Source organism: Arachis ipaensis, chromosome B8, assembly GCF_059453495.1.
Source record: "Arachis ipaensis isolate K30076 ecotype BB chromosome B8, ASM5945349v1, whole genome shotgun sequence".
NCBI lineage: Eukaryota > Viridiplantae > Streptophyta > Magnoliopsida > Fabales > Fabaceae > Arachis > Arachis ipaensis.
The window spans coordinates 53119369-53191288 of NC_142443.1; the positions used below are offsets into that span (position 1 = coordinate 53119369).

General features: G+C 36.4%; 5 protein-coding genes across 7 annotated transcripts; 3 read left to right on the top strand and 2 right to left on the bottom strand.

The window, feature by feature from the left end:
* The first annotated feature begins 4223 nt into the window (after positions 1-4223).
* On the top strand, positions 4224-8246 carry LOC107614432 (uncharacterized). Its single transcript, XM_016316643.3, has 9 exons — positions 4224-4995; positions 5124-5177; positions 5847-5930; positions 6728-6853; positions 6965-7032; positions 7169-7238; positions 7328-7393; positions 7479-7556; positions 7814-8246. The coding sequence occupies exons 1-9, from the start codon at positions 4648-4650 to the stop codon at positions 7853-7855; spliced, it is 936 nt and encodes a 311-aa protein (XP_016172129.1). The 5' UTR covers positions 4224-4647; the 3' UTR covers positions 7856-8246.
* Positions 8247-22013: 13767 nt separating this feature from the next.
* On the bottom strand, positions 22014-24984 carry LOC148548110 (protein FAR1-RELATED SEQUENCE 5-like). Its single transcript, XM_088495579.1, has 5 exons — positions 24871-24984; positions 24470-24529; positions 23008-23753; positions 22701-22921; positions 22014-22246 (listed from the first exon to the last, which is right to left on the bottom strand). Exons 1-5 carry the CDS (start codon positions 24982-24984, stop codon positions 22014-22016), a joined length of 1374 nt encoding a protein of 457 aa, XP_088351705.1.
* Positions 24985-26822: 1838 nt separating this feature from the next.
* Positions 26823-31528, top strand: LOC107613615 (Nucleotide/sugar transporter family protein). 3 transcript variants are annotated; one of them, XM_016315701.3, is made up of 8 exons: positions 26823-27296; positions 27884-27991; positions 28070-28104; positions 29092-29204; positions 29429-29690; positions 29795-30063; positions 30757-30921; positions 31001-31528. In XM_016315701.3, the coding sequence occupies exons 1-7, from the start codon at positions 27207-27209 to the stop codon at positions 30894-30896; spliced, it is 1017 nt and encodes a 338-aa protein (XP_016171187.1). In that variant the 5' UTR covers positions 26823-27206; the 3' UTR covers positions 30897-30921; positions 31001-31528. The 3 variants fall into 3 exon arrangements, with proteins under 3 accessions (XP_016171187.1, XP_020965124.1, XP_020965123.1); XM_021109465.2 differs by lacking the exon at positions 27884-27991 and having other exon boundaries at positions 26994-27296; positions 28034-28104; XM_021109464.2 differs by lacking the exon at positions 27884-27991 and having other exon boundaries at positions 27065-27296.
* Positions 31529-33966: 2438 nt separating this feature from the next.
* LOC148548111 (uncharacterized) lies at positions 33967-37929 on the bottom strand. The gene is made up of 4 exons (XM_088495580.1): positions 36675-37929; positions 35312-35519; positions 34801-34897; positions 33967-34746 (listed from the first exon to the last, which is right to left on the bottom strand). Exons 1-4 carry the CDS (start codon positions 37927-37929, stop codon positions 33967-33969), a joined length of 2340 nt encoding a protein of 779 aa, XP_088351706.1.
* A 31187-nt stretch (positions 37930-69116) lies between these two features.
* On the top strand, positions 69117-70622 carry LOC148548112 (uncharacterized). Its single transcript, XM_088496543.1, has one exon. The coding sequence runs from the start codon at positions 69117-69119 to the stop codon at positions 70620-70622; it is 1506 nt and encodes a 501-aa protein (XP_088352669.1).
* Positions 70623-71920: the final 1298 nt, after the last annotated feature.

The window sequence follows — 71920 nt, forward strand, 5'->3', positions numbered from 1 at the left end:
TATCTAGGCCTGGATAAGACTTGAATAACTCTTCATGATGGTAAAGAGCACGCGGAGGCAAATTTGCTGGGAAATGCCGCTTTGTAGGATAGCATTCTAGACAAGAATGATAAATATGGTGCACACTACTTGTTACCTTATAACAGACTCATGTGGATAGTCTTCCATTTTTTGTTTCCCTACTCACACGGTGAGTTCTATTGAGCTGATTCTGTAAGTTGTGGATCATTCTTAACAGCTTCATCTTTTCCTGGTTGGTGTTCTCATACGAGTCAGGCGAAAGAAACCTGAAATTGTGATAGAGGTCATCGTGCAATTGATTTGACATTTTGTTTCTTTCATAGTGAGATTGGGAACTGCTTCAATGGAAAGTCATTCTTCATAGAAGCTCATCTCTCTTTGTTCTCATCCGATGTTGATGACCATATCTTGTAGTAGTCCCCATCTCTTTGTGCTCATCTCCATCCAAGGTTTTCCAAACAGAATAAAACTTTAAAGAGTACAGTAGTATAAAAATTATTAGAGTTTTCACCTTTAAGAGTTGTGCCACATCCACCACACTTGTAGATATCATATTCTGCAGGCTCTTGAAACCCAAATTCAATAAAAATACCTTAAACTTGCCACCATGATGATAAAATTTGAATCCCCCATCACTACATTAAAAAAGAGAAACAGAGTCCTAATAAAGCAGTATCATCACAGCAACAACAATCAACAATCAACAATCAACAATCAACAATAAACAAAACTCATCATTAGCAGAAAATTAATTTATATGTCAATTCACCAATTAACAAAATTTCTGTACATAAATATTCATATTGTAAATCCTAAATTACTATATCAAAACAATGCAGAAATCAATTCAAAAATTAGGTACTCAACAATGCCATTTTTTTGAAAATTAAAATTAGCATAAACATGTTACATCGAGTTTTAAAAACTGAAAAAAAAATTAAATGTTATATGTTACCTATTTTGTGACAGATCAAGTACAGGGAGATAGAGGAGAGGTGCAGCGCGGGAAAGAGAGACCAGACGGGAGGTCAGGCGCGGCGAGACTCAGCGCGGTGTGGTGCGGCGCAGCGACGTCAGGCGAGGCAAAGCACTGGGAGGGACGGCGATGATTTGGATGGGAAAACAGCGCAGAAGACCTCCAAATAGAATAACGCAGAACAGACCAACGCAGAGAGAAGGAGGCGACGGACGGCCGACCACCAAACGTCTGCTGTAGACGACACCACAGATGGATGAAGACGATGGACCGACGCAGGAGATGACACTGAACGCGATCTCCACAGAGGGCTAGCTAGGTTTTTTTCCCTAAGTGTGGGAGGGTTATTTTGGTATTTCAGAAAATAAAAGTGAGAGAGAATTAGGGATTTAGAAAAAAGTTAGAGAATTTTTAATTTAGGAATGGAATATTCTGTTAAATTTAATTGTTTGGTCACATTAGGGACCTAATTGAAAAAAAAATTGGTACAGGGACCCAATTAAAAGGAAAAAAAGTATAGGGACCTAATTGAAAATTTCGTGAAACTATAGGGACCAACAAAGTAATTAAACCTATCTATTATTTGTCTCTAATTTATACCTACATCTCTTAAAAAGGTGATTTTTTTTAATATTTTTATTTGATATGACCCTTTTGATTTTTTATTTTAGGCTTAATTTTTGTATTTTTGAATATATAGACAAGGTAATTAAAAGAAAATAGAGCTCTAATTAAAATTAAAATATGTATTTATTGAGTTTTTTTATTTTATTTTATTTAGTAGTGAATACCTACTCTCCGAATTAACATGTATTTATTAAATTTTCTTATTTTTTACCTTCATTTTCTCGTTCAAAAAAATAATTTTATTATGAAAATAATTTTTTAAATCTACAATCAATTATGAAAATATTGCTAATTAAAAAAATACATAAAAATTTAAAAATATTGACAAACTAGTTGGCTTTTGTTTTAAATTTTTTTACTTTAATATTTATTTATTCATTATTTTATTAATAAATTATTTGTTAAAAAATTGTTTACATCAATAAATTTTGATATTAATTAATTTGTTTGGTGTAAAACTAACTTTAATTTTAATTTTTTGTTTTAATTGATATTTTTTATTATTGTACAGTGCCATAAGAAATATAAACCAACTCTATATAAAAGATACCAAATTTTTCTAAAGTAGTATAATAAGATAGTAATTTATTTCATATTGATACCGTATAAAAATTAATTGTTAATTTTATAAAAAAAAATTAAATAACTAAAATTGTACCTTTAATAAAAATATAATTTTGTGATTTTAAACTATTAAAAATACATTTTGAAAATAAACCAATCAAACATATTTTTATTATTTCATACTTAGAAATAAATCTTTTTTTTACAAATCAATCACGTTTTCTAAAATGCGAAGAATTGAAAATGAAAATAGAAAATGAAAACAGAAAATATTTTCACAAATAATTAAAATATTACTTAACATATTTTTAAATATTTTTACTCTTAAAATGTTATTTAACATATTTTTCTTAAATAATTAAAATAAAATAATACAAGATACATGATAATTATTAGTTGAAATAAAACATAAAAAAAATATTTATTTAGGACAATTTACATAAATAAATTGTTTGCCCTTCAAATTTATGCAATTGCATTCTTTTAAACATGAAGCGGAAATACATTGTTTCATATATCTATAGAAATCGCTACTAGCAGTAGCGGTTTACGGAAACACATAATCCGCTATAGCCAGCCGCGGATTACATGCAAATGGGGGAACACAGAAACCGGTAGAGGCTGTCGCGGTTTCTGTTTATTGATGCTTGGCCATAAATCGCTACTGGCAGTAGCGATTTATGTGTGTGGGGGAAGTGTGCATAAACTGCTGGAGGTAGTAGCGTTTAGGTTGAACAAGATATTACTATTTCGGTGTCAACTTATATGTTATGATTTTTCATACCTTGTTTTCATATACATGGGCATGTGGAGTAGTCTTAGCATGATCGAATTTTGATAATCTTATATGGTGTTTTATTTGTATTTTTTGCTTGTGAACTAGAGTTTTGACTTTATTTTGTTTGGTCAGGGAGAATGCATGGCTTTGATTTAGTGTGTACCGGAATGTGATTTTAGAAAATCTCTTATATATTTAGATGTTATTTTATTAGCTCAACTTATTTTGTTTTGTTGAGTTTTTTTAATTTTATTCCGTGTTTGTGATTGAATAACTTAACTAAAGATTAAAAAAAATTTATAGACATTTTTGCCAAAATTACTACACAGTTTCTTTTATATATATAAAAGAATAAAATAGAAATTGAACGTTAGGAAGTAAAAATTGTAAGTAAAGTAAAAAAATTTTTATTTTCACTAACGTGAGCAAAATTTTTTTTTAATCTTTAGTTAAGTTATTCAATCACAAATATAGAATAAAATTAAAAAAACTCAACAAAATAAAATAAGTTGAGCTAATAAAATAACATCTAAACATATAAGAGATTTTCTAAAATCACATTCCGGTACACACTAAACTAAATCAAAGCCAGCATTCTTCCTGACAAAATAAAATAAAGCCAAAACTCTAGTTCACAAGCAAGAAATACAAATAAAATACCATATAAGATTATTATCAAAATTCGATCTTGCCAAGAGTACTCGACATGTCCATGTATATAAAGACAAGATATGAAAAAATCATAACATATAAATTGACACCGAAATGCTACAAAAAACAGCAAATATCTTGTTTAACGTAAACCGTTATTACCTCCAGCGGTTTATGCACACTTCCCCACACACATAAACCATAAACCGCTACTCGTAGTAGCGGCTTATGGTCAAGCATCAATAAACAGAAACTGCTACAACCTCTAGCGATTTCTGTATTCTCCCATTTGCATGTAATCCGCAGCTGGCTATAGCGGATTATGTGTTTTGGTAAACTACTACTGTCAGTAACGGTTTCTATAGATATATGAAACAATGTATTTACGTCTTTATGTTTAAAAGAATGCAATTGCGTAAATTTAGAGGACAAACAATTTATTTATGTAAATTGCCCATTTATTTATTTATTTATTTCTACAGATCTACGAATATGCAAATTAGATATACGAATAACTACATAAAATCCACAATCTAATAGTGTTGATATGCAGATCAAATTCGATAGCCCTATAGATCAGATTCGGACTGCGCATATGCATATAAGATCTGATCCAGGAACACCCTACCTCAAAGCTTGTTAGCTGCACAAACAAGACACTCCACAAATCCCAAAGTTGAATAGAGGCTGAACCAAGTTGCAACTTACAAGTCATCTGTGTTCCTCCCAACCTTGATATGTACAATATAATTTCTTAACTCCAAATCACATTTATTGTTTATTATAAATCTGATTGGTTGAGAATATGAGAACACTGATGTTCCGCTAAAGTATGAACCGCTTCCATATAAGATCCAGGTCAAGCTTAACCTTCAGCTATAGTTACATGATAAATTAGTAACCTCTGCTAGTCTAATTTTAGTGCCAACCACCTGTTTGTAGAATTGCCCCACAGGGAAAAAGAGCTCTTTAGGAAAATAGGTTGCTACTATACCATTCCACTAGGTTGTATCTTATAGCAAATAGGAGCATGAGTTTGATGCTTCATCACGTATCAATGTTGCCACATGAGGCTGTATCTTGTAAACTGAGGCTTGCTGGAGCATTAGCAAGATCTCATTCCTTTTCTGCATCTTGTTCTGTCACCAATAGAGCAATCCATTGCACCCCGAAAAGGTGGAGCTGCAGTGGCAGTTGTATTGGAGTTAGTATTAGTAGTAGTAGTAGATGCAACTACCAAGGGAAAAGGCTTGTTAGAAGCTGCTCCACCACCAGTGACTTTGTAATTGCCGGTGACGGAAGTTATGGCAACAAGCAGGTTGTTAGTCTCACTCCGCGCTTGTATGACTATGTGCTAAAAAATGTTAGAGAACCTGAGGTGAGGAACACAACCATTTGCCCGCATTGATTGTTTAACACTGAGAAAGATATACACTTGACGCGCGCATGTGTGATATCAGTTGTTGAGTTCCCCTTTGTGCTTATTGTAAAGAGGTTGTGTTTCAGATTTTAAGGCAACTGCGCGAGGAGACAGCCTCTATGCGTGGAAGTCAGATGCAGGTCATTCCAATCAATTCATTTTTATGGAAATAGACTTGCACAGTTAATTAATAGAATTGCTAATATCAATGTCTTGCTTATACATTGTGTATGCCCCATGCAAGCGAGGATTGTACTTTTGGTTTTATGTCAGTAGTATTTAGTGGGGTAGCATAACAATACTATTTATTATTGATTTTCTCTACGATAGATAACTAGTAATCGAAATTTCTTCTAACTGATTGCCCTGCAAAGCTCCTCCATTAGGGAACTAGTTATTTTGAATTGAATTATTGGGCTTAGTCCTTAACATGTTGATGTGCTTGTAATAATGAGGGTGCAAACAAAGCATTATTTTTACTTGACTACTGCAAGGTTATCAATTTGTAATTGATGAGATGAAATTACGTTTTTTTACTGGTTAGCTATTTTCATATCCTTTTCAATGAACATGATAGATTTTCATATTGGTAATATAAAAAATCATGGAGCTTCTTCTGTGTGGGCAGATGCTGATCTTTGGTTGTTAGTTAACTTATTAGTACCAGTATGCTCTTCTCAAGGGTCAAGTTTGGAATTATGAAATTTTATTGAGGAAACAAAGAAACTGTGGTGGGTGGAATGCATAGTAGTTTCACTTATCTGCCATGAAATGAAATTTGACAATTTGTTTCTTCTTCTTCTTAATAGGTATCTCCTGATCAGGCACAATTACTTGCAATGCTTGTGCAGACTCTTGGAGCCGAACGGTGCATTGAAGTCGGTGTTTATACTGTATGTCCTAGACAGTCTAAACTAGGTTTATTCATGTTCATATTGCATGATTCCATTGTATTTCTTACTACACTTGGTTGAACTGGTTTTCTAATGGTGTGTCTTTTTTTTTTTGAATGTTGCACTTGTTTCGGGTTTTGGGTTATCTTCATGCAGATGAATTAAACAGATGCAGTAGTTGATGACATATTAAGATTGAGAATTTTTTTTTTATAAAAAACAATTAAATGAATTGCATATACTTGGGTGAATTTTCGTACAAAGGAGATCCTTTGTGACCTACAAAAAACAGATAATAGATATTAAACTGAGGACACTTTTACACATTTAAATGAGCAGTCATTATGTTTAGCAACCTTCTGTGGTTATCACGAGTGGTGACTGGTCATTTTAGCATTCATGACTCATGATGTAACCTCTATGGCACAGGCGCAGCATGAGTCAAATGCCTAAAAATGTTGAATCAACATTACATATAGTTCAGTCATACAGTCCTGAGAAGTATTCAAACTTTTGATATGTAGGGCTAAGTATCCTCCTTTAGGTCACACATTCCTAGTTAGATTGCTTAGTGAACAAGAGTTGTCCCCAATTTTTTTCTCCTTGCATAACAAGATTTTGAGATATATCAAGGAAGAGATGGGATAATATGAAATTAAGAATTTCGTTGAAGTCTTAAATCTTTAACCTACTTTATTTTGTGTAAATTGAATACGTGTGTTTCATTGCAATGCAATGATGCTTTTAAGCTGGTACTCTTCCATGAATCGTGGCATTATATTGTCAATTTGACACAGGGCTACTCATCACTGGCCATAGCATTAATCTTGCAAGAATCAGGTCGTTTGGTTGCATGTGAAAGAGATGCCAAATCTCTTGATATTGCCAAGAAGTACTATCACCTAGCTGGTGTTTCACATAAGGTCTATGCAACACTTGAAAGTTTCTAGTTGATGCCATTTATCTTTAATTTGAGGTATCTTTCTACATTGTAACTGCCTCTGTTTGTTGAGTTTTATCATAATGGATTCTAGGTGGATGTAAGACTTGGACTTGCAGTGGATTCCCTAGAATCTTTAATATTGAACGGTGAATCAGGCAGGTAAGTGAATTTGATATCATGTGGATTTTTATTCTCTTTAAAATTCTATTGTTGTCTAAGGATTCTGCTATATGATGTGTGCATTGTGAGAGAACCAGCTAAGTTGAATTTAAGAGCTATTTTCCTTTTCTCGCAGTTATGATTTTGCATTTATTGATGCTGAGAAAAGGATGACTGAGAAATATTTTGAACTGCTACTGCAACTGGTAAGAACAGATAACGTTCTGAGCCTATTATGTCCAATGATTTTTACAAGATTATTCTTAAACTGCACTGTTTAATTTTGCTTTTGCAGGTGAGGGTTGGAGGTCTTATAGTAATTGATAATGTTCTTTGGCATGGGAAAGTTGCTGATCCACTGGTAAACAATTGATTCTTCAGTTTATTTATTCATTTGTTTATTCTTCCGAATTGAATAAACTACACTTCTGATGTTATGTCCGCAGGTAAATGACCCAAAAACTATCAGCATTAGAAATTTCAATCGAAAGTTAATGGAAGACAAGCGTGTAAGCATCAGTATGGTAGGTTCATAGCAATTATTTTCTTCCATCACTGATGCACTTTCATAGTGATTCATTAAAAGTGGTTACTTCCATGAAGACATCTTCGTGTGAAGATGGTATTATAAACCATTAGATGGTTCAATAAAACTATTCAATCAAACATGTCAAACTATCTAACGGTTCACAATACCATCTTTATATGAAGACGTCTTCATGGAAGTAGCCACCTTCTTTGAATTTGATTTATAGTCCATTAACTCTTTTTGAGATTTAAGGTATCTATTGGAGATGGGATGACAATATGCAGAAAAAGATGACCCAGTTTTCATCGATTTATTGATATATTCTGTGCAATTTTGGGTTGATGCTTCGGCGGAAAGCAAATACTTGATTCAAACAAAAATCAATTGATTTTCATAGAAATGGAGATGTGGCAAGGTCTATTCTGCTAAGGCTCATTTGTGAAGGATCTGAAGAACCATTTTGGCTCCATAGCGAATGGAGAGATATGAATGCATGTAATTTCTTCATTGCTTTTACCCCCAAAATGTTGTAGCTTTTTACACTAACTTCTTAATAGCATGGAATTCAGTTAGTTACTACCCTTGGAATCACATGGATTGTAGATTGAAGAGAAACTTATTCACAATGGAACCGAGAATGAGTGTTAAATTGATAGAAAATTCTACCCATAAGGGCATAAGGCTATAACGGTATGTTTGGTTAGCTCGGTGGGTGAAAAAATGGGTCAAATATTTTCATGGAGGATAATGATGAATAAATTTATATAGAGTTGATTCATAAAAATTTCTACCCTATTTTCATCCATAACCAACATTCCCTTAGGATTGACTGTGGTGTTAGGCAAGTTAGATAGTAAAGATTAATCTTCGTACCTTAAATATATAATTTTAGAGAAGTATAAGGGACAATACTTATACTAAACAAAGTAAACAAGTTATACATTTAAAAAAGTTCTTTTAAATCCTAAATCTTAAACCCTTTAAATGTTTTTTATTTTAAGTCGTTCTCTTTTATATTATTAACCTTTTGGTCATTCTAAACTACTATCTTTGCATGATTGAAAGAGTACTAGACATTGCTAAATAAAAATTTTCATCACATGATGACTACACTACTGGTATGGTGACTGGTGAGCAATGCAGTAGGTGTTTAGGACTCTGCTCATATGGTGAGTAATGCAATATGTGAACAGGAGTGAGTTACGCCGATTCAGAAGTCTGATATTTATTATGGATCTAATAATCGGACATTCGGACCGAATTGGCAGCTGTAACTGAGTTAAATAGAAATCGATCTTTTAATTGGTCTGGTATAGATTAAAAAACTAGGTTAATGGTCAAATTAATTTTCGAAAAATAGATCGTTTTTTAAATTTATTTTTAAAAAATTTTATTAATTAAATTAATTTTTTGAAAACTATAAATTAATCATATTTGTCTTTTTGTTATTCTATTAACAGTTTTTATTAACGACAGATAACGTGAAAACATTGATTAACACCATACAGGACATCTGATATGTCTAATTAGACATTGACTAAATATATTTAAAAAAGATATTGTTCATATTCTGTCGCAAAACATAAAAGTTAGGCCCAATAAGGATAAAAGGCCTAATATAAGGGGGAGGCCTCTACCATATGCCCGACCTCTTTAAAGAGGTCAGAACCGCAAAGGAGCCTAGCTTTACTTGCCCAAGTACTGCTTCCACAAATCTCTCTAACTATCTCTATCTTCCTTTAAAGATAGATCCTAACAAACTCTCCAGATAAAGGAATGGTTATCCATCAATGAAGATGGAACTACTTCAACAAAGGTGGTTATTAGCTCTACTATACATAAACTGACACTCCTCAGATATATTCACGTTCTAATCTACTAAAAATCTACCTAAAGTCCTTGCTAACTTAAGTATCAGAGTCTCTTGCAGGTACCACCCCGCGCCTCCTCACGAGAAACTCGAACGGCGGCACCTTGGCACGAGAACAAGTCGGATGCTGCCCCACAAGGAGTCTGGACCTCACGTCCAGGCCCAAATCAATGTTTCAGATAACCCTCAAAATATTGGCACTGTTGCTGGGGACCTGCAATTCAACCCTTGACAATGGCGGACGATCACTACAAAGACGGTCACACGGCATCTGACTCAGAACCAGAGCCTCACCGTGACGTTCTCACACTTGCAATACTTCCACCATAGGAAAGAACGCACGTTTTCCATGGAGAATGGACATTGGGAAATCCTCAGCCAAGACGGATTCAATCAGAGGTGCACCCACCAGCAAATGAAGAACCTCCCCATCCAACAGAGATACTAGGTCTAGTCCATGGTCACCGTGGATGACTAAAATAGCTTGAGCTAGAAGCTGAGTGTCAACGAAAAGCAGAATGGAAACTGCAAAGGGAAGTACGACGACGAAGGGAGCTGGAAAAAAAACTCTTAAGATTGGAAGCTGATCTCCGAAGATGAAGTAACCGAACAGATCGGGAAGAAAGCCCACAAGGAGGAGAAGATCCATTTGTAGAAGAAATCATGCGGGTCAAAGTTTCAAGGAATTTCAAAACCCTCGACATGGATCTCTACGATGGAACGACCGACCCGAGACACCATCTCAGCAACTTCAAAAGTCGGATGTACCTAACTGACGCCTCTGACGCTACTCGTTGTAAAGCATTCCTGACAACTTTGACTAAAGTTGCAATAAAGTGGTTCAATAACTTACCGCCCAGATCGGTAACTTATTTTGAGGATCTGGCAAGAAAGTTTCTTACTAGATTCTCCAATCAGAAGGATAAGGTAAAGCACGCCCAAGCCTGTTAGGAGTTAAACAAGAAGTCGGTAAGACGCTTCGAGATTATATGGAAAGATTCAATAAAGCATGCTTGGAAATACAAACCCACCCACTGAAGTAGTAATAATGAGATTAGTTAATGGCCTTAAAGAAGGGTCATTCTCTCAATTCATATCCAAGCAACACCCGGCCTTCTTGTACAAAGTACAAGAGCAGGTAGAAAAATACATCAACATGGAGGAGAATTCCCGACTAAGAGAGCCACTCCCGAGATCTAGCCTCCCCTATCCACCTCGGGAAAAAGAGAAAGAAGCTAAGAATAAGGAAGAATATATCCCGGAGAAACCTCGAAGGTATCACAACTATACTCTCCTTCGGATTTCTCGTGTAGATATTTACAGAGAGATATGTCATATAGAGAAGCTTCCACCTCCTCATCCGATTAAGCACAAAAAAGCAGAAAGTATGACAGAATACTGTAAGTACCACAAACTCTATGGGCATTCAACTAAGGATTATTATGACTTAAAGAATGTCATAGAAAAATTGGTCAGAGAAGGTCGACTAGTGGTGCACGAAACTGGCTCCGCACATTTCGCACAGATAAACCGGGAAGTATATCAGGTTGTCCAAGTAATACCTCAGGTGAGTGAGGGTCAATCCTATGGAGATTGTTAGTTTGAGCAAGCAGTGGATACCTTGCAGAACTTAGTCAGGCGGATAGAAAAGATAGTTGTCACGAGAAAACGCATAAAACAGATAAATAAATAAAACGTTACTAGATAGGTGTGAAATCTGTGGTATGAGAACGGTTGAGGCTTCGGAAATGCTTCTTCCTTTTGGATCAACTTTTCTCACCATCTACTCCAACTTCTGATGGATTCATTCCATGGCAGGCTGTATATGATTAACGCTGGGTCAGTAGTCATTAATCTCCTCTGCTTCAGATCAAACACCGGATCAGCAGTCATCCAATCTGAACGGGGGTGAAGCTCTAGCAGTCCATTCCCTTGGTGATCCTACTCAAAGTGCCAAAGACAAGGTCGGATCTTTCGGATCAGAGAATGCTGCTTCTTTGGATTCTAGCCTATACCACAATGGCCCTAATCGCCCTGCACCTCGACTAAACTGATATCTCGAGAAGTCCCCAACGAAGCCGTGGATTAGCTATCTAAGAGATGTATAATCAAGCTTGTGGTTCAGTACTATCCCATCGAGGACTCGCAAAAAGCCATGTAGAATGAGGATGATTGTCACGGGTCATCTGATTCATAAGGATGAAGTACGAAGATACATCTTAGAATAGAATCAAGCATAGGCTGAAGCAGACTAGTGATATTATTAATTTATAAGAATCAGCAGAGCTCCTAACCTTAATCTTAGGAGGTTAGTGACTGATGATGTACATAAAATAAAAGTAAAAGGTTCGAATGGGCAAGAGTTTTTTAACAAGGGTGAACTCTTGTCTATATATACTAATCTGCTAACTAAGAATTACAAAAATAAGATAAACTAGTCTTGTAATGCGAAAATCCACTTTTCGGACCCACTTGATGAGTGTTTTGGCTGAGCTTGAGTGTCTCCACATGCTAGGACTCCTTAAGGGACTCCCTTTTGGGCGTTAGACGCCAGCTGCTCCCTTTTGGGCGTCCAACGCCAGGAATAAGGTAGGTGGCTGGCATTGAACGCCAGTTTTGGGCCTTCATTTCCAGAGCAAAGTATATACTATTATATATTTCTGGAAAGCCCTGAATGTTAGCTTTCCATATCCGTTGAGAGCGCGCTATTTAGACTTCTGTAGCTCCAGAAATGCTCCTTTGAGTGCATGGAGGTCAGATCCTGACAGCATCTGTAGTCTTTTTTCTGTCTCTGAATCAGACTTCTGCTCAATCTCCTCAATTTCAGCCAGAAAATACCTGAAATCATCATAAAACACACAAACTCAAAGTAAAATCCAAAAATATGAATTTTACACTAAAGCCTATGAAAATATAATAAAACTTAAACAAAACATAATAAAAATTATATGAAAATGATGCCAAAAAGCGTATAAAATATCCGCTCATCAACTAGACAGATACTTAGCAGATGGTTCGAATGATCAAAGGAAGAGAAAGAGATATGAAGAAGGAGGACAACAAGAACATCCACCTCAAACTCCCGAGTGACACATACACATGATAAATGGGGGATTTGCTGGAGGAGGAATATCAAAGTCATCAAGAAAAAGGCATCTCAAATAAGTATACCAAGTCAGGAAAGATAGTAGATCTCCCAACTTGCCAACAATCTCGTTCTCTAAAGAAGATGCTCAAGAGGTAACGCCCGGCCATGATGACTCCGTGGTGATAACTATGATCCTCACTAACACAAACCTCCATAAAACACTAATAGATCAAGGTAGCTCGACGGATATACTGTTTAAACCCGCTTTTGACAAGCTCAGATTGAAGAAAAGGATCTAAAGGCATACCCAGACAACCTCTTCGGACTGGGGGATACATCGATCTGACCTCTTGGATATATATCTCTATACACCACTATTGGAAAGGGCACAAAGTCAAAGACATTGAGCATTGACTACATTGTAGTTGACGTCACTTCGGCAAACAACACCTTAATAGGTCGGACAACCTTGAACCGAGTTGCAGTTGTAGTCTCTACACCCTATATATGTATGAAGTTTTCGACAACAGAAGGGATCGCCACCATAAAGGGAGATCGAAAACAAGCACGCAAATGCTACAATGAAAGTCTTAATTTAAAAGGCAGTCCTAGGAGAAAAGAGGTCAACATTATCGAGCTTGGTGGTGTTCAAACTCGGGAAGAACTACGTCCCCAACCTGAAGGGAAGGTAAAAAAAGTACAAATTGGAGATCACTCTAAAAAAATAACAAATATAGGGGCTAACTTGGAAGGAGGACTGAAAGAGCAGCTCATTAACCTCTTAAGAAGAAATACCGACCTCTTTGCTTGGAAAGCCTTCGACATGCCTAGTATAGATCCCAACTTGATGTCCCACAAACTTGCCATCTACCCGGGTTCCAGATCTATTTAGCAAAAGCGTCGAAAGCTTGGGCCCAAAAGGACACAGGTTATGGAGGAACAAGTTCAAGCTTTACTAGAGGCAGGATTCATAAGAGAAGTAAAGTATCTATTGTAGCTGGCCAACATAGTTTAGGTAAAGAAAGAAAATGAAAAGTGGAGGATGTGTGTCGATTATACCGACCTCAATAAGGCTTGTCCCAAAGATCCATACCTTCTTTCCAGCATTGATGCCCTGGTTGACTCAGCCTCCGGCACATGTCCTTCATGGACGCCTACTTGGGATACAACCAAATCCCGATGCATAAGCCGGACCAAGAGAAGACCTCATTCATAACTCCAAAAGCTAACTATTGCTAAGTAGTAATGCCTTTTGGATTAAAGAATGCTAGAGTCACATACCAGAGAATGATGAACAAGGTGTTTATCCACCGCTTAGGAAAACTTATGGAGATATATGTGGACGACATGATTGTTAAAATCAAGGTCGACTTGGCACTTTTGTCCAATTTTTTTGAGGTATTTTCTATCATAAGAAAGCATGAGATGAGGCTAAATCTCTCAAAATGCACCTTCGCATGAGATTAGGCTTCATGCTAACTCAGAGGGGCATAGAAACAAACCTGGACAAATGCAAAGCTATACTCGACATGAAGAGCCCGGCCTATCTCAAAGAAGTTCAACAACTAAATAGAAGGTTGGCAGCTCTATCCAGATTCCTAGTAGAGTCAGCGCTAAAATCACTGCCCTTGTACTCAATTCTCCGAAAGGGGAAGCAGTTTGAGTGGACCCTAGAATGTGAACAAGCCTTTCAAGACTTTAAAGTCTTCCTGGGACAACCTCTCCTACTTACCCAACCATTAGTAGGAGAAAAACTTGTCCTCTACCTAGCACTGACGAGCCGAGGTATAGTTTCATCCTTGATCAGAGAAGATAAGGACAAACAGCAATCTGTCTATTTTGTTAGCAAAGCTTTACAAATAGCAAAACTAAACTATCAAAAGATAGAAAAGTTTGCATATACCATTATCCTCACCTTTCAAAGGCTCCAACCTTATTTCTAGGCACACACTAAAGGTTTGTACTAATTAACCAGCGAAACACATTCTACAAAAGATGGATCTGGTAGGACGGATGCTGCAATGGCCTGTGAAATTGTCCGAGTTTGACTTAAGATATAAAATTTGGACCGCAATCAAGTCCCAATATCTCGCAGACTTTGTAGCCACATATACCAAAAGTTGGGAAAAGCCCAACTACATGGAGCCTGTATGTAGACGGGTCATCCAACAAAGCCGGCAGTAGAGTAGGCATCATCCTAGAAAGTGAGCAAGGAACTCAGATAGAATTCTCATTACGATTCGAGTTTCCTGCTTCTAATAACCAGGTAGAGTATGAAGCCTTACTTACTGGCTTAAAGTTGGCTAAAGAAGTGGGAGCAGAATGGTTGATAATGTTTAATGGCTCTCAAGTGGTAACTTCATAGATTAATAGTACCTACCAAGCCAAGGACCCTAACATGAAGAAATACTTAGATTAAGCACAAGAACAACTAGCACAGTTCTCAGAAGAAAAGGTCCGACATATAACCCGAAAATCAAACGCTCGAGCTGATGCCCTCTCCAAATTAGCCAGCACCAAGTCAGGGGGTAACAATAGAAGCCTTATCCAGGAGACTCTACATACACCGTCGATACCAAAGAAAGATGACAACTCGGATGTAATGACTATATCTAATCAACATTTACGATGGATGACCCCTATAGTCAACTATCTTAAATTTGATATCCTCCTTGAAAATGAAAAGAAGGCCCAAAGACTCATAAAGGAGGCACAAAATTATATATTGGTCCATAATGTCCTACATAAAAGAGGCATATCAACACCTCTATTAAAATGCGTCCCGACCTCTAACACAAAGGAGGTCCTAGAAAAAGTACACAATGACATATGTGGGAATCACTTGGGAGCCCGATCACTATCCAAGAAGGTGATCCGAGCCGGGTTCTTCTGGCCGACCATACAAAAAAAAGTGGCCGAGTTCATTAAAAAGTGTCCGCCTTGCCAGAGGCATGCCAATTTTCATGTGGCACCTCCTGAAGAGCTTATCAGCGTCACCTCCCCCTGGCTGTTTGCAAAATAGGGACTTGATCTTCTCGGACCATTTCTTCAAGCTCCAGGACAAGTCAAATACCTCATAATGGGATTGACTACTTCACTAAGTGGATCAAGACAAAACCACTAGCAACCATCACTGCCCAGAGAAGTCAAAAATTCCTCTATAAGAACAGTGTCACAAGGTTTGGAGTTTCTCACTCCGTTACCACGAACAATGGAACCCAGTTTACCGACTCAACCTTTAGAAACCTAGTGGCCGACCTAAAAATAAAACACCAATTCACATTGGTGGAACATTCTCAAGCTAATGGACAAGTTGAAGCTGCAAATAAAGTTATATTGACCGGGTTGAAGTGTCGACTACAAGATGCAAAGGGAGCATGGGCCGACGAGCTCCCTCAAGTCTTATGGGCATATCAGACAACCCTTCATTCTACAACCAGGGAATCACCTTTCTGATTTGCTTACGGAATGGATGCTATGATCCCCGTAGAAATTACTAAAGAGTCACCTAGGGTTGTATTCTACAATCAAGGGGCCAATACTCAAGCACAAAAGGAAGAGCTAGATCTCCTCCCAGAAATCCAAGAGAAAGCTCGGATCAGAGAAGAAGTGCTAAAGCAGAGGATGGCTCTAAGGTACAATCAGAAGGTGATAAAAAGAAACTTTGCCATAAACAACCTCATACTGATGCGAAATGATATCAGAGTTTAGAAGTCGGGTGAAAGGAAGCTAGCTGCAAATTGAAAAGGACCCTACAAGATTATCGAAGTCATAGGAAAGGGCTACTGCAAGGTGTCCGACCTGCAAGGACGAGAGCTTCCAAGGTCGTGGCACGCATGTAATCTGAAGAAGTACTACAGTTAGGAAATGCACCTTGTTCTCTGGCGTACTCTTTTTCCCAACCTTAAGATTTTTTTCCCTAAAAAGGGTTTATTCTAAAGGGGGTTTTAACAAGGCGTCACAGCAAGGGCTAAGGGTTGTCAAAAACCCATAGTAGCAAATTTATGTAAGCAAATTTCTCATTTATCATTAAAACTCCATTTTCTCCCCAAAAGTTTCCTATAAAACACAATTTAATTTAAGTTTGATAAACCACAAAAATCATTGCCTGATCTAAAATGGTCGGCAAGATGAAGTGATGAGGTACAAATTAATGTAAGAAGTTATATAAACAACTCAGTGAAAACCGACCTTAGAATCAATGTGGAACAAAAACAAAGTGTAAAAGTAACTTAACAAAGTTCGATTACATGAATTCAAAATTTATAAAAAGGGAAACTGGAATAAACAAGTTCAACATTTTCAAGCTTAACGAAAAAACAACATTAGAAGTTGTCGAGGTACAATCCCCGACTAAGTAATTCAAAAAATACCTAACATCATTGCTAAGGTAAAGAAAGACTCTTTAAAATTTAAATGTTGTTGGAAGATAACTTGAAAACGTTTGTTAAAAAAAATACTGGCTATTACAAAAAATAAATTGTTCATCAAAGACCCACAAGTCGGGCCACCCAAAAAACAATGGAACAAAAACCACCAAAAGCTAAGATGAAGAGCCAAGTAAAGGATTAAGTTCCTCCTAGTCACTACATCCTAACCTCAGGCCAGAGGGGTCGGAGGATGAATAGAGACGGCACGGCCGGGATGGCACTAGGTGGTGAAGGAGGGAGCTCGGCATTAACAGCTTCAGAAGGGACCTTGGGAGTTTGAGAAGTCTCTCCGACCTGAGAACCCGAAGATTTCAGGTCGGGCAAAGCCTTCTCCTCATCATCATCATGGGCCGGGACAATCTTTCCGTCCACCATATTCCTGACTGAATAAAGAAAGACCGACCTCAAAAGCTAGAACTTGAACCTGTGCCTTCAAATTGGGCGAACATTTCATCCATCCCTTCAGCCACAGACTCCTCCAGGGTGGCATATCTTTCCTTGGCCTTCCAACTCCTCCTTAAGGTTGAGCTTTTCCCCAAAAACTCGAGCATAGATCTCCTCAGCCTTCTTTTGTAACCCCTCTGTCATAGCTGTAGCTGCCTCCGCCTTCTTTATCTTGGCCTGAGCCTTCTCCAAGTCGGATGATAGCCTGTCCCTCTCCTCCTCCAACTCCCTTTTGATTCCACTTAACCTCTCCACCTCAGTTCTGGTGGCCACTAAGGCACTCTGAGTAGCACTACGAGGTGTCTTCTTCAACCCCTTGGATAAAGAAGCACACACTCCGGCTATCTGAATTCCATTCGAGCCATGATCTGGAGATGATTCTGAATAGCCATGCTGTTCATAGTGATGTGGCTGTGAGGGAGAATGTTCTTTTCACTCCAAGACAGCTCTTCAAAACCTTTATCATATATACTCCCCTCTTCAATGTTTTTTTTGCCTTTGAGTGGAGGCTTTAAGGATAAAGGAGAAGGGGGGATTGTCGCGGTCACTGGAGGGGAGTGGGGATGTACTAACCGACTTGAGGGAGTAGGGGTGATCTTCTTCTGGGCGGAAGTACCCGAGTCTGATTTCCTTGGAGTGGATCGGACAGAGGTATCATCGGCTTCCTTCTCTTGAATGCTTCGAGCTACGACATTTTTTCTAGTCTGGCACAGCTGTTTCATCACTACAAACTTTGGAGCCATATTCTCTGCAAAACAAAAATAAAAGGCACCTTAGTTAGCCAAATTACAACTCAAAGTCATAAAGCTAAAGGTCGAAAAGCTACCTAGCTCGGACCGAAGCAAACTGGGGTCCCTTAAGAACTTTTTAGTATCCAACTGAGGAGCCTGGCCCCAACACTCTTCCAACACGTCTAGCTACCATACACTTCTCAAGCTCGTCTAGGGTATCTACACCATATTTGGCTAGCACGAATTTTTCTTACCAATATAGTGGAAAGGAAGGTTCATCATTATCATCCAAATAGAAAGGTCAGACACCCTCTATAGCTCAGACTTTGAAGAAATAGTTTTTGAAGTCATGGAAGGATTCATCAAAAATAGAAAAAAGTCTTTGTACCCTAAACAACACGAAAGGAAAGCCAAGATGACTTTCCTTTTGAAGACCCGGGTTTGGTCAAGACAAAAAGGTAAAAAAAGACCTTGAGGTAAAGTCGGACATCAAGCTCCCGGCAGAAAAGTTGGTACATTTTGAGGAAAGCCCAAGAATTCGGGTGAAGTTGGGTAGGAGCGACATTACAAGTCCAGAGGATGTTCTAAAAGTTAGAAAAAGGATGTTTAATGCCTAATTTTGTAAAGAAGCAATCATATGCATGGAAAAGGGGCATTCCAATTTCTCTAAAGGAGGAAAATACACCCTCTCCTCAGGATCTGGCACTAGTAACTCATAATTCCACTCATCCTCCCGACTTTCATATAGCCTATGGTGTCTAGGGAATACATCAATGTACTCTTTGTCAACTACGAAAACAGGAAGAAAGACAATACTATCTACCCAAGATAACAAAAAAAGGTGGGACCTTTGATGACATGTTGACAATTACAGACCGAGACATAAAAGCTACACTTACAAATACAAAATAAACAAGTCATCACTAAAGAGCTTGACCATAGTAAAAAGAAGTCGGGCAAATGCAACAAAACACAAAATGCGATTTCAAAAAGATCTTTTTAGAACAGAAAGCATAAAAATGGTGTCCCTCCTACACTATCGACAGCGATACCATTGGGGGCAACACAAATACATTCAACAAGTCACAAACGATGACAAGTTTCTCCAAATGCCAGAAAAATAGTCAAACATTCATAACAAGTAATATCCGGCGACAAAAATAGTTTCCAGCGACAAAAAACAGTTTCAAAAAGGACTCTCAGTAAACAAAGTGGCAGCAGTCAACAACTTTTCCAAGGAAGACTCAAGATGGAAACAAAACCAACAACTACAAGAATCTCCGCTACTACTCAAAATATCACCCAAATACAAAAACAAATTCAGAAAACACAGAATAGTTACGCAAAAAAGAAGTCAAGAGTACCAATCTTGATGAGATTCTAAGAATAGGAAGGACACGCCAAATAGCAGTAAGCATGAACGTTCCTCTCCATATAGTAAAGCAAGATCTTCAAAGGGTCCAGATGGAGAAAACCTTGGAAATAAAACCGGTTAGGAAGCAAAAAATAGAAGGAGAAATTGAAAGAGCTTTTGTGAGGAAAGGAGGCAAATAAAGCGTTTTCAGAAACACAAAAAAGGAGAAGAAAAAGAGCGCAAAATATTTTATAAGAGAGAAAGGAAAAAATGGTCATTTCACACCCTCCTTAAAGGCGTGCGCAAATCCCAAGGGAATTGGTGTGTAACGTTCGCCCCTCATTAAAAAAGGCAACATTCAAAATTTCAAAACACGTCGAGTACCTGACCTCTTAAAGGCGGTATACCCGACATCATAACTGAAAGCCATAAAATGCTTGAACTTGACCTTATAAAAAGCTCGGACTCAAGCAGGGAGCACTGTTCATACCCTGACCCAAAAGTCAAGTCCAATAAGGATAAAAGGCCTGACCCAAGGGGGAGGCCTCAACCATATGTCAGACCTCTTTAAATAGGTCGGACACCGCAAAGGAGCCCAGCTCTACTTGCCCAAGCAAGTAACTGCCTCCACAAATCTTTCCAACTATCTCTATCTTTCCTTAAAGATAGATCCTAACAAACTCCCCAGATAAGGGGAACGGTTATCCATCAATAAAGATGGAACTACTTCAACAAAGGTGGTTATTAGCTCTACTATAAATACACAGACACTCCTCAAGTATATTCACGTTCTAATCTACTAAAAACCTGCCTAAAGCCCTTACTAACTTAAGTATCGGAGTCTCTTGCAGGTACCACCCCCACCTCCTCACGAGGAATTTGAACGGTGATACCTCAGCACAAGAACAAGTCAAACGCTCCCCACAAGGAGTCTGGACCACACATCCAGCCCAAATCAACGTTTACGTAACCCTTAGAACAGATGTCAATTTGGCCTCAAATCCCAATTACATAAACTCTTTCTCCAATTAGAGAAAGCGATTAGATTGATATATTTTTATAAATATATTTGGTCAGCATTTAATTGGACATATCAGGTGTCCTGTGTACTCTTAGTCGATGTTCTACATTATCAATTGTTAACAAAAACTATTAATGGAGTAATGGGAGGACAAGCGTAATTAATTTGTAATCTTTGGAGTGTTAATTTTATTGATAAAATTTTTCAGAGACGAATTTAGAAAATGGACTAATTTAACTATTAACTTAAAAATAAATCTTATTGCAAAAAGTCGATGAAAGAACTTATCAAATTAGTTAAAAACAGATGAACGGTTGAATTGATTCCTTTTTTGTTGGAAAAAATAGTTAAAAAATTAATTTTTAAGAACAAAGTAGTATTTGAGTTCCTAATATTTAGGCTAAGTTATAAATAGGGAAAAGATAACAACAGCTGTGCTTTTGTTTCTTTGAATAAATACTTCAAAACAGGATAAATGCAAGTGACAAAATAGAAAAGGGTATAGTTTATTAAGTTGTATCTAATGAATGACACCAAACTCACGCCAAGAAACCTAACTATATATGCCTAAAAGAATTCAACAGGTGCATGAATCCGCCACCATCCAATGAATTCCATATAGTAGAATCCTCAAATCTTTTATTTACAGAACCATGATGATCATTATCTAACTGAAGGTCAACCTCATCCTACAAGATGCACAACACAAACAGAACAACATACATTAATCTAGAACACCATTTCGTAAGAAAAATTTAAAATATACGTCGCCTCTAACACATACCGGATGTGATTTCCTCTTCCTTTTTTTGCATTGACTTCTTAATTGACTTGTCCAACTCTACTCCAAGTCTCTTACTCTTCGGCCGTCCTTTAGTTTTGACTCTTGAGGGTCCCCGTATGTCATGTACAATAGCACCGCCTGTGCTTTGTGTGGGCATGGTATTCTGAGTCGCAGCAATAGTAGTGGAATGCATGCTGGCACGGTAATCAGTCAGCTTAGCCTTTGCATCCCAAAAGGCAGCTCGCAAGATGGTTGCTTCCTCCTCACAAGCAACAAACTCCTGAGCAACATTATAGAACTCTGAACACAGATGCCTGAACAAGTTGTTGCTTTCATCACTCTGAGCCACGTCATGGCTACTCTTGATGTAAGTGTGCTTGCGGATGACATTCGTACTCCATCGAGGAAGAACATAGCAGCTCGGTACTGTGTCAACTCTGTAGTATGACCACACCGCAAGGGTGTGGCAACACAATATACCAGCGGATTCAAACTTGTTGCACTCGCACTGACCCTTTCGACTCAAAGGGTCAAACTCGACCATGAAAGTATGGTAGACAGGCTACCCCCAGAATACCTTCTGCTCGTCCACTTTAATAGAAATTGTATCTCTCTTTTGTTCAATTGATCGACCCACGCAATCGGTTTTTTTTTCTTACCTCCAGCTAAAGAGTCCTGAACATACTACTGGTGTATTCCTGCTGAAACTGTCTCTCAATGTTCGTGCTCCCTATACATGGATGACTCCTTTCGAGTCTGCAGCATCATCTTCCAGCTTCTTTTGCTCCTTGTTTCCAAGCACATTGTCGTATTCATGGACGAACTGAACCAACCCACTCTTGTAATGCAGGTATCCACCATAAAATGCGTGCATGCTTTCACTATGCTGTGTACTCCTCATGCCTGCCCAAAATTCACTCTTGAAGAATATTGGAACCCACTTCCGTCGATTCGCATAAAGGTCTGCCCAAAAAAAATGCATAAGAGTGCCGCTTATAAACAACATGATGACAGCTTCCAATGCAATGATAAAATAAATTAAAAAAACATCCAGACACAGTACGAGAAAAAACATCTGTTTATGTATTGAAAAGAACATCCACTGACTTTAGGGATAGAAAACTCAACTACATTTCTTAGCAAAAACATAAGAATGGAATCAAGCTGGCAAAAATAACATGAAGTGAATAAATAGGCAACTAGAAACCAACAGACGAGATTTAATTTAAGAATCACATACCTTAACCATCTGTTCTGGCCTAAGTTAAATTGTTTGATGAAACCAGCCCAATCAACCTCGAATGATTCAGTCAAAGGAGAATTTCACACAATGTGATTCATCATTGCATTCAATTCTCCGTACCTAGCGTATCCACCGAGCTTGAATTGTGATTTCTTCATTATGTGCCAGATGCACCATCGGTGGACAGTATCAGGTAGGACCTTCCTAATAGCACCGGCCATCGCCTTGCACTGGTCAGTGATAATCGCCTTGGCGTAGTCCCGACGCATCTCACCCACTGCGTGAACACCCACTCAAAACTAGGGATCTCCTTGCTCCCAAGTAAAACACAGCTAAGAAGAGTAGACTTCCCATGGTGGTTTACACCGACAAAGGATGCAAACGGCAGACCATGCCTATGAAAAGAGCAAAAACAACTGTGAGGCAACAAGACAAATTTAACAAATAACTGTTCTTGTAATTCACTAATAAGTATACAGACCTATTTCTTCTGTAAGTGGTGTCAAACGACACCACATCTCCGTAATATTCATACGAAGTCCTGCACCTTGCATCTACCCATAGTGCGCTCCTAAATTTATTAGCATCGTCAACATCTATGGCATAAAAGAAGTTGGGATTGATCTCCTTCATTTGAACAAAATAATTCATCATCCCCTGGAAGTCCTCATTGTCATCGGAGCATCGGAGATTGCGTGTGATGTAATTTCTGACATCCTTTTCTGAAAAATCCAGGTTTGAGGACCCACCAACCTCGTTTGCCAGTGCTAGAAATGTCTTGTTGGGTCTTATTCCAGCCTCGTAGTTATCCGTAATGACACACTTAACATGCATGGTTAGCTCCCGGTACTCATGATAGTGGACAGCTTTCTTAGCCGAACAGCGGTGAGAATGCCTTAATTCTAATCTAGACACAACCCAACTTTCCTTCTCCTTGTCCAGCATGACATACATCCTTTCTCTGCATCTCATGGCTGTAATTCTATTTGCTCGAGTTGCTGCGTTCACCCTAGACTCTCGATAACCTTCTCGCGTGGAGTAAATAGATTGATTAACCGGTATCTTTGATTTCTTCCGCGTCTTGTCGAAATTTGTGTTCCTGATTTTAGTAACAAACCCAACTTTCTTTGCATAGTTTGCATAAAATTTCTGTGCAAGAGGCAACGAACCAAAACTCATTCCTATGACTGGAATTTTATCTTCACCGACGCCACTATGATTCGACAACTGTAACGTCAATACACAAAATTAGATACGAATTAAAACTAGCCCTAACACAGTAAGTATTTGATACCAAATTCTTAGCATACTTTAATAACATCTCAAATAAATATGTTAATGTACCCGAATTTTCCAAATAAATGAGCTTCTTGAATTTTAAAAAACATCTATATTATACAGATTTGTTTCACTATAAATACTAACCAAAACTTTAGCCCAACCCAATATATTGAATGTTGGATTGGTTTGAATTTATATGGTTAACAAGTTGATCACATAAGGAACCAATACATTTGATAGGTTCACAAATTACAAAACACCTTTATATAGTAACCTGCGAAGATTTTCAGTAAAATTCTATGATTATAAATATAGAAATGATATTTGAACTTTAAGGAAGTGTACAATCATCACTCTACTTTTTTTTCTTTTATATCATTATATGGTCTGATACCATTTCAGGATTCATATAGCACTCACTAATATATTTATACTATATTGAAAGCATATACTGAATTGATGTAACCTACCCTAAGAAAGTAGATGAAAAGTAAAATCAAAGCATATTCTCATTAAAACCTTGCCAAGGCATAAATACTACCAAAAAGAGCACATATTCTTTCTTAGTCAATAATACAAAATTAACACAGTGAAAGATCTAATGTGACTTAAAAAATATCTAATTAGCATGAATTAAAAACATTCACATAGCACATTCAAACCTCGTGTCCGTAGTCTAACTCATCCTTTCTAGTCACAACGACGTCGGTAATTTCGTCGACCTTCAATTAAAGACACCGGAAAAATCCATTATCAAGTTAAGATCCTTCTTTACTATATAATGAATGAGTCCAATAAAAACCATCAAAAAATATTGCAAAACAAATCTGGGAGTCAAGCATACTTTAATGATGGCAATTCTTATGATTCGAACATGCTGGGTAAGTATTTAGTAGCAATTTTAAGCATACTTTGCTCAACTAAATATATCACTGTGCCAGAATTTTTCAAATGAATATACTTTTTGAACTGAAAAAATATCTAATTAGCATGAATAATAAACATTCAAATAACACATTGTTATAAAATTTCTTACAACGAAGGAGCAGCTTATGCAACATACCTTCGACCCTTCTTGCTCTTGAATAACTACTTCACCCACACTGAATCGTTCATCGCCTTGTGTTGGATTGATCAATGTACTAATCGATCCACCTTCCGGGGTTGAAAACGCCATGGAAGATGCTATCTTCCGGAAGTGTTGCACCGCACCCTTCTCTTCGATGGTTGATTGGAGGAGGTTGGTGCCGCTGATGTAACCAAGAGCGAACCATGCACCGTAACCGCCGTGAGGGAGATAGGATGAATAATCGGGAGCGTATACTTCACTTGAGAATGGAGCGGCGCTTGGATGGTCCGATGGAGGAGGTCGGTGCCGTTAATGATATGAAGAGGGAAAAGTATATGGAACCATGCACCATAGCCACCAAAGGGAATGGAGGGTGAAGAATCGGGCTTGATTTCTCCTCCGTGATCCCAGGAGCAGTTTTTGAAACATATTACTCAAAAGGTGATTTTAATTAAACATCAATTAATAACAAATATCGTAAATTAAAAAAAATTAAATTAATTAAGATTGAAATATAAATTAATGTAATTTTGTTTGCTTTTTAGCTGGTCACCTCTTGGTTTCATATACTTTTCCTAATTGAAAATCAATTTTAATCAAACAATAATTATATATAAAAAACGCTAGTTATTCATCAAATTACAATTTTTTTTCAAATAAATACTCTAATTCAAGAATTATAGATAATTAAATTAATTTTCTTTTACTCAAAAAATAAGGTACAAAATCTAAATATTTTTTTTGGTGTCAACAAAATCTAAATATTTAATTAAACATATAAAATTTTTATTATTTTTTAATTACTAAAATCTTAAATCATAAATAAGAAATTGCCCAACTAATATAAAAAAATATGTGAAAGCATAATCTTTTGTAAGTATAATAAATCATAAATAACTTATTATTTAATTTTTAAAAATTTAGGATCATAGGCTGCGTTTGTTTTCAAGAACAGGACACTGAGATATGGACACGTAGACACAAAATCGTGTTTGACAGATGAGACATGAACAGAGATATTATGTCCATAAACACTGAATTAGTGTATTTTGTGTCCGTCCTGAAAGGAAGAACACAGAGACACTAATAAGGGACACAACTTATTTTTTATTTTTCTTTCATTATTCTTGTTAATATTTTATAATTATATTTTTTTTTTCAAATTTTTTACATGAAAAAAAATGAGAGTAAACTATATTTTCAAAATTTGTTCTAATTTATCACCAAACAAAATACAAGAACACAAAATTTTAATTTTGTATCCTTATCCTTTGTGTCTTGTTCTCAATGTCTTGTCTTATCCTCTTCTCAGAAATAAACGCAGCCTTATAGTTAATGATTTTTGCATTTAGTGAGAGGTTTTTAGTTCAACATCCACTTAAAACATATTTTTATATAAGTATATAAAGATTAAGACTCATCCTGCATCATACTTAATGCGTACAAGAACCTTATTTGCACCCTTCTCTATCTCTACGGATTGGATTGATAACCGTACCTGATTGAATTGGATAACTGTGGACATGTTGTACCTTAAAAAAAGAGAGACATATAAAATAATGAAAATGTGATTCTTATATTTATTGAGTTTAATTTTGATATATAAAATTTTTGGTAAAATTGTTTAATTATATATTTTTATGATTATATATATAATTAATATAAAAGAGAATTGCTAATGAGTAATAGCTCAAATGACATAGTCTCTTCATACTTAATTAAGAAGTTGTGGGTTCGAGTCTCCTATTTTTGGTAAATATAAAAGAGAATTATTTTTATTCGTATAACATTGTATAATTAGGGGTTGCGGGTTCGATCCCCATACTCAATTAAGAGGTTGCGGGTTCGAGTCTCCTATATTTCTAAATTTAGCCAACGAGTAATAGCTCAAATGACATAGTCTCCCCATACTCAATTAAGAGGTTGCGGGTTCGAGTTCGAGTCTCATATCTTTAGTTAAAAAAAAAATTGTATAATTAGGAGGTACTGTTAAATTATGGGAAAGTCTAGGGACCAGCAGATTTATTAAAATCTGGCCAGCATTTAGCCAGCAAAAGAAAAATGTCTCTACCATTAGATAAAATTTCATAACTACCTGTAAAGCATTCAATTTCAAAGCCCAAAGCTCTCATATTTCATCCTTCTCTCACCGTCGTCGTCTTCCCTTTCCCAGACCCATACCTTCAAAATTGGATAGTCCGAACCCGACCCATTTCACTGATTGGGTTTCAGATTCAGATTTGAGAAAAAGAAAAGTCAACACTGAAGATTGAAGAAGAAGGAAGCTCAAACAACAAATACGAAGCTTTGCGTGTGCTCTGCTTGCAACAATGGCGGATCCGAAGAAGGAAGGCTTCCTCACCTACGCTTATATTCTGCTCTACATTGCTCTTTCCAGCGGCCAGATCTTCTTCAACAAGGTTTCCTCACCGAAATCCCTAATTTAGAAACTCCTATCTATAATTACCAATGCACTTTTTGTTTCCCGAGAAAATTCAGGGAAATTTGACCTTATTGTTGTTTTTGTTCTTGAGTAGGATTTATATGGTATCTAGCTCTGGATTCATTTTAATTTTTAGGTTGAATTTTTGAGACGTGTGAAATTGATTGAAATTGGATATGCTGATAAGGTATTTGTGATATGTGATTTGAGATAGAGTTGTTGCATGTAAGTAAGTTCTATAGAACTTTTTCTTGGAATTTTTTCATGGTTTCTTTCGTTTGTTGTGGAAGGCTTGTTTGTTGTGTGAACTGCGGAACTGGAATAGCTAAGTATCTTGTGTCAGATTCTTGGTTTTTGGACTTTGTTGTCTTGTTTGGTTCGGTCACCTTTTGGAGTAATTGCTGAAAGTAAAGTTGGATGCATTATTGTCTACTTTTGCCTCCTAGATTTATTCTTGAAACTTAAGTTCTTGATGTTTGGCATGGTTTGTTGATTGACTTGAGAAAGGAATATGTAGCTGATGTTCTTTATATATATATATATATATTTTCTTTTAAATTGCAGTGGGTTTTGTCATCTAAGGAAATAAACTTCCCTTATCCCCTTGGGTTGACTCTACTTCATATGATCTTCTCCTCTGTTTTGTGTTTTGTATTAACCAAAGTTCTAAAGGTACGTATGTGTTTGTGTTTTGCATAATATTTATTTGATTAGCGATGAGTATGCACCCGATGAATATGTCTTTTGCAGATTATGAAGGTTGAGGAGGGAATGACTCATGAAATGTGAGTAAATAAATAAGCTCTCTGTAGATTGCATCCAATTTTAAAAATTGCATACATGGAAGTTTTTGGTTTTGTCATTGTACCTCTGACCCTGACTATTTAGCAGCTGAAGATTTATAAGACTTTAACCTAAAGGATAATTCATAAAAGTGAGATCATAAGAGGTTTACTGATTAAGAAAGAATATTAGCAAAACGTTTCTGTGTATGCCTCTGTGCCCTCTAGCTTGGATGAGTTATGTACTCAAGAACAGGAGTTGATAAAAAGGCAAAATCATAAAATATATCCTTTTAAGTGGTCTAACCCCGATGATATTTGGAAAATGATTAATGAATATTTGAGTATAGAACAATCTAAGGATTTGATCTTAGTTTCAATTGTCTTCATTCTCTTTCTGCCATAATGTGTTTAGGATGAGTCCTATTTGGTCAGTGTCAAACCTGTACCAGCATTTCATAGTGTGTTGGTTGCATTGACAGTGGATGATCATAAATTAGTTAAATAGTACTAGTTTCCTCTGAGCATTAGTTAAACTTTCTTGATCACAATGAACAGTGTGTCGGTTGCATTAACAGTGAATGGGACATCAGAAAGGGCTTATGCGCCTTTCTTGTTTTGTTTTGTTTTTATTTAAACTCCTTCAATTAAGATTATCGTGAAGATTATCTATATCTTACAATACATATATAATGTGGATATTTCAAAATGTCTGTAGTAAGGAATCGAACCTAGCACCTTCAAGTTGTGACCCTTATATACATTCTTTAAACCCAAAACTATGATTGTTTTTGTGTTATTGTGTGATATATATGTAAAAATGTTAACATTTTAGTTTAATAAATTAAATTAATATCCAAAAAGTAAAAATGCGGCCTAATAGGCACGATGTGGTGCTAGTTAACAGAAATGTGTTATGAGTTTGTAGTTGATTTAAGATACTTACGATATTGCCAGAATCCAGTATAATCATGTCTTTCATTATTTCAGATATGTTAGTTCAGTAATGCCAATTGGGGCTATGTTTGCAATGACTCTTTGGCTGGGGAATACTGCCTACCTGTATATTTCTGTTGCATTTGCACAAATGCTGAAGGCAATTAGTAAGTTGGTACTTGCCTGATTGATATTCACAATAGCTAGGTATCTGAAACCAAATGTTGTACCATATGAAAGTTTAATTGGTAATCGGATCTGTGTGGCTAATGAACTCGCCATAGACAGTATATAGTGATTGTATATGGGTTCTCAAGACATCAAGATTACTTTTTTCCTACAAGAAAACTAACTAATATATTCCTTTGGATTGATTAAATGTAATGTACAGTGCCTGTAGCTGTTTTTGTGCTTGGAGTAGCTGTAGGACTTGAGACAATGAGCTGCAAAATGCTTTTGATCATGTCCTTGATTAGTTTTGGTGTCCTAGTAGCTTCTTATGGAGAGATAAATATAAATTGGGTTGGAGTAGTTTACCAAATGGGAGGTGTTGTTGGTGAAGCTCTAAGACTTATTTTCATGGAGATTTTTGTTAAGAGAAAGGGTCTGAAGTTGAATCCTATATCAGTGATGTATTATGTTAGTCCATGCAGGCAAGTGGTTTTCAGAATTTTATATTCTCTTGCACAATTTTCTTTACTAAACTTTGTATATTGTAAACTAATGCACGTGACAACAATTTTGGATTGTTTTGCAGTGCAATTTGTTTATTCCTTCCATGGATTTTTCTAGAGAAACCAAAGATGGATGAACATGGACCTTGGAACTTCCCTCCTGTTTTGCTTATCCTCAACTGCCTTTGTACTTTTGCTCTAAACTTATCAGTTTTCCTTGTTATTACACACACAAGTGCTTTAACCATTCGTGTTGCCGGAGTTGTCAAGGATTGGGTGGTTGTCTTAGTGTCTGCTCTGTTGTTTGCTGATACAAAGCTGACAATGATAAATTTGTTTGGTTACGGAATTGGTAAGTAACGGATCATCTTTGACCTTCTAAATCTTCCTGTCATTTTGAATATAGTTCAAGTATTTCCTGTGACATTTCTTGCACATAAACCATCCTGTGGTTACAATTTTCCTAGTTCAGGGCCAATTAATAACGCTGGAAGCCTGTGTGCATATTTAAATTTTCCTGAGTCCAGTACCTATTAATAACCTGCAAACAAGCACAGGCCTTCAATTAATATTCAAGTTCAAAACAAAAAATGTTATTCATACATTTAAACTGGGTCCACATCCACTCCAAATGATTTCCTAAGCTCCATACATAACCCTTACAAGATAGTTGAAGACTGATTTGTAATATCAAATTCTAGTGCAAAAATTTCTTCTTGTTATCACTTTTGACGGGGAGAAGGTGAGCATAAGGGTGATTTCCTATATTCTATATCATAATATTGTTTCTAGTCATTTTTTATGAATTTATACTCACTGATGTTTGGAGTATCAACACAAGTAGTTGTCCTAGTTGATTCAAATGTTTGATTTTTATGATTGATATTTGACAGGTTGCTTGAAAAAAATTCAAAGACTACCAAAATTAAAATTTGAATTGTGCAACATAAAATTGTTATAATCCAATCGCTTATTAAGAAATTATGAATGTTGATATATGTTAAGAGAAAAGGAGCTGATTTCATAAATTGTAAATTTCATGCAGCCATCGCTGGGGTAGCCGCGTACAATAATTACAAGTTAAAGAAAGAAGCTACACATGTGTCCCCAAATGATTCTCCGAATGCTTCTGAGCATGGTGAATCTTCCCATAGGCTAGAGTCACAGCCTTTAACAAGAAGATAAATAGCGTCTTGGACCAACGCCAGAGGTATGTATATAATGACTACGTTCATATTAGCTTTCTTCCCACAATTTTCATTTCTTATTTCTTTTCCTCTCTGGTCCAGTTGTTCATGCCCTTTCCTGAAGTTGATAAGAACATATAGTAGATAATGATACAATTCTCACATAATGTGACAAAGAAGCCATCAAACGTTAATGTAGTATTGAAAAGTATAAGCAAGCATCATTACACAGCTGATCATACAGCGGAGGAATCGATGTGCAGATGTAATATATATACTCACTTTTATCCTTTCAAATAGAGGAGCTAGGCCATAGCATTCGGATTTTGAGGAATTTTGAAGTCATTCAAAAAGATTATTTCTTTGAAGCAATTACCACTTTCAATCTTCGCAGCTCATTATTTCAAGTTGAAATGAAAATTCCAAGATTAAAAGCCGAGGCATCCACCATTTATTATATTTGCACATGTGCTGGTAGTTGCCAATTGCCATGGTTTTATGCTAATTTTTTATGTTACAGAGATTAAACCTTGTACAATTGTTTTGTTTGTTTGTAACGTACCTTAACATTATTCAACATAAGGAGACAGATACAGAATTATAGAATAGATTGATTCAATGTTGGGGATCCTTGCACCACTGTAATCCTTTTTAATCTTGATGCTTTCAAATTTCAATGTTGTATGTCGTTGGTTCTTAGGGCTAGACATAAATGATTAGGTGTTACTCAGGGCCGAATGTTTCATCTTATGTGATGCCATTCAAGCATATCTGCTATTTGGTATCAATTTCTGATCGTTATCCACCACTATATGTATAATAATTTATAGCATGTGTTCCGAAGGGAAAAGAAGAACGGGAAGCGTTCAAACTCCACAGAATAAATTTGAGACAATTTTACTCTTAAAACCTTTTTCATCTCATTCCTTTTATTCCAAAACCTAAACTTTCAAACACACTTGCACTTGTAAGCTAGTTATGGTGTCAGGCTCAGCATATTCAGTGTTATATCTTTAGATGGAGATAGAGAATCATGGTATCTGTCCCTTTATCGAGATATTTGAAATATGAAATAAAAAAACAATTTACGTTATCGATTTCGCTAATTATTTTTGATATTGCAATTAGATTTGTATAATACGCTGAAATGATACTTTAGATGTATATTCTACGCATATGAGTTTTATAACAGTGTCTACGGAAATCAACTGTTTAATCATTGTTGAATCATTGATCAATGGTTGACATCAGTTTAAAAAGTTGAGACTATCGATTTTACTAATTTTAAAAAAATTGTCCTATTTTAAATCGCTAGTTTTATTTTGATTTATTTTTTGTTCTACTTCAAATCGTTAGTCTCATTTTTATTTATTTTTTTGTCTCTTCTTGGAATTGTTAATCACGATTTTTTGTGATATTAACAACCTTCATATCAGTATATTACATCAAATTAGTATAATATCAATATATTACACTCCTTCGTTTATAATATCCAAAAAGATTAGCCATGGATTTAGCTGAAATATATCTTAACAATGTTTGTTAAGAAAATAATCATTTATTTTTTAAGTTTTTGATTCATTAAAATATTTATAGATTTTTTTTAAATAATTGTCACATTTTTAACGAATGTTTTAGAAACACTTGTATATAACGACCTCATAACGATAACCTTGTTAAGCTGTTAATTATGTTCATAAAGACTTCCGAGTTATTAAGCAACTATAGCATGGACCTGCCAAACGACCGAGAATTTTAATTCCTTTATTACACTATTAGTAAAGATATTTATTGATAATGTTGAATAAATTCTATATGGTGAGAATTAATAAGGATATCTTATAGATATCACAAAAGGATAGATCATAGCATAATAAAACTAATTTCACATATTTTGGAAAGAAAATTCTTGGGTGCGAACAAAAAAAAAAAAAAAAAAAAAAGCATGGGATGATGTTCAGTGTTCTTGCGTGTCAACCATCGGAGGGCGATGCGTGGCACAAGGGACAGGTTTTAAGGCTGAGTATGTGTTGGGTATATAAAGATGGTAAGATGACAAAATCTTATATTTGTGTAGTGATTTCAAGGCACGATTAGATCGCTTTCTTTAGAGAGATATTTGTCCCCACACTTAGTTGCTATAGGGTTGATGACAATACTCTCCCAGAATAAAATGAAACCTAAGAATTTCTTAATTAACAATAGTAAGAAATTCTCAACTCTCTTGAACAAAGAAAATCTCTTAATGGTTGAATAAATTGTACACTTAGTACTTTATTTATAAAATGGTGAACAAGGACTTATTTATACATATTGCACATAGCAATTATGATTGGTTACGTATACAAATAGTTGTGTCTTTTCTATTGCCAATAGATACAATGTTTTGAATATACACAACTCTTACAGAGTTGTGTCCCTTTAGCCAATAGACACAATGTTTTGAACATACACAATCCTTAAAAGGTTGTGTCCCTTCAACCAAATGGTACTAAACAGTTAGTAACCGTTTATTAATATGAATAATATTAATAATAATATCAATAATATTAATAATATTAATTAATCAAATTTGTAAATACCCTTCAATCCCCCACTATTTACAAAATTTAAATATCATACAAGTATATGCATAAAGAATGTGTCACTAAGATTAAACATTCTTTTAGTGTAAATTTTAAAGTTCTAACGAAGTAATAGGTGTCTAATCGATTAAACCTATACTCCATATGCTAGTACCAAAAATCACACACATTACTTATACCCTCCAAGTTCAAGAGTTTACAATTTTAAGCACTTATATGGCCTTGTGCTCATCCTGGTTTCATGAATATTTACGAGAATAAAACTTCTAAAATTCTCGATTAGAGCGGCACCACTCTTATATTCATATAGGTGGAATCTTTTGATAGATAATATTATCATTCCATTAAGAGTTTAAACTCACCCTCCTAATTTATTGTAAATAGCACTAAATCCTATACCTTAGTGCTCCAATTGCTAAATAACTTGTTATTACCCATTAAACCTTGAAACTAGTGGTCTACTAGAATAAGGTTGGGTTCCCATCATTTAGCAATAATAGGTTTTAATCCCATTTTAGCAGTAGTTTCTTTGATTTTATCCCTTGACAAACCTTTAGTCAAAGGGTCTGCTAAATTTTCTTGAGATCTTACATAAGTGATGGTAATTACACCATCATCTATTAGTTGCCTCACAAATTCATGTCTCAAACTTATATGTCTAGACTTTCCATTATAAACCTTATTATATGCTCGAGACATGGTTGATTCACTATCACAGAAGATTGAAATGGCTGTCATCTGCTGTGGCCACAGCTTTATATCATATAACAAATTTCTTAACCATTCCGCTTCTTTACCTGCGGCTGATAAAGCTACAAACTCAGCCTCCATAGTAGAATGTGTAATACATGTTTGTTTCTTTGAGGCCCAACTTATTACTCCACCAACTATGGTGAAAATCCATCCTGAAGTGGATTTGTTATCACTAAGATTTGTAATCCAACTTGCGTCGGAATAACCTTCTAAAACTGCGGGATAATCATTATAATGTAATCCCAAGTTTATGGTTTTCTTGAGATAACCAAGAACTCTTGTTATAGCTTTCCAATATTGATTGCTAGGCTTTCCTGTAAACCTTGATAATTTGCACACAGCAAATGCTATATCAGGTCTAGTACAATGCATTGCATACATTAAACTTCCTATAACACTAGCATATTCTAATTGTGCTATAGGTCTTCTCATGTTTCCTTCTAATTTAAGATTAGGATCATACGGCGTATTGGATTCTTTAATTGTGAGATGATCAAACTTTTCCAATACCTTTTTAATATAATGAGATTGACTTAAAGTAAAGCCAACTTCATTCTTATGTACCTTTATGCCTAATATTGTATCAACTTCATTCAAATCCTTCATCTTAAATTTAGAAGTTAGATACTCCTTCGTTATACGAATTCCTTCTAAATTTGTTCTGATGATTAACATATCATCAACATATAAACAAATAATTACTCGATAATCTTTAGTAAATTTTGAGTAAATACATTTATCCGCACTATTATGTGAGAAGCCATTTGATAACACCACTGAATCAAACTTCTCATGCCATTGTTTAGGCGCTTGTTTTAGCCCATACAAAGACTTAATTAATTTGCAAACTTTCTTTTCATTTTCGGGTAGCACATAGTCTTCCGGTTGCTCCATATAAATTTCTTCATTAAGATCTCCATTTAAAAAAGCCGTTTTAACATCCATTTGATGTATATGAAGCTTATGTATGGATGCTAATGCTATAAGAGCCCTAATAGAAGTCATTCTTGCCACAGGTGCGTAGGTATCAAAATAGTCTAGACCTTCTTGTTGTCTAAACCCCTTGGCCACTAACCTTGCTTTAAAGGTTTGTAATGAACCATCAGTGTTATACTTTCTTCTAAATACCCACTTACATCCTATAGGCTTTGATCCTGGAGGCAAATCAACCAAGACCCAAGTATCGTTAGATAATATTGAGTCCATTTCATTGTTTATTGCTTCTTTCCAAAAAGCAGAATCCCTTGAAGCCATAGCCTCTTTGAACGTTTGAGGATCACCCTCTATGTTCATCACAATAGGAATCTTGTTTGTTACAGAATTCCTAGTTCCTTCTACCAAAAAGGTGATAGCCTGAGAAGAAATAAAATCTGGACCCAAGTTCTTTTCTTTTCTTACTCTCAAGCTCTTCCTTGGTTCAATCAACTCTTTGTCGTTTAGACGTTTATTATTTTGATTATTTATTTCTTGTAAAATATTAGTATCATTTTGGAGATACTCTGAATTAGAAGTTGAATCATTGATAAATTTATTTTCAATAAATTCTACTTCTCTTGATTCAATAACTACATTAGACACTAAGTCTAATATTCTATATGCTTTAGAATTTTGAGCATATCCTATAAAAGCCCCTTTTATGGCTCTTGACCCCAATTTAGTTCTCTTTTGATCAGGAACTCAATAAAAGGCTAAACACCCCCACACTTTAAGATAATTTAAATTAGGTTTCCTTCCTTTCCAAATTTCATAAGGAGAAACCTTTCTATGTCTTGATGGTATCCTATTATGGATATGACATGATGTCAATAATGCTTCACCCCACAAATTGTAAGGCAATTTTGCATTTAGTAACATTGAATTAACCATATCCACTAAGGTACGGTTTTTCCTTTCCGCCAAACCATTTTGTTGCGGAGTATATGGAGCGGAAGATTCATGCACAATACCATGTAATTCACAAAAGTGATCAAATTCATTAGAAAAATATTCTCCACCTCGATCACTACGAAAAATTTTTATTTTCTTATTATGCATATTTTCTACTTCCATTTTATATTTCTTAAACATTTCAAAAGCTTCATCTTTATTTCTAAGCAAATACACATAAGTAAATCTAGAACAATCATCAATGAAGGTTATAAAGTATCTTTTTCCTCCTCTAGTAATATTGCCATTTAGTTCACAAATATCACTATGAATCAATTCTAATAAATGTGTATTTCTTTCAACCTTAGGAAAAGGTTTCTTAGTAATTTTAGATTGTATGCAAATATCACATTTCTTATTAAAATCCTTGTTACTAAGATCAATATAGTTATTCTTTTGCATATATTCAATTGATTTGTAATTTAAGTGTGCTAATCTACTATGCCATAAATCACAAGAATCAACAACATACAAGGAAACATTCACTTTATTAATACTAAGTTTAAACATGCCTTCAGTACAATATCCTTTTCCTATGAATACATCATTCTTAAGCAAGATCACTTTATCGGATTCCATTACAACTTTGAATCCTTTCTTACACAAGAGACTAACAGAAACTAAATTTTTTCTCAAATCTGGAACATGAAGTATATTTATTAAACTTAATTTCTTTCCAGATGTAAAATTTAATTCCACACTTCCTTGACCACAAACTTTGGCTGAGTTATCATTGCCCATCAAGACTTCTCTATTGTTCACTTCTTCATATATTTTGAATTGGTTGCGATCATTGCAAATGTGAACAGTAGCCCCAGAATCTAACCACCACTCAAGTGATTTTCCTTGTGTTGCTATGTTGACCTCTGTAACCATGCCAATATGCATGTTTTGTACTTTTTCTACAACCATAGCAATTAGATCCTTCTCTTCCACTAAGTTGGTCTTTGATGCTTCCTTTTTCAGAAGTCTACATTCTTTGATATAGTGTCCTTTCTTGTGACAATGATAACACTCTCTTTGTCTCTTCTTATCTTGCTTTGAATATTTAGAGAACTTTTTTTTCTTCTTATTGATGTTATTTTCATCAATATGATTCACTTTAGAACTTTGATAAAGATACACAACATCACGTTTTCGAGTTTCCTCCTCTATACGTATATGCCTTAGTAATTTCTCAATTGTGAAGTCCTCACCAAGATGTAAAAGTTTCTTCCTATAACCATTCCAAGATGAAGGAAATTTTGAAATAATTGCTCCAACTTGTAATGATTCAGGGATCACCACTTGTAGATCACGAAGTCTACTTACAAGGATTTGTAATTCATGAATTTGATCCATGACAGGCATAGTATCATTCATAATAAATTCAAAATATTTCATCATGATAAACTTATCTGTTCCTTGTCGTTCGGTATTGTACTTTTCTTCCAAAGACTTCCAAATCTCTAATGGTGATTGAATTGACATGTAGAGATCATAGAGTCGGTCGGATAAAGTGTTGAGGATATGACCTCGACATGTGAAAGTATCTTCATCACGTTTCTTCTTCAATTGAACGATCTTTTCTTTCTCTTCCGGTGTGACGTTTTCAGTGGCATCGGCAATTGGTGTAGTCTTTGGGTCAATCACATATGCAAGATTGAGAACCGAAAGAAGGAACATCATCTTGTCCTTCCAACGGTTGAAGTTTGTTCCATCAAAGCGATCTAATTTGACAAACTCTTGATTCATGACCTTGAACGTAGCGTTTTGATCTTGTGCCATCTTCAACAAATATCTCTCTAAAATTGTTGGGTATATGAAGATGGTAAGATGACAAAATCTTATATTTGTGTAGTAGTTTCAAGGCACGATTAGATCGCTTTCTTTAGAGAGATATTTGTCCCCACACTTAGTTGCTATAGGGTTGATGACAATACTCTCCCAGGATACAATGAAACCTAAGAATTTCTTAATTAGCAATAGTAAGAAATTCTCAACTCTCTTGAACAAAGAAAATCTCTTAATGGTTGAGTAAATTGTACACTTAGTACTTTATTTATGAAATAGTGAACAAGGACTTATTTATACATATTGCACATAGCAATTATGATTGGTTACGTATACAAATGGTTGTGTCTTTTCTATTGCCAATAGATACAATATTTTGAATATACACAACTCTTAAAGAGTTGTGTCCCTTTAGCCAATAGACACAATGTTTTGAACATACACAATCCTTAAAAGGTTGTGTCCCTTCAACCAAATGGTACTAAACGGTTAGTAACCGTTTATTAATATTAATAATATTAATAATAATATCAATAATATTAATAATATTAATTAATCAAATTTGTAAATACCCTTCAGTATGGCAGAGTGGTAAGTGTCCCTGCGTGTAAGCGTGAGAGGGCAACGCATGGCACAAGGGACAGGATTTATGGGAGAGTCCGGCAGAGTGGAAAGTGTTCTGGGTCCCGTTTTCCGTTCGTATACGGAGATTAATTAGGCATAATAACAATGTGTTAATAAAAAATAGTGAATTTCGAAAAATATTATATTCGAAATCTAATAAGTTTGTATTTTAAAGAATAAAGTTTGTATGAGAAAGATTTTTGTCAAAGAACGAGAATTAAGAACCAATTAACTTATTTAAAGATTCACGTACGTGGAAGTTATATTTGAATTTGATTGGACGAAAATTTTTATAAATAAAAAAAATTTGAAAGAATAAAGGTTAGAACTTTGCTTTAAAAAAAAAATACTCAAGTACATTCATATTTCAGGAACTTTTTGAGTCTGTATTCGAGTCATTTTTCTGTAAAATTTCCTCCATCGTTTTTAAATTATATTTACATTTCTTGTAACTTTTATTTTTTATACAAATTTACCTTTCAAGCAATATTTATTTTTCCTGTTCTCTTTTAAGATTCAGCATTTTGCTTTCGAATTCAAAGTCCTTTGATCTTGTCGAAGGCAATTTACTGCTTTATTTAAATTCAATGCAATTTCTTTCGATTCCTGTCAATTTATTTTCAAAGTTTATTTTGTTTATCTTTCAGATTTTCTTTTATTTTGTTTTATCGAAGAGGTTCTTTGATGCACTTTAGAAAACCAGTACTCACAGAGGAATAAGTTTCGCTCCTAAACCACTAGATATTGAACCACTTTCGATTTGCTAAAAATCGACAAAACAAATTGGCACGCCCGGTGAAATAGTTTGAAAATTTAAGTGTGTCAAATGAGTATATGTTGCCATAGTGTATGAAATTGAGAAATAGATGTATTGTACGCATGGCAGACGAAGTATCAAATGTAAATGATGATTCATCTGCAAGTGACAGTGTGCCTATAGTTGCACAATCTTTAGCGAATGTGACTTCAAGTGCGGAAGGAAGTGTGTTGAATGAAAGCGTGGTGGTTACTAGTTCCCATGTAAGGAATAATGGGCATAATACACACCTACGTAAACCCCCAATGACTGCTGGTTGGCCTCTTTATGGCCTTCCTCCAGGATACACACCACCAATAGGTGGTTTTGTTCCTCCAGTTCGATTTGGAGGCACAGTTGGGGCAAATAGTGTTCAACCATTACAATAATGTCTTGAGTATTCTCGAGACTATCATGTGGGATCTACATCGAATGCTTCCAATTCGATGGCAGTATTTCGACAACATGTCGATGAGAGTCATCATGATCTGGTTAATTTGTTAACCCAACAAATGACTACAATCTTAAATCCTATGATGGCAGATCAGGAGACAAAGTTTGAGCGACTTGTCAGACAAGTAGAACGGATCGCTCGAATTGTTGATTATGATGAGGGTGTCAGCTAGAATATGGAAGAAAATTATGAGGACATTAAAAATTTGATTAGAATGAAAATGATGATGCCCTCTTAGGCGGAGAAAATCCTCGAATGATTCGTCATGGCCAAAACGCTAATGATGTGTTGGCTCGATTGCGGGTTAATCGAGGTGGTGAGCGTTATCAAGTCACAAGAATTGTCGAGGATGTGCTCAATAGGGTGGGATTCAACATGGGTTTTATGAATCGACTTTATTTTGTTTCTGCTTTTTTTGCTATTTTTCAAATGGCAGAGGTGTCTCAAGGGATAAAAAATCCTAAAATAATTACGAAATTTGTTGGAGAAGTTGGTGAATCGACTACTAAGCATATTGCTCGGTATTTAGTCGAAATAGGCAACTTGGCCAATGATGAAAATTTAAAAATGAAGTTCTTTCCTTTTTTGTTGACGAAGAATGCATTTATTTAGTTCTCAAATCTTAGGCCTAATTCGATGGTAACTTGGGCATAGTTAGAAAGTGCTTTCCAGTAACAATTCTATAGAGGAGAGTTGAACATAACAATTATCGATTTGGTGGCTTTGAAACGTGATGAAGGAGAAACCATTGACGATTATATGATCCTTTTCAAAAATGACTGGAGCCGATGTTATGTATCTCTCCCAGAAAGTGAGGTGAATAATATCTTTTGAAATTGATGTTATATCTCTCTCTGTTGAGTTAAGAAATTAACTAAATTAATTAATGATGACAAATATTATTTTTGGACAATTATCTAATTAATGTTAATTATTTGTGATTAAGTGTTGCATGCTAAAAATCAATACACAACAGTAGTCCAATTGGATAAAAATAAAAACAAGGCTGGTGGGCTACAAATCAATAGAAGCCCAAAGAAAACAAAGCAAGGAATCAACGGGCTAAAATGAAAAAATCCTATCCAAGCCCGATAGCAAGCAATTTCCCCTCATTTGCTTTCACCAAAAGCAACGTTCACTTTTTTCCTCTTGGTCAGAAATCAGAGAAGTGAGAGAGAGCTTAGTTCCTAAGCTAGTCACCGAAGAAGAAAGAAAGAGAAGGTTAAACAAGAAAGGTTGAGGTCAAATCAAACCAAATCAAACCAAATCAAGCTAAGGCAGAGGTCAAAGGTAACATATTTCCTCTTGCATGCATATTGCTTTCTTCTCTTCTTTTCAACTCTCTGCCAGTCTGAAATGGGATACATGGAAAAGATAATCTTTGCTCTACACTGCTGTGCATCTACGATCATAAGTGTGTCTTAGGGACCAAATAATGTTTCAATGGCCAAGATCTGGGTTTACCATTGAGAATATATGTTTCTGCTGTCCTGTGGCTTTCGGTCAACAAGAGAAGGTCAGAACCAAAGTTCCTATTTTGAGGATTAATGGGAAAAAATGAGATGGTGAGTTGGTAAAGCACAAAGCTCGAGAGTTGACCTAGGAGAGAGCAACTCAGCAACATGCAAGGAGATACAAAAGAAGTTTTCTCACCATTTTGAAGCCAAGGAGAGATAACCAGTGTTTTGAGGTTCATGTTCTGAGAAGAGTTCTCTGAAGAGGTTCAACAACTTGGACAGTTCTTCCTAGTCAAAGGAGCATTCCGCCAGAATGAGGAACTAAATCAGAAGCAAGCAAATCTGGTTTATCACATAGCAAAGAGGCTGTTGAAGCATCAATCTCCTTTATGTTCTACAGATTGTAATTTTTTTTAATGTTTATCTTTCTGTAATTTCTTTGGGTAAAAGGTTGAATGAGAGAGTCATTGAAAAAGTCTAAGAGTGGAAAAAGGCAGAGAGATACACATGAGTGAAAAGCCTAGAGTTATTTAAGATTTCTTTAGGTTGATTCTGTGTCTTGTATCTTGTACGAATGAGGTACCCCTTTCTTAGTTGGGTGAGCACTAAGAGTGAATAGTTAGGTATTAGCATAACCAAGTCAAGTTAGGTTAGAACTTGAGTGTGAAAGGATTGTGTCAATCCTGTGGAATTGGTGTATATAATACTTTAACCATAGCGGAAATTCCACCACTGTTGTGGTGGAGACTGGACGTAAGTTGCATTGTACAAGGCAACTGAACCAGGATACATGATGGTGTCAGCTTCTCTCTTCCCTGCTCTGTTCTGTTTTCTGATATTCATGAGACAAAACAAAATTGTCTCATAAATTTTCCGCTGCTGAGTTCAAACAGATTCTGATTGCAAGTTTGTTTTAAAAGGGTATTTCATTAAAGTAAAAGAAGGTCATAGATTCAACTCCCTTCTCTAAGCCTTCTACAACCTTCAATTGGTATCAGGAACCTTGGTCTCAAGAATCAAGCTTCACCGCTTGGAGCAAAGGTCCAATGGAGAACCACTTGGGCACAACCACGGTTGCCTACACTCTAACTGAAGGCCAGTCAAACAATAGGCCTTCCTTCTTCAACGGAAAGAACTATGCCTACTGGAAAGAGAGGATGAGGATCTTCATTCAATTCATTGACTATCACATATGGAAGATTATTGTGAGTGGTTTGAAAGAACTGAAGATTGATGGTTTAGAAGTTATAGTAAACTCTCGTTGTAAGTATAGTTACTAAACCAAGCAATCAACCTTTCTTACAAACGTTTTGGTTGTCACAAGTAACAAACCCCTTTTTTAAAATTGATAACCGAGTATTTAAACCTCAGGTCGTCTTCTCAAGGAATTGTAGGGAGGTATGTTCTTATTATTGGTTATGAGTTTGTAAATTGGGGTTTTGAAGATGAGGAACAAGTAATTTAAATGGCAAGTAAAATAAATAAATAACTGTCAAATAAACTTTTGGCAAGGTATGAGAAAGTGAAATTTCTATCCTAGTTATCCTTATCAGGTGTGAAGAGAATTGGGTTTTAATCCCACTTGGTCAGCCTTTACTAAACAAAGGAAGGTTAAGTGGACTGATTAGCTTGATTCTCAAGTCCTAGTCAACTCCTGTAGAGAGCCTAGCTTTAGAGCAATCCTAGTTCAATCAGAATCTACCAATTTCAATCACTTGCTGAGTTTGATAACTCAAGTGTTACCAATCACTTGACCAAAGCCAAAAGGAAGAAAAATCTACTTGAATAAAAATGCCTTCAGATGGGACGTAATAGTAACATAAATTAAAGAAAGCAATAATAAACTGAAATACCTCAAATAACATTAATTCAAAGAATAATCTGTAACATAGAAGAATTCATAAATTAAATTGAGAAAATAAATAAAAAGGAATGTTGAACCTGATAAAAAGATAATCCTGAAAGCAAAAGAAATCCTAATCCTGATTCTAAATCCTAAAAGAGAGAGGAGAGAACCCCTCCCTCTAAAAACTACATCTAAAACTAAAATTGTGAATTATGAAAGCTTGTTTATGAATGGATGCATTCCCTCACTTTATAGCCTCTAATCTGTGCTTTCTGGGCCGAAAACTGGGTCAGAAATAGCCCAGAAATCGTTGGTTGCGAAATCTGCCACGCTGGTTTTTCGTCACTGCGACGTGTCCGCGTGGAGTATGCGTTTGCGTCGCCTAGCGTCAGGGAAACTATGGCATATTATATATCAAATCGAAGCCCCGGACGTTAGCTTTCCAACGCAACTGGAACCGCGTCGTTTGGACCTCTGTAGCTAAAGTTATAGCTGTTTGAGTGCGAAGAGGTCAGGCTGGACAGCTTAGCAATTTCTCCAACTTCTTGTATTCCTTCCACTTTTGCATGCTTCCTTTCCATCCTCTGAGCCATTCCTGCCCTGTAATCTCTGAAATCACTTAACACACATATCAAGGTATCTAATGGTAATAAGAGAGGATTAAACATAGGGAACTTAAGGCCAAAGAAGCATGTTTTCAATCAAAGCACATAATTAGGAAGGCAAATGTAAAACCATGCAAATAGTATGAATAAGTGGGTAAAGAGTTGATAATAACCACTCAATTGAGCACAAGATAAACCATAAAATATTTGTTTATCAACCTCCCCACACTTAAACATTAGCATGTCCTCATGCTAAGCTCAAGAGAAGCTATAAAGGAGTGAAGAGGAATGGTAAAATGTATGAAATGCAACCTATCTATATGAATGCAACTACATGCTAAGATGTTTCTACCTACTTGGTTAAAAGTAAATAAGTTCTCCAAGACAAACTTGAATCAGATTTCACTAATTCAAATTATACAATAAAAGACAAGTAAACTTGTAAGAAGATAGGTCATGAAAGCAGGGAACATAGAATCAAGCATTGAAGCCTTACTGGTAATGTATATCACTCTAATCTCTCAAGTGTCTAGGGTTAATCACTCTATTCTTCTCTAATCATGCCTTCTAAACCTTGTTCTTCATCTAACCAATCAACAATATTTAATATACCAATGCAAACATCATGAGGTCTTTTCAAGGTTGTAATGGGGCTAAGGTAAGGGTAAGGGTATATGTATATGGCTAAGTGTGCTTTATAAATTGAATATTTAATTAACCTAAGCTTTCACCTAACATACATATACTCTATATAACTCTAGAATCATTCCTAACTATCCATAGTCTTCACTTTTGCATTACATACTCATGTATCAATTTTTCTTTAATTTTATCACATATGCATTGATCTTTTATTAACTTAACATTGGGGTAATTTTGTCCCCTTACTTATTTATTTATATTATATATTTTTTCTCTTTTTCTTTTTCTCTCTTTTTTTTTCTCTTTTTTTTTCTTTTTTTTAGAGAGACATAAAAACTAGAATAACATATCAATGCATATGGAATTTTTAATTTTCTGTTTTACATGAGTAGGTACCCAAATTTTTCAATATTCAAAATTAGAAACATGATACATTCCCTTATTAACCCAAGTTTCCACAGTTTTCCCACACTTAATTGTTGCACAATCCCTATCTTAAGCTAACCAAAGATTCAATTGGGATATTTAATTGTTTTTCTACTTAAGGCTAGTGATGTGGTAAAATACAGAACAAATAGAGATTAAAAGGCTTAAAGTGGCTGACAAGGGTGATTTAAAGGGTAGGCTTATTTGGGATAAGTGAGCTAAAATCAAACAATGGCCTCAATCATATGCAAACATGTAAATATACTAAATATTGGACATATAGAATGGAACAAAGCAAAGATTGCAATCATAGTGAAGAAAACACACAAGAATAAAATATTTATGGTTAAATAATGTAACCATATAAATAAGCTCAAAAATCTCACAGGTTGTGTGTTCTTTGGCTATAATTCATGTTCCAAATACAACTTCAAACAAGTTTAACACAAAAAAATTTTTCAATTTAAATTAGTGAAATATTATAAAAATTTCTTGAAAAAGAAAATATTACTTCATCCAAGTAGTAACTAAATGCACAAAATCAAATAAACATGCAATTAACCATGCAAATGCAACAATGAACAAACAAAGAAAATAAAACAACGGTGTTGAAAAGAAGAAAATGACTAACCCATGGAGATCGGTATCGACCTCCCCACACTTAAAGATTGCACCGTCCTCGGTGCATGCTGAGATGTGCAGGTGGACGGGTTGTCCCAACTGATGCTTTTCTTCAAGGATTGTGCAGATGGACTTGTTTGTCTCCCCTTTTAGAAGTTTCTCCCTTTTTCCGTCTTCGGTGGCCAGCCTGAAAGAAGAGAAAAAAGAAGAACAGTAACCCAGAAATAAAGATAAAATATGGTTGGGATAATGCCAGATAATGAGAGTCTCAATTACATGGTAGCTACAACATGCAAATGAGAAAACAGTAGAAGTACATGGCAAATCAAGAGTGCAAAAATTTGCAAAAATAGAGAAGAGAGTGTGGGTAAGGAGAGATAATATAAATTCATGTCAATGTAAAAGTAATACAGGTATAAAAGATTGGCATTGATATAAATAATATTACCGATCCAGAATAAAACAAGTCACTAAGCACCCAAAATAATTCAAGAGAAGATGCAACAGTTAAATAAGAAAATTAACACCAAAGGAAAAATAATGAATTTAGAAAAGAAAAGAAAAATATGCACAAAATTAAGATGCAATAAATGAAATATTCAAATAAATTAAGTAAAATAAAGTGAAAGATAAGAAGAATGAGAAGGGAAAGAACGGAAGAAGAAGTAAGTAAGAAAGGAGGGAGGAAAAATTAGGATTGGGGAAGAAAAGATAAGATATTTGGCAAATTAGGATAAGCTGTGCGGCGCAAGTGACGTGGACGCGTGGGGCACGCGGTCGCGTGACTTGCTCTTATACAGATTGACGCGGTCGCGTGACGCAGTTTATGCTACTGGTGCGAGGGCAGCCTCACGCTCGCACAACTCTCTGTTCGAAACTGAGTATTGCCAAAATCCAGGGTGACGCGGTCGCGTGATCGACGCGATCGCGTGAGTGGCCATCATGGGGGGTATGATGCGGACGCGTGAGCCATGCGTCCGCATGGTAGGGTTTGTGCGTTCAGCACCAATCTAGCACCACTCTTGCACAACTTTCGGTCGTGCACCCTTTCTTACGTCGATTTCCAGGTCACGCGGCCATGTGAGTGACGCGGACGCGGTCGCGTGGGATGATTTGTGCCAGGGGCACGCCTCCAGCCATGCTCTCGTGTGACTCTCTGTTCAATTCTCTTTTCTTCACAACGTACTGGTGACGCGGACGCGTCAGCAACGCTGCCGCGTTGCGTGCGTGTTTTTTTTTTTATGCATGAAAAATACAGAATGCAATGCTAATATGAATGTTATACAAAACTCCAGGTTCAATACAATAAAATAAAATAAAACTCGAAAACAAATAAAACTAAATAAAAATGAAAAAAGAACGATCATACCATGGTGGGTTGTCTCCCACCTAGCACTTTTAGTTAAAGTCCTTAAGTTGGACATTTGGGGAGTCCTTTGTTATAGTGGCTTGTGCTTGAACTCATCCATGAATCTCCACCAATGTTTGTAATTCCAGTAGCCTCCGGGATCCCAAACTAGGCGCAGAAAGCCTTCAAGTAAGTTAAAGCAAGTGACAAGGCCCCAAGAGTGCTGATTTCCAGATTGAATTTCGGGGTCCCAGACCTTGCCTTTGCACCCATCTTCTTGTTGATCATCATTTTTCCACTTGGGTGGTGAACAGTCGGAATTCTCACTGAGACATCCAAACAACTTCCTAGACCCATTCAGTTGAGCTATATACCAACCTTTGCATTTAAACTTAAAGCTTCCAACCGTAATGAACCTTGCAGGACAATTCTTACCACTGACCATCTTCCTCTTACTCTTAATGCCACAAAGAGCTCGAAGTTGACCATCCGTCTCCAGTAGACCATATTCAAGTGGAATTAGAATGCTAAGGGATATGAATTTTACCCACTTGAATGTTGTGAAGGATGATGGCAACTTAGGGGGAGGTATTTCTAATGAAATTGCAAGCTCCACTCCCTTGTGCTCTTTGACAATTTCCACCTCTTTGCAAACTTCTTTAATTTCAACCTCTTCCTCTTGGTAGCTTTCTTCCAATTCAATCTCTTCTTCATTACTTACCAAGGGCATGGGAGGTAGTGCTTTTTCTTCTTTAATTTCCATCTTTTGCCCAACCTCTTCCAAGTCTTCAACCATGATATGCCTTGGAGGTTGTACACCCTCCTCAGCATCAATTTCAATTGCCTTGGAAGGAGGTTCCATAACCTGACTTTCCCATGGAGGATCAGCATCTCCTAAGTCTACAACTACTTCTTCTTCTTCAATAATTCCGGCTTTCTCTACTTGTTCCAGTACAAATTCATGCTCCTTACTGTCCACCATAGTTTCTAATGTCTCCTTCATGCTACGTTCTTCATTAGATTGTCCACATGAAGCCATGGGGGTTCCTTGAGTGTCCGAACGTCGGGAAGCTAATTGATTTATTGCTTGATTCAATTGATGAAGTGTGGCATTAAATTTTTCAAATGTTTTCTTGAGTTTCTCCGTTGATTCTTGGGGTGATGGATATGGACATGATGCATAGGGAGGTGGTGGTTCTTGGGAGTAATTGGGTTGGAATTGGGGTGGTTCTATATATGGTTCATATGGTTCATAAGGTGGTTAGTATGGTGGATGAGGGTTAGGATCATATAAAGGTGAATGGTGAAAAGGGGCTTGTGAGTTTGGTGGTTCAAAGGTATGTTGGGGAGATGGTTCATAAGCATATGATGGGGGTCCATCATATCTATCATCTTGGTATGCTCCCTGGAATGGCTCTTGACCATAGTAGTTTGGTGGTTGTTGGTTGTCACGGAAGGGTCCACCATAACTATTGTCTTGGTATGCATCATGGAATGGTCTTTGTCTGTGGTACTGTGGAAGGTGTTGTTGCCGGAAGGGTTGATCAGATCCTCGTGGCTCCTTCCATCTCTGATTATTTTGACCTTGATGCATGTTCCTGTTATAATTTCCATTCCTTGCAACAACATTGGAACCAAACTCAAAGCGAGAGGGGTGAGAACTCATAGTTAGTTAATAAAAATTTAAAAACAAAAATAAAAGCAAATTGGAAATTCAAATTTTTGAATTTTAAAATTAAAATTTGAATTTTGAATTTTTAAATTTGAAATTTGAAGATTAAAATTTGAAATTTGAAATTTTGAAAATTGAAATTTTTTTTAAATTGAAAATTGAAAATTGATTTTTTTTTAAAATAAGATAGGATAAGATAAAAATTTTTAAAATAAAAATCTGAAAATTTTTTTTCGAAAAAATCAATTTTAAAAGTAAATATTTACAATAACCAATAATAAGACACACGTTTGCGATTCTCCGGCAACGGCGCCATTTTGAAAGAACTGAAGATTGATGGTTTAGAAGTTATAGTAAACTCTCGTTGTAAGTATAGTTACTAAACCAAGCAATCAACCTTTCTTACAAACGTTTTGGTTGTCACAAGTAACAAACCCCTTTTTTAAAATTGATAACCGAGTATTTAAACCTCGGGTCGTCTTCTCAAGGAATTGTAGGGAGGTATGTTCTTATTATTGGTTATGAGTTTGTAAATTGGGGTTTTGAAGATGAGGAACAAGTAATTTAAATGACAAGTAAAATAAATAAATAACTGTCAAATAAACTTTTGGCAAGGTATGAGTAGGGGTGGGCATGGTTTGGATTTTTAAAAATCCAAACTGGATCCACTTCAGAACCAGTTTTATGGTTTAGGAAACCAAACCAGAACTGGATTGAAGAGCAAAACCGGTTCTAAACCGGTTTGAAAAAACAAAAACCGGTTCTAAACCGGTTTTAAAATTTAAATCCGGTTTTATTTACAAATCGGTTTTAAATCCGGTTTTACTTGCAAAACCAGTTTTAAATTCGGTTTTTTTAAAATCCAAATCTAAAATCCGGTTGTTTTTTATAAAATCCAGTTTTAAAACCAGTTTCTTCAACCAAAAATCCAATTTTAAAACTAGTTTTTAAAAATTCAATTTTTAAACCAGATATTTTAACAAAAAATCCACTTTTAAAACCAGTTTTTAGAAATTCAATTTTTAATGTGCCCAAATTTCAAAACTCAAAAGGCTACAAGGGATTTCTCATAAAGAACTCACAATAATATTAATGTGCCCAAATTTCAAAGTCTATGCGGGAGGTGAAATTGTAAATTACCCAGAATGTAAGAACCTCTGTTTATTATGTCAAATTTCTCAATTGCAAGAACTTAATAGTAATGAGTGCAGTTCTCTTCTAAAATTAAAGAACATGCATAGTTTTACTATTTATGGTTGTAGTAACTAGTAAGGTATTCATATGAATATATGGCAGAGGACCGTGCCTTATTTATTTATATGTATATATACGTGCATATATTGATCATTGGTAAAAATAATCTAAAGCACTTAACCTTAGATGATTCAAACATTGCAAATTTGCAAGTATATACATATATAAGTTAACAGAACATAAAGAGGAACATAAAAAGCTTGGAAGAGGACAAGGAAATGCTGTTAGATGATTCAGAAAAAACCAAGAAGCTGCTGAAGGAATTGGAGGAGGAAATGAAGAGAGTTAAGCTTGATTGGTTTGAGAAAAACAAGCATTGACTGTACAATGGTAAGAATAAATGACACTACATTAGTTTCTAGCTATGTAGTCAAATATAAGTTGGAGATAAAAACCTAAGATTATACAGAAAGTACCGAAAGAATCATAGTTGTATTCTTCTCTTTGTTTTTTTTAATAATAAGATTCTTTTATAGTTCAAAAAGAAAAGGATACAACAAAAGGTTTCATTATGAAGAATAATTTGCACTAAACCAAAAGCTAATATATAGCAGAAGTTCTAATTAGAAAGAAAAATCATGCTTCTAGACTTACCAATAGTGTAAAGTTAATCCATCCGAAAAGTATATTGCAAAACCATATAACCTCTGCTCATAAACAGAGAGCTTATTAGTCCAACAGTTCACAGATAGAAAGCTTACCGAGTGAAAACAACAAAGGTTTTAAGATGACAAAGATTTCCAGTAAGGAAGAAAACTAGGGGAGGTTGACTCGTTGACACATAATGACATGTTTCAATACAAAATTAAAACAATACAAAAACAATAGCAACAGATTAGGATAAGTCAAACATCAGCTTAAACCATAGAGTTAATAGATCCACTACTCCTGTGGTTCTAATGGGAAAAATCAACAAAATTGGTGCTACATTGCATAAAGTCCTAACAAACCAATCTCCCACAATAAAAGTAATCTGAATGGGAAACAAATTCATTATTCAAAAGTCCTGTATATGTAATTCTTGACCCAAACAATAATATTCATCACCTTAGAAACACAATCCGTCAAAATTATCTCTGCTTAGTAACAAAGTCACATCTTACAAGTTACAACACAAACAAGCCTCAAAGTTATACTATACCACTCTTACATAACCTGTATAACTCATAAGTATTCATACCAATAACAAAAGTACTGCATTCATGACTCATCCAGTTCATAGATTTCCTAAGAAATATTTCCCAAAGCATTTTGGTGAATATATTCATAATTAAACTTATTAAAATAAAAACCTAGAACAGAGTACTAGTATAAACTTGATATTCAACTCTACTAATTAGTATAACAATGAAAGCTTGATATTAAAATGGAGACTTACTACACGTCTACACCCAAGTTCAACGAAAGCTTGATACAATGAAAGCTTGATACAATGAGTCAGCGACGTGAAGAACTGAAGATGACGGCGGAGAAGACCAAAGGCAGAAGAAGAGAAACAGAGGTGAGACCCATTCAACGTTGAATGAGACGGTGCCGGTGCCAGTTGCCTGCTCCGGTGCCGGCTGCGGTGGAGAGTGGAGAGTCCCCGGTCGAAAGAGAAGAGGCGAAGGAGTAGAAGAGGAAAGTTCACCGAATCAGAAATCTGAAATTATAGTTTTTTTAAGATTTGGATCTTAATTTGGATCTGAATCTGGATCCGGATTTAAAACCATTTAAATGGATTGGATCAAAAACCAAATTATAAAATAAATATAATTTGGTTTGGATTTTTTTGGTTTAAAATTGGTTTTTTTTAAATGGTTTGGTTTGGATTTGGATTAAAATCCAAAGTTTGGATTTTTTTGCCCACCCCTAGGTATGAAAAAGTGGAATTCCTATCCTAGTTATCCTTATCAGATGTGAAGAGAATTGGGTTTTAATCCCACTTGGTCAGCTTTTACTAAACAAAGGAAGGTTAAGTGGACTGATTAGCTTGATTCTCAAGTCCTAGTCAACTCCTGTGGAGAGACTAGCTTTAGAGCAATCCTAGTTCAATCAGAATCTACCAATTTCAATCACTTGCTGAGTTTTATAACTCAAGTGTTACCAATCACTTAACCAAAGCCAAAAGGAAGAAAAATCTACTTGAATAAAAATGCCTTCAGATGGGACGTAACAGTAACATAAATTAAAGAAAGCAATAATAAACTGAAATACCTCAAATAACATTAATTCAAAGAATAATCTGTAACATAGAAGAATTCATAAATTAAATTGAGAAAATAAATAAAAAAGAATGTTGAACCTGATAAAAAGATAATCCTGAAAGCAAAAGAAATCATAATCCTAATTCTAAATCCTAAAAGAGAGAGGAGAGAACCTCTCCCTCTAAAAACTACATCTAAAACTAAAATTGTGAATTATGAAAGCTTGTTTATGAATGGATACATTCCCTCACTTTATAGCCTCTAATATGTGCTTTCTGGGCCGAAAAATGGGTCAAACAGCCCAGAAATTGTTGGTTGCAAAATCTGCCATGCTGGTTTTTCGTCACTGCGATGTGTCCGCGTGGAGCACGCGTTCGCGTTGCTTAGCTTCAGATCAACTATGGCATATTATATATCAAATCAAAGTTTCGGACGTTAGCTTTCCAACACAACTGGAACCGCGTTGTTTGGACCTCTGTAGCTAAAGTTATAGCCGTTTGAGTGCGAAGAGGTCAGGCTGGACAGCTTAGCAATTTCTCCAACTTCTTGTATTCCTTCCACTTTTGCGTGCTTCCTTTCCATCCTCTGAGCCATTCTTGCCCTGTAATCTCTGAAATCACTTAACACACATATCAAGGCATCTAATGGTAATAAGAGAGGATTAAACATAGGGAACTTAAGGCCAAAGAAGCATGTTTTCAATCAAAGCACATAATTAGGAAGGCAAATGTAAAACCATGCAAATAGTATGAATAAGTGGGTAAAGAGTTGATAAAAACCACTCAATTGAGCACAAGATAAACCGTAAAATAGTGGTTTATCACGGTCCCAAGATTCCAACAAAAACAAGTGCTGATGGATTGGTGGATCCAAAAGAAGAAGCTGAATGGAATGAAGATGATAAGAAGAAGATGGAGTTGAATGCTAAAGCTATCAACCTTCTTCACTGTGCTATCAGCTTTGAAGAGTATAGAAAGGTGTCTAGATGCAACACAGCCAAAGAAATCTGGGAGAAACTCTAGGTTACACACGAAGGCACTAAACAAGTCAAAGAAACGAGGATTGATATGATGTGAAAAGAATACAAGATGTTCAATATGAAGGATAGAGAAAGTATTAATGTAGTGTTTGAGAGTTTCTCAATCATAATCAACAACCTTCATGCTATGGGTACAAACTACTCAGAACAAACCCTAGTGAGAAAACTCCTTAGAAGCCTTACAAAAGAATGGGAAACCACTGCCACTGTCCTGGCCGAGAGCAATAACCTAAGCCCTATAACCTATGATGAGCTGAGAGGAAAAATCCTTGCCTATGAAACCAAACATACAAACCCGGACTAAAAAAAAGGGAATAGCCCTTGATGAGCGGATAATTTATACGCTTTTTGGCATTGTTTTTAGGTAGTTTTTAGTATAATTTAGTTAGTTTTTACTATGTTTTTATTAGTTTTTATGCAAAATTCACATTTGTAGACTTTACTATGAGTTTGTGTGTTTTTCTGTGATTTCAAGTATTTTCTGGCTGAAATTGAGGGACCTAAGCAAAAATTTGATTCAGAGGCTGAAAAAGGACTGCAGATGGTGTTGGGTTCTGACCTCCCTGCACTCGAAATAGATTTTCTGCAGCTACAGAAACCCAATTGGCGCACTCTCAATGGCGTTGGAAAGTAGACATCCAGGGCTTTTCAGCAATATATAATATTCTATACTTTGCCCGAGTTTTGACGACGCAAACTGGCATTTAAACGCCAACTTCCTGCCCTATTCTGAAGTTAAACGGCAGAAACAGGTTACAAACCAGAGTTAAACGCCACAAACAGGCTGCAACCTGGCGTTTAACTCCAAGAGAAGCCTCTACACGTGTAAAGCTCAATTCTCAGCCCAAGCACACACCAAGTGAGCCCCGGAAGTGGATTTCTGCACTATTTATCTTAGTATAAAAATAACTTTTAGAGACTTACTATGTATCTCATGACATTTTTACACTTCATTTTGTATTTCTGACGGCATGAGTCTCTAAACCCCATGATTGGGGGTGAGGAGCTCTGCTGTGTTTCGATGAATTAATGCAATTACTACTGTTTTTCATTCAATCACGCTTGTTTCTATTCTAAGATATTTACTCGCACTTCACCCTGATGAATGTGATGATTCGTGACACTCATCATCATTCTCACTTATGAACGCGTGCCTGACAACCACCTCTGTTCTATCTGCACTAGCTTGAGTATGTATCTCTTAGCCTCCTGGTTCATGATCAGAGTCTTTGTGGTATAGGCTAGAATTATTGGCGGTCATTCCTGAAATCCGGAAAGTCTAAACCTTATCTATGGTATTCCGAGTAGGATCTGGGAAGGGATGACTGTGACGAGCTTCAAACTCACGAGTGTTGGGCGTAGTGACAGACGCAAAAGAATCAACGGATTCTATTCCAACATGAGTGAGAACCGACAGATGATTAGCCGTGCGGTGATAGCACATTTGGACCATTTTCAATGAGAGGATAGATGGTAGCCATTGACAACGGTGATCCACCAACATACAGCTTGCCATGGAAGGAGACCTGCGTGCGTGAAGAAGAAGACAGTAGGAAAGCAGAGATTCAGAAAAGAGAGCATCTCCAAAACCTCAATCTATTTTCCATTACTGCATAACAAGTATTATTTATTTTATGTTAATTACTTTTCATAAACCCAACCATTTTTATTATTAATTTCCTGACTAAGAATTACAAAATAACCATAGCTTTCTTCAAGCCGACAATCTCCGTGGGATCGACCTTTACTCACGTAAGGTATTACTTGGACGACCCAGTGCACTTGCTGGTTAGTGGTACGAGTTGTGAAAAGTGTGATTTACAATTCGTGCACCAAGTTTTTGGCGCCATTGCCAGGGATTGTTCGAGTTTGGACAACTGACGGTTTATTTTGCTGCTTAGATTAGGAAAAATTTATCTTTTTTGTTTAGAGTTACTTAAATTGCGTCTTCTATTATTGTTTTTGGTTGAAACTTTTTTTTTCAGAATCCTTATTTTCTTTTTCATTTTTATCAAAAATTTTTATAAACTAATAATTGAGTTTTTCTGTTTGAGTTTAGTTTCATATTTTAAGTTTGGTGTCAATTGCATGATTTTATTTGTCTTTCAATTTTTTTTCGAATTATTAGTGCTCAGAATATAAAAATTTTTAAGTTTGGTGTCCTTTGTGTTTCTGTTTTCTTAAAATTTTTTTCAAAAGTTGTTCTTAGCGTTCATCGTGATATTCAAAGTTTTCCTGTTTGTTTCCTTTGTTTTGATCTAAAAATTTAAGTTTGGTGTCATTTTTACTGTTTTTCTCTTTCTTCATTAAATTCAAAAATATCTTTTCTCTTTATTTTAATTAATTTTCGAATTTTTCTTTAAAAATTCAGATTTTTATTTTAAAACTTTCTATTCTATCTTATCTTAGTTTTGAAATTTCAAAATTCAAAATCTTTTTCAAAAATCATATCCAAAGTTTTTCAAATCTTCTTAACTAAGTAATTATTTTCATTTTCAAATTTATTTTTCTCTTAGTTTTTGAAATTTACATTTTAATTTCTAATTATTTTATTTTATCTTATTATTTTTATTTATTCTTAATAATTTGGTTTGTTTCTACTTAAATAAAATAAAAACAAAAATATATTTTATTTGCAATTCATATCAATTCCATTTTATCCATCATGGACCTAAACGGAATTGAATAGTCCAGAAGGACTCTGGGGTCATATGCTAACCCCATTACTGCTGCATATAGGAGTAGCATCTGTATACCTCCCATAAAAACAAGCAGTTTTGAGCTAAATCCTCAGCTCATTGTCATGGTGCAGCAAAATTGCCAGTATTCCGGTCTTCCACAAGAAAAACCTACTGAGTTTCTGACACAGTTATTGAAAATTGCTGACACAGTACGTGACAAGGAAGTAGATCAGGATGTCTACAGATTATTACTGTTTCCATTTGCTGTAAAAGATCAAGCTAAGAGGTGGTTAAATAACCAACCTACAGCAAGCATAAGAACATGGAAACAGTTATCAGACAAATTCCTGAATCAATATTTCCCTCCAAAAAGGATGACACAGCTAAGGCTGGACATCCAAGGCTTTAAACAAGAGGATGATGAATCCCTTTATAATGCTTGGGAGAGGTATAGAGGGATGCTAAGGAAGTGCCCCTCTGAAATGTTTTCAGAGTGGGTGCAGTTAGACATCTTCTACTACGGGCTTACAGAAAAAGCTCAGGTATCTCTAGACCACTCAGCTGGTGGATCTATGCACATGAGAAAGAACATTGAAGAGGCTCAAGAGCTTATTGATATAGTTGCCAGAAATCAGCATCTGTACATAAGTGATGAGTCCTCCATGAAAGAAGAAACTAAGGCAGTATCAACTGACTTTAGTCCTCAGGAACAAGTTGCTAAATTCAATCAGCAACTATCTTCTATAACAAGGCAGTTAGCAGAATTTAAGGAGATGCTACAAGAGACGATAAATGCTAACAAGGATATGGAATCACAATTGAATCAGACAAAACAGCAATTATCAAAATAGATAACAGAGGAGTGCCAAGCAGTTCAATTAAGAAGTGAAAAAATATTAAATATCTCAACTCAAAGCAGCAGAAAGCCAAGAAAAGAACAGCTGACAGAGGATGAGCAACCTGCTACCCAAAATCCCTCTGAGGACAGTAAGAGCCCAGAGAGGAATAAGTCTGGCGATCAAACGCCAGAAACGGGTGAAAAACTGGCGTTAAACTCCCAATCCATGTCCAGTTCCGGCGTTCAAACGCCAGAAAAGGATTGGAATCTGGCGTTAAATGCCCAATCCATGTCCAGTTCTGGCATTCAAACGCCAGTGAGGGATCAGACACATGCAAGTGCTGATAATAATTCCCTCAAGAAGGCTTCTCAACCTGACTCTGTAGGAAATAAACCTGCAGCAACTAAGGTTGAAGAATATAAAGCCAAAATGTCTTATCCTCAGAAACTCTGCCAAGCGGAACAGGATAAACAATTTGCCCACTTTGCAGACTATCTCAGGACTCTTGAAATAAAGATTCCATTTGCAGAAGCACTTGAGCAAATATCCTCTTATGCTAAGTTCATGAAAGATATCTTAAGTCATAAGAAGGATTGGAGAGAAACAGAAAAAGTTTTTCTTACTGAAGAATGCAGTGCAGTCATTCTGACAAGCTTACCAGAAAAGCTTAAGGAACCCAGAAGCTTTATGATACCATGCACATTAGAGGGTACTTGTACCAAGACAGCTCTATGTGACCTTGGGGCAAGTATCAATCTAATCCCTGCATCCACTATCAGAAAGCTTGGCTTGACTGAAGAGGTCAAACCAACCCGGATCTGTCTTCAACTTGCTGATGTCTCCATTAAATACCCATCAGGCATAATTGAGGACATGATTGTCAAGGTTGGGCCATTTACCTTCCCTACTGACTTTGTAGTACTGGAAATAGAGGAGCACAAGAGTGCAACTCTCATTCTAGGAAGACCATTCCTAGCAACTGGACGAACCCTCATTGACGTCCAAAAAGGGGAGATAACCCTGAGAGTCAATGAGGATGAGTTTAAATTGAATGTTGTGAAAGCTATGTAGCATCCAGACACATCAGAAGACTGCTTGAGCGTTGATATTATTGACTCCCTTGTGGAAGAGGTCAATATAACTAAGAGTCTCGAATCAGAGCTAGAGAACATTTTTAAAGATGTTCAGCCTGATCTGGAGGAACCAGAGGAAATAAAAGAACCTCTGAAAACTCCTCAGGAAGAGGAGAAACCTCCTAAACCCGAGCTCAAACCACTACCACCATCCCTGAAATATGTATTTCTGGGAGAAGGTGACACTTTTCCTGTAATCATAAGCTCTGCTTTAGAGCCACAGGAAGAGAAAGCACTAATTCAGGTGCTAAGGACACACAAGACAACTCTTGGGTGGTCCATAAGTGATCTTAAGGGCATTAGCCCAGCCAGATGCATGCACAAAATCCTATTTGAGGATGATGCTAAGCCAGTGGTTCAACCACAGAGGCGGCTAAATCCCACCATGAAGGAGGTGGTGCAGAAAGAGGTCACTAAGTTACTAGAGGCTGGGATTATTTATCCTATTTCTGATAGCCCCTGGGTGAGTCCTGTCCATGTTGTCCCCAAGAAGGGAGGAATGACAGTGGTTCATAATGAAAAGAATGAACTGGTTCCTACAAGAACAGTTACAGGGTGGCGTATGTGTATTGACTACAGAAGGCTCAATACAGCCACCAGGAAGGATCATTTTCCTTTACCATTCATAGACCAGATGCTAGAGAGACTAGCAGGCCATGAATACTACTGCTTTTTGGATGGCTATTCAGGTTACAACCAAATTGCAGTAGATCCTCAGGACCAAGAGAAAACAGCATTCACATGTCCATCTGGAGTGTTTGCCTACAGAAGGATGCCATTTGGTCCGTGCAATGCACCTGCAACCTTTCAGAGGTGCATGCCCTCTATCTTCTCTGATATGGTAGAGAAATTTCTGGAAGTCTACATGGATGACTTCTCAGTATTTGGAGACTCATTCAGCTTCTGTCTTGACCATCTAGCACTTGATCGGAAAAGGTGCCAAGAGACTAACCTAGTTTTAAACTGGGAGAAATGTCACTTTATGGTGACTGAAGGAATTGTCCTTGGGTACAAAATTTCGAACAAGGGAATAGAGGTGGATCAAGCTAAGGTTGAGGTAATTGAAAAATTACCACTACCTGTCAATGTTAAGGCAATTAGAAGCTTTTTGGGGCATGCAGGATTCTATAGGAGGTTTATAAAGGATTTTTCAAAAATTGCAAAACTTTTGAACAATCTGCTAGCTGCTGACACGCCATTTGTTTTCGACACAGAGTGTCTGCAGGCGTTTGAGATTCTGAAAGCTAAGCTGGTCACAGCACCAGTCATTTCTGCACCAGACTGGACATTACCATTCGAACTAATGTGTGATGCCAGTGACTATGCCATTGGTGTAGTATTGGGACAGAGGCATAACAAGCATCTGCACGTCATTTACTATGCTAGCCGTGTTTTGAATGACGCACAGAAGAATTACACAACCACAGAAAAAGAGTTGCTTGCAGTGGTTTATGCCATTGACAAGTTCAGATCTTATTTAGTGGGATCAAAAGTGATTGTGTACACTGATCATGCTGCTCTAAAATATCTCCTCACAAAGCAGGATTCAAAACCCAGACTCATAAGATGGGTGTTGCTTCTGTAAGAGTTTGATATAGAAATAAGAGACAGAAAAGGGACAGAGAATCATGTAGCTGATCACCTGTCCCGGATAGAACTAGTAGCAGGAGCGTCCCTCCCTCTTATTGAGATCTCTGAAACCTTTCCGGATGAGCAATTGTTTGCTATTCAGGAAGCTCCGTGGTTTGCAGACACTGCAAACTATAAGCCTCAGTAATGTCAAGCTATTGACAGTAAAGAAGCGCTTATTGGGAGGCAACCCAATCTTATTTATCTATGTTAATTACTTTTTCATTTCATTTTCCTTTGTTATTTTATGTTTTCTTTAGGTTGATGATCATGTGGAGTCATAAAAACAGCTGCAGAATTAAAGCAGAATCAAAAACAGCATCAAAAATAGCACACCCAGGAGGACAGACTTACTGGCATTTAAACGCCAGTAAGAAGCATCAGACTGGCGTTTAACGCCAGAAAGAAGCATCAAGCTAGCGTTAAACGCCAGAAACAGGCTACAGCTTGGCGTTTAACGCCAGAAACAAGCACCAAGTTGGTGTTCAATGCCAAGAAAGGGGGAAAAGCTGGCGTTTAACGCCAGAAACAAGTAGCAGTCTGGCGTTAAACGCCAGGATTGCACTCTAAGGGCGTTTTGCACGTCTCAATGGAGCAGGGATACTAAATCCTTGACCCCTCAGGATCTGTGGACCCTACAGGATCCCCACCTACCCCACCCTCTTCTCCATACTCTCTTCACCACTCACATCCATCCATCCATCATAAACCCCTCATACACACTATCACCCTCCCTTGGCCGAACCTACCACACATCTCCATCTCCTCCTTTCTTTCTTCTTTTGCTCGAGGATGAGCAAATATTTTAAGTTTGGTGTGGAAAAAAGTCCCGCTTTTTAATTTTCCATAACCATATGGCACCTTCCATGAGATTAGAGAAGATCAAAGAGCTATGAGGGAGGAGCAACAAAGGCAAGGAAGAGACAGAGGAGCTCAAGAGCACCATTAGTTCTTCAAGAGGAAGAAGATGCCACCGTTGCTAAGGTGGACCCGTTCCTTAATCTCCTTGTCTATTTATTTTTTCTGTTTTCGTTCTCTATGCTTTATGTTTATTTATGTTTGTGTCTTTCTTACATGATCATTAGTGTCTAGTGTCTATGCCTTAAAGCTATGAATGTCCTATGAATCCATCACCTTTCTTAAATGAAAAATGTTTTTAATCACAAAAGAACAAGAAGTACATGATTTTGAATTCATCCTTGAAATTAGTTTAATTATTTTGATGTGGTGACAATACTTTTTGTTTCTCTGAATGAATGCTTGAATAGTGAATATGTCTTTTGAATTTGTTGTTTATGAATGTTAAAATTGTTGGCTCTTGAAAGAATGATGAAAAAGGAGAAATGTTATTTGATAATATGAAAAATTATAAAATTGATTCTTGAAGCAAGAAAAAGCAATGAAAAGCAAAGGCTTGCGGAAAAAAATGGCGAAAAAAAAAGAAGAAAAAAATAAGAAAAAAATAAGAAAAAAAGGAAGTAGAAAAAGCCAAGAGCTCTTTAAACCAAAAGGCAAGAACAAAAAACCAGTAACCCTTTAAACCAAAAGACAAGGGTAAAAAGGATCCAAGGCTTTGAGCATCAGTGGATAGGAGGGCCCACAGGAATAAAATCCTGGCTTAAGCGGCTAAACCAAGCGGTCCTTAACCATGTGCTTGTGGCGTGAAGGTGTCAAGTGAAAAGCTTGAGACTGAGCGATTAAAGTCGTGATCCAAAGCAAAAAGAGTGTGCTTAAGAACGCTGGACACCTCTAATTGGGGACTCTAGTAAAGCTGAGTTACAATCTGAAAAGGTTCACCCAGTTATGTGTCTGTGGCATTTATGTATCCGGTGGTAATACTGGAAAACAAAGTGCTTAGGGCCACGGCCAAGACTCATAAAGTAGCTGTGTTCAAGAATCAACATACTAAACTAGGAGAATCAATAACACTATCTAAATTCTGAGTTCCTATAGATGCCAATCATTCTGAACTTCAAAGGATAAAGTGAGATGCCAAAACTGTTCAGAGGCAAAAAGCTACTAGTCCCGCTCATCTAATTAGAGCTAAGTTTCATTGATATTTTAGAATTTATAGTATATTCTCTTCTTTTTATCCTATTTGATTTTCAGTTGCTTGGGGACAAGCAACAATTTAAGTTTGGTGTTGTGATGAGCGGATAATTTATACGCTTTTTGGCATTGTTTTTAGGTAGTTTTTAGTATAATTTAGTTAGTTTTTACTATGTTTTTATTAGTTTTTATACAAAATTCACATTTCTGGACTTTACTATGAGTTTGTGTGTTTTTCTGTGATTTCAGGTATTTTCTGGTTGAAATTGAGGGACCTGAGCAAAAATCTGATTTAGAGGCTAAAAAAGGACTGCAGATGCTGTTGGGTTCTGACCTCTCTACACTCGAAATGGATTTTCTGGAGCTATAGAAACCCAATTGGCGCGCCCTTAATGGCGTTGGAAAGTAGACATCCAGGGCTTTCCAGTAATATATATAGTCTATACTTTGCCCGAGTTTTGACGACGCAAACTGGCGTTTAAACGCCAACTTCCTGCCCTATTCTGAAGTTAAACGCCAGAAACAGGTTACAAATCAGAGTTAAACGCCACAAACAGGCTGCAACCTGGCGTTTAACTCCAAGAGAAGCCTCTACACGTGTAAAGCTCAATGCTTAGCCCAAGCACACACCAAGTGGGCCCCGAAAGTGGATTTCTGCACTATCTATCTTAGTTTACTCATTCTCTGTAAACCTAGGTCACTAGCTTAGTATAAAAACAAATTTTAGAGACTTACTATGTATCTCATGACATTTTTACACTTCATTTTGTATTTCTGACGGCATAGTCTCTAAACCCCATGATTGGGGGTGAGGAGCTCTGCTGTATTTCGATGAATTAATGCAGTTACTACTGTTTTTCATTCAATCATGCTTGTTTCTATTCTAAGATATTCGCTCGCACTTCACCCTGATGAATGTGATGATCTGTGACACTCATCATCATTCTCACCTATGAACGCGTGCCTGACAACCACCTCCGTTCTATCTGCACTAGCTTGAGTGTGTATTTCTTAGCCTCCAGGTTCATGATCAAAGTCTTCGTGGTATAGGCTAGAATTATTGGTGGTCATTCCTGAGATCCGAAAAGTCTAAAACTTGTCTGTGGTATTCTGAGTAGGATCTGGGAAGGGATGATTGTGACGAGCTTCAAACTCACGAGTGTTGGGCGTAGTGACAGATGCAAAAGAATCAACGGATTCTATTCCAACATGAGTGAGAACCGACAGATGATTAGCCGTGCGGTGACAACACATTTGGACCATTTTCACTGAGAGGATGGATGGTAGCCATTGACAACGGTGATCCACCAACATACAGCTTTCCATGGAAGGAGACCTGCGTGCATGAAGAAGAAAACAGAGCATCTCCAAAACCTCAATCTGTTCTCCATTATTGCATAACAAGTATTATTTATTTATGTTAATTACTTTTTATAAACCCAACCATTTTTATTATTAATTTCCTGACTAAGAATTACAAAATAACCATAGCTTGCTTCAAGCCGACAATCTCCGTGGGATCGACCCTTACTCACGTAAGGTATTACTTGGACGACCCAGTGCACTTGTTGGTTAGTGGTACGAGTTATGAAAAGTGTGATTTACAATTCATGCACCAGCCCTTAAGTCAAAACAAAAGAGAGTGAGTCTAGTGATGGTATTTCAGATGATGAGCTTATGTTTTTTGTTAGGAGACTTAGAAGGATGATGAAGAACAAGGGCAAGTACAAGGGTTCAAGCTCAAAGGAACACAAGATGGACTTGAGCAAGGTGACTTGTCATCATTGCAAAGAGGCTGGACATTTCAAGGAAAACTGGCCGAAGCTCAAGAAGGAGGATAAAGGGAAGAAAGAAAAGAAGAGAGTGCTCATGGCATCTTGGGAGGAGCTTGAGAATGATTCGAATGAGGAAGAAAATTCTGAAGGTGAAGACAAAATCTGCTTCATGGCTGGTAATGATCATCTTAATGAGGTAAATTATTATAACTTGTCCATAGATGATTTACATGCTATAATTGATGATCTTACACTAAATTTCTCAAAACTGTTGGATAAGTACAATAAATGCAGATTTGAAAAGGATGTGTTAAAAGTTGAAAATGATTTTTTTAAGAGAAAAGGTAAAGGAAACTGAATGTGCTTTGGATATTATTGAAGAAAACAGATTTCTAAAATCTGAACTTGAAAAACTAAAAGGAAAGCACATTGTAGATCCTTCTCAAGAGCTTGTTGCTGAAAATGAAAGACTAAATGAAATGATTAAAAACTTGAATAGTGACTTAGCAAAATTTGCTCAAAGTTCTAGTAACTTGGACAAATTACTTGCAAGTCAAAGACCATCATTTGAAAAATCTGGTTTAGGTTATGTAACCAAGGAAAGTGCAGTTTTTAATAATTCCTCTATGAAATTTGTGGCTTCTTCATCAAATACTAAATCCACTTCCAACAAATCTGGTATTGGATATGTTCCCACACTTGAGGAGAAATTTGATGAAGTTTATACCAATGAAATTGAGCCTTCACCAAGAACCGAGCCTACTTCAAATAGGTTAGGTCTGGGATACATTTCGAATAATGAGGTTGCTTTCAAGAGACCACCATTTTACAACAAAACCTCATATTCGAAAAGTCCAAAAGTTTTAAAAAATTCTGGTTGGAATGTTTTTGCAAAGAGGAACAATTATAACAAAAATCAGTTTGTCAAAAGAAATGCACCTCTTCCAAAAATCAGAAAATTTCAGTCTTTTAATCATTTTCAGCATAATAACTCACATCAATTTCAGCAACATGCATCAGGAAATCATTGTTTTAACAGTAAAAAATTTGGTCACTCATATTCACAATGCTTCATTGAAAAAAGAATTGTAGGGAACCAAATTTACAATGTTGTGTGTGATTTCAATGCACTTGGGCAACCAAGATGGATTAACTTCAAAGGATCCAAATTAATTTGGATACCTAAGGTTACTTGAAGTTTTTATTGTAGATTTGCCTAGCATCCAAGAACAAAAGGGATATGTGGTACTTGGATAGTGGATGCTCAAGGCACATGACTGGAAGGTCAACTTTCTTCATCAAACTAAACAAGTATGATGGAAGTTTTGTGACCTTTGGAGATGATGGTAAAGGTAAAATAGTTACTGTTGGAAAAGTAGGTAATAATCATTCCACTTTCATTGATGCTGTCTTTTTGGTAAATGGCTTGAGACATTGATGCGTGAGCATCTTTCCTATCTTTTCCTAGTGAATTTGCATCTAATTTGTTGAGTTTAATTAAGAATTAATTATATTTTAGCCACCACGGATGCTATTTTGAGTTTTGTGCAATTTTATTTAATTTAGGTAGCATTCAGATGGATTTGATGAAGTTTCTGCAGAGAAAGAGAAGAAGCCAAGGAGATGACCAGCGAATACCGACGCGGACGCATGGCTCACACGACCGCACGGAATGGAGGAAATCGCAATGACGCGATCGCGTGCCTGACGCGAATGCGTGGACTGGAATCTGCACAAATTACGCAAACGCATGGACGACGCGAACGCGTCACATGAGCGATCTGCAGAATTGACAGAAAACGCTGAGGCAATTTCTGGGCTGTTTTAACTCAGTTTTCAGCCCAGAAAACACAGATTAGAAGCTGCAGAATGGACAAATCAAGTGGTCTCCACCCATCAGTTGAAGACTTGTTAATTAATTCGAATTTAAATTCAAATCTTAAATTAGGAAAAGATATTATTTTAATTTTAATTTTAGAAATTTGATTTTTAAATTATTAGGATTAGTTATAAAAGGGATCCCAATAGGGTGGTTCCAGGACAACATTCCACAACATTATTCCATACAAATTTACATTCCATATTCCATGAGTAACTAATCCTCCATTGTTAAGGTTAGGAGCTCTGTCTATTGTATGGATCGATAATATTATTTTTCTATTTTAATTCATGTTTTGATTTATATTTCAATAATTGTTTTCGTTCTTCATTTTATGAATTTGGGTGGAACGGAAGTATGACCCATGTTCTAATTGAGTTCTTGTATAACTTGGAAAAGCTCTTTACTTGAACAATAGCTTGAAAACATATTATCCTAAATTTCTAATTGTTTGTATTTAACGGGATACGTGACATATAATCCCTTTATTTTTGGATAATTAGGATTCTTGTGGCATATAAACTAGAATTTGATCATTACCCTCTAATTGAAATTGATTGACCAAGGAATTGGCAGTTGATGAATTTTAAAGGAGACTAGGAAGGTCCAAGGAATTAGGGTCTAGTCACAAATAGTTTGCCATGAATTAAATCTTACATGATTAAAATTAGTTAATAAGAAAAGTCAATCTAGAAAATAGATAACTCTGAAGCCTTAACTGTTTTCTCCATATTTTATTCCCAACTTATTTATCTGTCTATCCTTAATATTTTTGCTATTATTTAATGTCTTTGAACTCTCAACACTATTTTCTATTTGTCTAACTAATCCTATCAAACGCTATTGTTGCTTAATCCATCAATCCTCGTGGGATTGACCCTTACTCACGTAAGGTATTACTTGGTACGATCCGGTGCACTTGCCGGTAAGTTAGTGGGTTATAAATTCCGCACCGAGTTTTTGGTGCCGTTGCCGGAGATTGATTGTGATTAACAACTACTCATTGTTTAATTGCTTAGATTGGATAATTTTTTTTATATTTTTTCTATTATTATTAATTTTTATTTTTTTTTATTTTGCATTTTTTTCTTACGATTATTTTTTCTTTTTTCTTTTCTTTACGTTAATTTTTTTCTTTTCCCTTTTGTTTACGTTATTTTTTTCTCTTTTCCTTTTCGTTTACATCCCCCTCCCCTTTATACCGTACCTTTTTTTACTTTTATTAAAAATAATAAAAAAATAAAAATTAAAAATTAAAAAATTAAAAAAATATATATTTAAATAAATAAAATAGCACTAAAATTTATTTTTTTTAATTTCTGAATTTAAGTTTCGTGTTATCCAGTTAATTTTATTTTAATTTTCCTGTTTATTTTTTCTTTTAAATTTTCAAAATTTTTTTATTTTTTATTTAGTATTTTTATTTTATTATTTTACACAGGTTACCTCACAGGGACTTCTCTGCACTCTGACGTAGAGAGTCCCATTTTTTTCTTGTTTTCTACTTGTGTATGCGCAGGAATAGAGACAAAGAACATCTCTTAGACTTTGATCCTGAACCTGAAAGAACTTTCAGACAACGTTTACAACAAGCAAGACTTTACAAGGCTGCAGAGTCCACTATGGCAAATAATAACGCTGTTAATGCCAATGTGGCAAATCCGAATGAGGATGAGCAACAAAGGAGAGTGCTTGGCTCTTACTCTGCCCCTACTGCGGATCTTTATGGAAAAAGCATTGTGGTACCACCTATAACTGCAAACAACTTTGAGTTGAAGCCACAATTGGTCACCCTGGTGCAACAAAATTGCCAGTATCATGGTCTTCCTCACGAAGACCCAAATCAATTTATCTCTGATTTTCTGCAGATATGTGATACTGTGAAGACAAATGGAGTAAACTCAGAGGTGTGCAGACTCATGCTTTTTCCGTTTGCTCTGAGGGATAAAGCAAAGCTATGGCTAGATTCACAACCAAAGGAGAGTCTGAATACTTGGGAAAAGGTTGTTACAGAGTTTTTCACTAAATTTTTCCCACCAAAGAAGTTGACTAAGCTTAGGTTGGAGGTTCAGACCTTCAGGCAGAAGGAGGGTGAAACTCTTTATGAAGCTTGGGAGAGATTGACGTTGGGATTTTTGCCAGTAAAGAAGTTCATAAAAACAGTCGCGTTGTAGATATAGTCTCTAAACCGACAGAAATCCCTTCGTACAAACGTTTTGGTTGTCACAAGTAACAAACCCCTTTAAAATTGATAACCGAGTATTTAAACCTCGGGTCGTCTTCTCAAGGAATTGCAGGGAGGTATGTTCTTATTATTGGTTATGAGTTTGTAAATTGGGGTTTTGGAAGTAAGGTGGGAATATGTTATATGACAAAAAAATTAAATGGCAATTAAAAATAAATAAATACTGTAAAGCAACTTTTGGCAAGGTATGAGAAATTGGAAGTCCAGTCTAGTTATCCTTATCAATAACAATGAAAGTTGAATCTTAATTCCACTTAGTTAACCTTTACTAAAGTAAAGGAAAGTCAAGGGACTAATTAGTTTGATCTTCGAATCCTATTTATTTCCTAAGAAAAGATTGGGATTATTGAAGTTCAACTCAATTGTCAAGATAACAATTAACAATTATGTTGTTGAATTGGATAACTCCTGAGTTACTGATTTCTTAACCAAAACCAAAAGGGAAAAAGTAAATCTACTGGAATAAGAATGCCTTCAGATGGGAAGCAATAATCATGTAAATAAAAGAAAGCAATCATAAGTCTGAAATACCTTAAAATATATTGATTAAGAAAATTATATGTAACATGGAAGAGTTCATAAATTAAATAAAAATAAAGAACCTGGGATTGAGAGTCACTCCTAAAACTAAGAGAAGTCCTAAATCCTAATCCTAAGAGAGAGGAGAGAACCTCTCTCTCTAAAAACTATATCTACTCCTAAAATTGTAAATATAAAAGCCTCTCTATGAATGGATATAATCCCCCACTTTATAGCCTCTAATCTATGTTTTCTGGGCCGCGAACTGAGTCGAAAATAGCCCGGAAATCGCTGGAGAAGAATTCAAACACACTGATTTCCGTCACTGCGGTCGCGTCGCCTAGCGTCAGAGTAACTATGGAATATTATATATCAAATCGAAGCCCCAGACGTTAGCTTTCCAACGCAGCTGAAACTGCATCGTTTGGACCTCTGTAGCTAAAGTTATAGCCGTTTGAGTGCGAAGAGGTCAGGCTGGACATCTTAGCAATTTCTCCAACTTCTTGTATTCCTTCCACTTTTGCATGCTTCCTTTCCATCCTCCAAGCCATTCCTGCCCTATAATCTCTGAAAACACTTAACACACATATCAAGGCATCTAATGGTAATAAGAGAGGATTAATAATAAGCAAATATAAGATCAAAGAAGCATGTTTTCAATCAAAACACATAATTAGGAAGGAAATATAAAACCATGCAAATAGTATGAATAAGTGGGTAAAGAGTTAATAAAAACCACTTAATTGAGTACAAGATAAACCATAAAATAGTGGTTTATCAGAGATACAAGCTGCTGACTAGGAAATGCCCTCCGGACATGTTCTCCAAGTGGACCCAACTAGATATTTTTTATGAAGGCTTGGGTGAGATGTCCAAGATGAGCCTAGACACTTCTGCAGGCGGTTTATTGCACAAGAAGAAGACACCAGAGGAAACTATCGAGCTGATTGAATTGGTTGCAAGCAACCAATATTTATACTCATCTAACAGGAATCCTGTGAACTCTGAGACCCCTCAGAAGAGAGGCGTGTTGGAAGTAGAAGCTGTTAATGCTCTTCTTACTCAGAACAAGCTGATGTCTCAGCAAATAAATCTACTTACTCAACAGATTAGTGGCATGCTAGTCTCAGCTATCAATACCCAAAATCCACCACAGGAAGTCTCCTATGACATGGCAGGTAACTTTATGCAAAATGATGATTATGATTATGCTCAACCCTCTTCTGAATAGGTGAATTACATGGGGAGTGGTCCTGGGAATCCCAACAATGATCCATTCTCTAAGACATACAACCAGGGATGGAGAAATCACCCAAATTTTGGATGGAGGGACCAACCTCAGAGACCTCAAAACTTCAACAATAGTTCTCAGGATGGTTTCCAGCAGAACAATGATTTGGAAGCAATATTGACAGGTTTTAGACAGGAAACCAGAGCATCCATCAAGAACCTGGAGATTCAAATGGGTCAATTAGCCACAAAGGTTAATGAAATTGATCAGAGGACCACTAATAGCCTTCCTAGTAACACAATTCCAAATCCAAGAGAGGAATGCAAGGCTATCACTGTAATAAGTGAACAAGTGGCAAGTATGGAAGCACAAGTTATACAGGAAACCAGAGCCTCTATTAGAAACTTAGAGGTGCTAGTGGGCCAACTGAGCAAACAAATACTTGAGAGGTCTGCAAGTACATTTCAAGAGGATACAGTGGTGAACCCAGGAGAAGATTGCAAGGCTATTCAATTGAGAAGTGGTAAAGTAGCTGGCTCTGAGACCAAGGCCAATGAAGAGCTAGTTGAAAAGGAAGCTCCAGAGGAGAAGAAGGGAGAAGTGGAGCACACCCCTCCAAAGTGTGCAGACAACCCATTCCCAGACTCTCTTGACACTTATCCTACATTGCCAAAGGCTCCTGAGTACAAGCCTAAAATGCCATATCCTCAGAGACTTCAAAAGGAGACCAAGGACAAACAATTTTCAAAGTTCTTGGAAGTCTTTAGAAAGTTGCAAATCAATATTTCTTTTGCTGAGGTTTTGGAACAAATGCCCCTCTATGCCAAGTTCATGAAGGAGCTGTTGTCAAAGAAGAAGCCTTTAAAGGGAAATGAGACAGTAGTCCTGACTAAAGAATGCAGTGCCATCATTCAGAATAACTTACCAAAGAAGATGCCAGATCCAGGGAGCTTTCAAATTCCATGCACCATCGGGAGTACAACCTTTGAGAAGGCGTTATGTGATCTGGGAGCAAGCATCAATTTAATGCCCTTGTCTGTGATGAAGAAGCTGCAGATCCAAGAGGCACAACCCACAAAGATAGCATTACAGATGGTGGACAAATCTATGAAGCCTGCATACGGATTAGTGGAGAATATATTGGTCAAAGTGGGTAAGTTCTTCCTTCCAGCAGATTTTGTGATTCTTGATACAGGGGAGGATGAGAATGCCTCTATAATTCTAGGAAGACCATTCCTAGCCACTGGAAGAGCTCTGATTGATGTAGAAGTGGGTGAATTAGTGCTTAGAGTGCATAATGAACAACTGGTCTTTCATGTCTTCAAAGATGTACATTCAACAGGTGAAGAAGAGAGGTGCGTGCAGGCTGAGCTTATTGATCCAAACCTTCAAGAACCCCCTGATGATGCACAGCAGAATTTGCAACTCAAACCTCCTATGGTGACAACCGATAAAATTTCGCTTGACATCAAACCTAAGTTTGGTGTTGGAGCTGCATCATCCACCAAGGAGGAGGTCCCCAAAAAGAAAAAAATACCCAGAGGATGGAGAAATAAAAAGATCCCCACTGAAGGTTTCTCCCCAGGAATGAAGGTGGTGTTGACCAGCAATCCAGCATGGGTTTATACAGTAATCAGAATCCTCTCTCTGGAGCATATTGAGCTACATTATGGAGACACAGGAAAGAAGTTCAAAGTAAGGGGTGAAGAGCTGAGCCCTTATGATCCTCCTCCTTAGAGGAGCTGACCGTCAAGCTAGTGACGATAAAGAAGCGCTTGTCGGGAGGCAACCCGATAATTTCATATCCTTAGCTATTTTTCGTAGTAGTAGTTTTTTTAGTTATTTTATTTTATTTTTATTGAGTTCTTACTAATTTTCTGATCATGCAGCTATGTTCTTCCAGGAACTGAACACCTCAAGCTATATTTCAAAAAAAAAAAGCGGGGGGGGGGGGGGGGGGGCACATGATGCGCAAGCGTCATTGACGCGAACGCGTCAATCATGTGTGCGTAAAAAAATAAAAATTGACAGAGAGTTGCGCGGGAGTGGCGCTGGACTCATGCCTTTCGCACAAACGATCCCACGCGAACGCATACCTCTCGCGTTCGCGTCGTTTGTGATTTTCACCATTCACGCGGGCGCGTCACCGACGCAAACGCGTGACCTGCAAATTCGACGTAAAAGAGCGTTTGGGCAGAGAGTTGTGCCGGCTTGGGGCAAGAAGTGTGCTAAAAGCACAAATTTGGTCACGTGGACACGTGACTGACGCGTTCGCGTCAGTTGCACATACAGCCATTCACGCGAGCGCGTGCATGACGCGCACGCGTTGTATAAAAATTTGGTTCCCAAGCTATGTGAACAGAAAGTCATGCGGGCGCGCGGCTGGCTTCGCGTGAATCGCACAGAACCCAGAGCACGCGTACGCGTGCCGTACGCGAACGCGTCGCCTTCACCGCCCAGTTTTAATTTTCTTTCTCCCTCTCCCAATCTTAATTCTCTCTTGTTCTTTTATCCTTTTATTCTTATTTCATTCTATTATTTGTTTCTTTTTATTTTCAGTTCTTCTTTGCTTGAGGACAAGCAAACCTTTAAGTTTGGTGTTGACGCTTCGCTTATAGGTTTTCTGTTTATTCCTATGGCACCAAAAGGGAGACGAATCATCTTCACTAAGGAGAAAAACCTGAAGAATAAACGGCCGCTAGGATAACTAAGGTGGTTGAGTTCCTTTTATTTTTTATTCCTCCCCTATTTGTCTATGTTATGTTCCGGTTTTCTGCTATTTTTGCTTTGTTTGTTGCATGATCCTTTATTAGTTAAAATTCTAGGTCTAGTTTAGTTTTCTCTTTATTTCTTTAATTCTGAAAAGACGTCTCATGTATTACTCACTGAGCTTAAATTCAAATAAAAAAATATAGGAGTGATATATTACATGAGAAAGTGGGTCTATATTGAAGAATAATCTTATTTACTTAAATGTGGTGGTATTTCCTGTCATTCTGAATGCATGACATGAACAATACATATTTTTGATAGTG

What these genes read in the sequence shown, in the direction of transcription:
- LOC107613615 (XM_016315701.3), top strand. Translation starts at nt 27,207, where the DNA reads ATGGCGGATCCGAAGAAGGAAGGCTTCCTCACCTACGCTTATATTCTG. An exon ending in TATTAACCAAAGTTCTAAAG is followed by an intron (nt 27,992 to 28,069) that starts GTACGTATGTGT and finishes TGTCTTTTGCAG; the next exon opens with ATTATGAAGGTTGAGGAGGG. An exon ending in ACAAATGCTGAAGGCAATTA is followed by an intron (nt 29,205 to 29,428) that starts GTAAGTTGGTAC and finishes TGTAATGTACAG; the next exon opens with TGCCTGTAGCTGTTTTTGTG.
- LOC148548112 (XM_088496543.1), top strand. Translation starts at nt 69,117, where the DNA reads ATGGGTCAATTAGCCACAAAGGTTAATGAAATTGATCAGAGGACCACT.
- LOC107614432 (XM_016316643.3), top strand. Translation starts at nt 4,648, where the DNA reads ATGAGTTTGATGCTTCATCACGTATCAATGTTGCCACATGAGGCTGTA. An exon ending in AAAATGTTAGAGAACCTGAG is followed by an intron (nt 4,996 to 5,123) that starts GTGAGGAACACA and finishes GTTGTGTTTCAG; the next exon opens with ATTTTAAGGCAACTGCGCGA. An exon ending in TTGAACTGCTACTGCAACTG is followed by an intron (nt 7,239 to 7,327) that starts GTAAGAACAGAT and finishes TTGCTTTTGCAG; the next exon opens with GTGAGGGTTGGAGGTCTTAT.
- LOC148548111 (XM_088495580.1), bottom strand. Translation starts at nt 37,929, where the DNA reads ATGGCACAAGATCAAAACGCTACGTTCAAGGTCATGAATCAAGAGTTT. An exon ending in AAAAGGATATTGTACTGAAG is followed by an intron (nt 35,520 to 36,674) that starts GCATGTTTAAAC and finishes TGATGAACATAG; the next exon opens with AGGGTGATCCTCAAACGTTC. An exon ending in TTACAAACCTTTAAAGCAAG is followed by an intron (nt 34,898 to 35,311) that starts GTTAGTGGCCAA and finishes GTTAATCATCAG; the next exon opens with AACAAATTTAGAAGGAATTC.
- LOC148548110 (XM_088495579.1), bottom strand. Translation starts at nt 24,984, where the DNA reads ATGGCGTTTTCAACCCCGGAAGGTGGATCGATTAGTACATTGATCAAT. An exon ending in AAGAGCAAGAAGGGTCGAAG is followed by an intron (nt 24,530 to 24,870) that starts GTATGTTGCATA and finishes CTTTAATTGAAG; the next exon opens with GTCGACGAAATTACCGACGT. An exon ending in ACCACTTACAGAAGAAATAG is followed by an intron (nt 22,922 to 23,007) that starts GTCTGTATACTT and finishes CTCTTTTCATAG; the next exon opens with GCATGGTCTGCCGTTTGCAT.